The sequence below is a fragment of the Miscanthus floridulus genome, chromosome 3 (genome assembly GCF_019320115.1).
Source record: "Miscanthus floridulus cultivar M001 chromosome 3, ASM1932011v1, whole genome shotgun sequence".
NCBI lineage: Eukaryota > Viridiplantae > Streptophyta > Magnoliopsida > Poales > Poaceae > Miscanthus > Miscanthus floridulus.
In genome coordinates, this window is record NC_089582.1 from 120046517 (window position 1) to 120118605 (window position 72089).

Consider the following 72089-nt stretch of genomic DNA (forward strand, 5'->3'; position numbering starts at 1 on the left):
AGAGTAGTAGGGAAGTAGTAACAGTACTACTCTGTTAACAGTAGTAGAAGACAGAACTACTGTAAACAAAGCAGAGTTTTACTTTTTATCACTTAGTATCTACTTGTTATCATGAATGCATTGTTCCACAAGATACCTTATCCATGATTCATGAATTACTTCCTTATATAGCAACTATGTATGATATTTTTTCATATATATGATGATCCCTAGTAGAAAGGTCAACATCGGTGTCATGTGCTTGTCCAAGGATGATTCCAACACAGTTAGAGGCATGTTAAGATTCAAAAAAGAAATACATGACAGGATTCATCTAGAAGTCAAATGCATTGACATCACAAAACAGCTTGAAATGAATGGAACGGGTCACTGCCCTGATTCTAATTCTAGGCTTGCAAGTAAAATAATACAGATGGTAAGTTCAAATATAAATACGAGACAAGGTCTGACTTATCCTTGATTGCTTGACTCTTTTTCCTTGTGAATTTAAAGATGGCAAAAACTCAACAATTTGTTTGGTATGATCTCCATGAGGTTATGATGAAGAAAATTTTCTAAGTGTATTCTGTGATTTTTGTGCACTTGTCTTTTAGTACTCGTCTCTTTGTTGTTAATAGTTTGAAAAGTGACCAATTAATGTCAAAAATTCTGCAGCCACGACAGGAATTTACTTGGGCTGAAAGACCCTATATGACAAATGATTCTGTGAAACATTACAAAGCGATAATTTCTCTTCAACCTCTCTGACTCGCCCCCCATCTAAGCATCAGTGTCAACAGAATAACAAATGAAGGAGATCCGAATGCTAAGTATGTAATATACATATATTCATCCTATATTTTCCACCTTTTAGCTTAATAAATAGATACTAGCATGCAAGCTCACCAGTTCCTAACAAGCAAAACAACAATTTCTTCCTGAGACTCTTAATTTCCCATCACTGGAACCCTAGAATTCACAGCATTCATAAAACAAGCAGATCCAATATTCAGGCCACTCAATTATGTGCATGCACGAAAGTCGTATTATCTTCATGATGGCCTTCTCCAAAACTATCACGGGGGCAACCAACACAAGCAAGCCATGCTAAACCCTAGTAATAAAACCCATGAAATCGGCAGCTAAAAGAAGGGGTTGGGCTTACCTACAGAAGACGGCAGCGATGTGCGGGGGGCGGCTAAGGGATGATAGCCAGAGGAGAGGTCAGAGAGGAGGCGCCGCTGTTGGTGGGGAGACTACCAGAGCACACGGTCGGGCTAGCGAGGTCGGAGAGGAGGCGCCGCCGGTGGCGGGGACGACTACCAGAGCGCACGGCCGGGCGTGCAAGGGCCGGCGAGGATGGGGCGGCGGCAGCCACACGGATTGTGAGCTCTCGCGTAAACCCTAGCCGCCATGGCGGCCGGCTTGGGGAACGCGGTGTTTGGGAGAGGAAGCGTCGTGAGTGATGGAGGCTGTCACAGGAGGACGACGAAGGTGAGAGGAAGCGGCGCGAGAGAGCGGTGGCTAGGGCACGGAGACGGTGGCGGCGGCGAGAAATAGTTGGGCAGCCTGATGGCGGCGGGAGGAAGAAGAGAGCGCCCAACACTTGTTCACCCGAGCGCCCATGGTTATATACCCAGGACGATTTGTAGGGGCGGTTCCTGATCCAGCCGCCCCTACAAATGCATTTCTAGGGGCGGTTCCTGATCTAGCCGCCCCTATAAATATTTTCTATTTTATTCAATTATTAATTATGTATTTTTTATATCACAAAAACTTAAAGTAAATTTATATAATATTTTGTATTATTCTATATATGCACAAATATATATATAAATAATTGTAGTCATAAAAGTTGTAAACATAACTCAATCTTGTCATGTGACTACAATTTGAATTTTAAAAATTTGAATTTTAAAACTTCGACTATAATTTTAGAATATTAAATGACCTAAAATGAAAATGTTGTAAACATAAAAGTTGTATATCTCATCAACATATACAACTTTTATTTTTGGTCATCTTGTCATATGACTTTGTTTGAACGATTCAAAATTTAAAATTCAAATAATTTCAACTTGAAACAATATTTTAAAAGAGTAAATGGTTTCTGCTGAATAACTCATGAATACCAAAGTTGTAGAACTCATCAATATGTACAACTTTTATTTTGATCATCTTTTTATTTGACCAAATTTGAACAGTTGAAATTTTGAATTTCAATAAATAACAACTTCAAACAAGATTTTGAAACCTTAAATGATTTCAACAATAAAAATCGTGAACATAAAAGTTGTTGAACTCATCACTATCTACAACTTTTATTTTGGTCACTTTTTCATGTGCCAAAGTATTAGTAAACATTGTTCACAAATTCACATATGACTTGTAGTTCCGTGAACTATACGAGAGACAAGTTAATTTGTGAACAATATTTACTATCACTTTGTCAGATGAAGAAATGACCAAAATAAAAGTTGTAGATCTTGATGAGTTATACAACTTTGGTATTCATCACTTTTTCAGTTAAAATCATTTAATGGTTGAAAATCTCGTTAGAACTTGTTATTTTTTTAAATTTGAAAATTTAAATTGCTCAAACATTGTCAAATGAAAAGAATAACCAAATCAACACAGTAACTTGATAGGGCATGATTTTAGAAAATTTTAGGAAAAAATTATCATATTTGGAGTTAATATGAGGGAGAAAGACTAGTTACAAATTTTACCCAGAGATTAAAAAGAAAAATCACAACTGTTCATGATGATCAATGATGAACAAGTGTGATTTCTCTTTTTAACCTCTGGCTGAAACTTGTAACTAGTTTTTCTTCCTCATACTAACTCCAAATGAGATGATTTTTTTCCTAAAATTTTCTAAAATCATGCTCTATCATTCTAGTCATCTATCATTGTCACTAATTTTGAACAATTCAAATTTTGAATTTTAGAAAATGACAGCTTCAAATCTGATTTCCAATCACTAAATGATTTCAGCTGTAAAGGTGATGAATATAAAAGTTGTTGAACACATCACTATCTACAACTTTTATTTTGGTTATCTTTTTATTTGACAAAATTTGAATAGTTCAAATTTTGAATTTCAGAAAATGACAGCTTCAAACCTGATTTTCATCCACTAAATGATTTCAGCTGTAAAGGTGATGAATATAAAAGTTATTGAACACATCACTATCTCCTACTTTTATTTTTGTCATTTCTTCATTTCATAAAGTGTTAAGTGATTTTATAAAGTTTTAGTAGTAATAGAGTGGATATTGAAATAGATTCATCTGGATGTTGTATAGGATAGTCTCACACACATGCATAAATATAGTCTCACACACATACATAAATATATAGTCTTACACACATACATAAATATATAGTCTCACACGCATGCATAAATGAAGTCTTACAAATACACACTTACACAAACACTCCATGTTCAACAACTAGCTAGCCCGCTGCAACGACTTTTCCCTTGACACCTTTTTATTCCCATGGTAATATGTCTTTGGGTAGATTTTTTCTACAACACTGATCTTCTTAGAAAAGTCTATGAATAGTGGCATCTCATCGTAGTTATTGTAAGCTTCAACATTGTCCACGCCATCAACTCCGATAATGTGTTGTTTCCCGAAGGCAACCACGTGCTTTGTCTTCTTCTTCGGGGGGAGGTTACTTTGTGGGTCAGAATATAGAAAACTTGTGCAACACATGAAGCGAGCACCCAAGGGTTATCTTGGTAGCCTAGATTCTCGAGGTCCAGGACTCTCAATCTGATCTCATTCAGTTGGTGTTGTTTGATCCAGCGGCATCGAAATAGGGCCGCCGTTATATCATTTCCAAAGTCAAGTTTCCATATCTCTTTAATGATGCCAAAGTATTGGATCTTTCGCCCCAATCCATCGAGAGCCTCTATTCGAACGTCGCTGTTTTGGTTCATATATTTACTATCCTTTGCGTGGGTATAGTACGTATACCCATTGATGTCATAAGCATTCCAAGATGTCACTTGTCTCGATGGCCCCTCCGCCAATCTACTAATGGTAATAAAGTCTATGGTTTCTCTAGACAGTATGTTTTGGTCCTTCAACCATGTAGTTAGTTGTTGCTTATGCTGTTTCATGACCCAATCATCCGAACGACCATTTCTCTCCGCCATAATAATAGCTAAGTGTTTATCAATGTACGGTTGCATCAGTTGTGTACTCTACAAGACACTGCAATGCGCCTGACTCACCTCTTTGTAATCATGGTCGATGAACACTTTTCTACCACTGGTGCCCTTCCCTGCCAGCCTACCCTTGTGACGAGAATTGGGTTTACCAATCCTTTTTTGTACTTTTAGGTACTCTTGACAGCACTCGATGACTTCTTCAGTACTGTAACTCTCTATCATGGAGCCCTCTAGGTATGCTCGATTATGCACGTATCAACTTAGAACCGACATGAATCGCTCGTAGGACCACATTTCATGCAAGTAGCAAGGGCCCATCGCCTGTATCTGATGAACTATGTGAATCATGAGATGTAGCATTATATCAAAAAAAGCAGGAGGTAAACATATCTCTAGTTGGTTTTGTGTCTCCACCACAAATTCATGTAGGTCACTCAGCTCTTGCTTGCCAATCATCTTCTGTGAGATCTTCGAAAAGAAGTAGCATATGCGGGTGATGGCTATTTTCAAGAACTCTAGCTTTATAGCCCTGATTGCAATAGATAGAAACACTATCAGCATCACATAACAATCGTGAGCCTTGCAGTGTGTTATTGACAAGTCCTTTATCGACACTAGCTTCTTCACATTTGCTGAAAACCCTGTCGGAACTTTGACCCCCCTTAGGAAAGTGCATATAGCTCTCTTCTCGTCTGGTGTTAGGTTGAAGCACGCCGTGAGCAGAGTATATTTTTCATTAGCCTCAGGTACCGGGTAAAACTGTGACATCACATTTAGCTGCACCATGTATTTCCGTGCTTTTAGACCATCCTTTGACTTGCCTGTGTCCATAAAAGTAGCAATGAGACTCTCAAAGACATTTTTCTGCACGTGCATAGCATCAATGGCATGGGGGACCTCCAAGTCTGGCCAATAAGGCAGGTACTGAAAGAAGATCGATTGTTTCTTGAAAGGTATGCCTTCGATAGGAGGTGTGCTTCTATCTCTGTTCGTCCCATCCGAATTCTTCTTTCTATAGACGACACGTATGTTTTCACCATTCTGTACATGTGTTCTCCATTATAATGTCTCTCCGGAGGGGGTTCAATCTCCAGGGTGTTGTCATAAAATCTAAAGAACATTTTGCTGCGGTACTTGTGACTTGTCTTTAAGAAGCGTCGGTTCCTTAGGTAAACTATCTTCTTGGATGCATCTAGGTACATCCATGTAGTACCATCCAAGCAAACCAAGCATCCCGTCTTCCCTTTGATCTGTTTAGACAAAGCAAATAGCGCGGGGTAATCATTGGTAGTAACAAATATTATTGCTTTACATATGAAGTCCTCCTTTTGGAATGTATCGTACATCGGCTCCTCATGCCTCCATAGCCTCTCCATTTCTTGCATCAAAGGCTCAAGGAACACGTCTATATCAATGCCAGGTTGTTTAGGGTCAGAAATAAGAATAGTGAGAAGAAGGTACTTTCTCTTCTGACATAACCACGTTGGGATATTGTACATGGTCAAGATCACTGGCCAAGTGCTATGGTTGCTCATCCTCTTATTGAAGGGATTTATTTCATCGGTGCTCAAGCCAAATCGTACAATTCTTGTGTCATCGTTGAATTCTTTATGCTTCTCATCGAACCTTTGCCACTGACTACAATCAGTCGGGTGTGCAATATTATCATCATCCACCTTGCGCTCATCATCCCACCATGTCATGAGTGTGGCTTATTTAGGGTTTAGGAAGATATGTCTCAAGCGGTCGGTCACTGGTAGGTACCACATTACCAAGGCAGGAATTCTTCTCTGCTTTGCATCGTTGCCTAATGGAGTGTCCTCTAGAGGCTGAGATTCCTGTACCACCTTTTTTGTACCCTTCTTATTCCTCTTTTTTCCGTGGAGGCTTCGTCCCCACCATAAATGTCATTGTTCTTGTACCGGCTGGCCCCACACCGGGGACATTTATCCAGTGACTTGAACGTTTCGCCACGAAAAAATATACAGTGGTTGGGGCATGCATGGATTTTTTAACCCCCATTGTCAATGGACTTATGACCTTCTTTGCTTGGTATGTGTTGGTGGGAACTGAGTTTGGTTGTGGTAGCACCCATGACCAGAAATGCAATAGATCATTAAAACTACAGTCTGACCAGCTATACTTAGCCTTCAGGATAAGTAGCTCAAGCACAAAACGTAGAAAAAAAATGTGTCGGACAACCCTTTTCAACACCATACACAGTCTCATTCGATGCTTTTGTCACCCTTTCTAAATTTTCTAGACCTTTTGGACTATTTAATAAAATCTCTAGTCCAAGGGCTCAAATCATGTTCTCCAAATCATCTTCATCCCCGACACATGCTCTACCATCATTATTGGCACCACCTTCGTTGTTATCATCCCAACCACTAGCATCGCCGCCTTGTTCATTGCCAAACTCAAAATTCATTCGTGCATCAAGCTCTGCTGAATATTGGGACAGGGATTCTAGGGTTTCATCGTCATATTCCTCCTCATCCTCGTCGTTAACAATAACTGTTTCACAATGATGAATCCATACTGTGTAGTCCTCAACAAATCCTCACATAATCAAATGTGATCTGATGATAGTCACATCTGTCCATGCCATACGGTTCTTACAATCTTTACAGGGACAAATAATTATATCCTTATTCTCTGTTAATGTCGTTGCATGCTTCTTTGCGGCTTCAATAAATTTATCCACCTCTTCATGGAAACCTGCCTTGAACCTTAACGAACCATATATCCAAGAGTTCATGTACTCTATCTTTTACAACAATAACAAAACAAACATTAAAGGATTACTTATTCAGATATATATAAAAATAAATCAAATTAATAATTACTTGAGAAGAATTGTATATACTTCAGATATATATGAATATAAATCAAATATAATTACATGAAGTATACAAACACACCATGGTAGAGGAAAATTAATTAATGGCCCATTTATCCATAAATAATTAAAATACATATTTGTTGATTACAATAAACAATTTCAAAGACAACAATTAGCAACAATTATGTTTTATCCAATATCTTTCATACAAACCCTAGTCCAATTTCATTAAACATAAATTTACAAAAATAAAATTAATAAAAAAAACAAACCCTAGATCTAGATCTACATGCACATGAAACATCCATAAAATTAACTAATTGTTCACTAAAATCAAGAAACATGGACCAAATAAGGGTATGATCTTGTTCCCCTACCTAATTTATCATAGTACATTCAAAACTTAGGTCTAATTTGCTTCATAAGTAGCTCAAGTACCATAGAAGAGAGAGAAAAACAAAACTCTAATTACTCACTAACCAACCATTAAAACTTCAAAAAAAGGTGTGGAATAGCATTTTCTTACCTTCTACAACCTCTCCATCAAAGGATTTGAGACCAAAACCTTGCCCCTTAGTAGAGCAATTTTTGGGAGGTGCCCAAGGCCTCTCTACCTTTCTTTCACGGGTTGGAGTGAGTGAAGGTGCTGCAGTTTTTTTATATGTTGGTCATTTGTAGGGGCGGATGGTGATTGAGCCGCCCCTACAAATAGCAGGTAATTATACACGGGGCATTTGTAGGGACGGTTCAATCACCAGCCGCCCCTACAAATAGAAACACCGGGGGCGGCTGGTGAGTGAGCCGTCCCTACAAATCAGACCTATTTGTAGGGGCGGCCCCTGTTGTTCTATTTGTAGGGGCGGCTGGTCTCTGAGCTCCCGAGCACGCTACTGTAGGGGCGGCTCCATCACGAGCCGCCCCTATAAAAAAATTTATCCCATTGCTACAAACCGTTTTTCACGTAGTGATAAGTTCAAGCGAACATGCTTACATCAGCATGCACGTTGTTAGAACTGTCAAACACAGAAGAAGTTATTAACGATCGAGAAGCGGCCGGTTCGTCAAAGTTCGAAAATATTATTAGTTACTGCGAGGGAGCCATCGCTCCCACGCCAACCATTTCTTAGCCCGCGTTCGGTACTCCTATATAAACCGCACGGCACGAGTGCAGCAAAATGTACACCCCAAGGCGCCAAGCATTGCAAGCAATCAACAAGGATTGCTGCAAAGCGCTTGATCGATCCGCGAAAGAACGACCGCACCAGCATTAGTTACGTTCGACTTCGACAGCAATGGAGGTTAAGGTGCTGAGCTCCAAGCTCGTCAAGCCCGCTTACAATGCCGGTGCAGCCCCGGTGCCGGCCAGCGCGGATGAGTACATCCCCCTGTCCATCTTCGACAGGGTCACGTACAAGATGCAGATGGCCATCATCTACGCCTTCCCGCCACCGGCGCCGTCCACGGCTGCCATCGAGAACGGCCTGGCCGCGGTGCTGGCCGAGTACCGCGCGTTCGCGGGGCAGATCGGCGAGGCCCCCGACGGCACGCCCGCGGTGCTGCTCAACGACCGCGGCGCGCGCTTCGTGGAGGCGACCGTGGACGCCGACCTCGTGGACATGGCGCCCGCCAAGCCCACCCCGGAGCTGCTCCGGCTGCACCCGGACCTGGAGGAGGAGGAGCTCCAGGAGGTGGTGCTCCTGCAGCTGACCCGGTTCCGGTGCGGCTCCCTCGCCGTCGGGTTCACGTCCAACCACGTCGTGGCCGACGGCCACGCCACCAGCAACTTCCTCGTGGCGTGGGGACGCGCCACCAGGGGCCTCCCCACGGGGCTACCCCCCGTGCACCACCAGGCGGGGCTCTTCAAGCCGCGCGCCACGCCCCGCGTCGACTTCGACCACCGCAGCAGGGAGTGGTACCGGCCGTCGTCGCCCGCCGAGAAGCACGGCCACGGCGGCGATGGCGGCGTGGTGGAGAACATCGTGATCCACAAGGCGCACTTCACCAAGGACTTCATCGCGGGGCTCCGCGCCAGGGCGTCGGAAGGCGGCGGCCGGCCGTTCAGCCGGTTCGAGACCATCCTGGCGCACCTGTGGCGCACCATGACGCGCGCCCGCGGGCTGAGCCCCGACGAGACCTCGCAGATCCGACTGTCCGTGGACGGGCGTCACCGCCTCGGCCTCCCCGCCAAGTACTTCGGCAACCTGGTCCTCTGGGCGTTCCCGACCGCGACGGTGGTGGACCTGCTGGGGCGGCCGCTGAAGCACGCGGCGCAGGTGATCCACGACGAGGTGGCGCGCGTGGACGGCAGCTACTTCAGGTCGTTCGTCGACTTCGCGACGTCGGGCGCCGCGGAGAAAGAGGGGCTGGCGCCCAGCGCCATCTGCAAGGACGTGCTGTGCCCGAACGTGGAGGTGGACAGCTGGCTGACGTTCCCGTTCTACGAGCTGGACTTCGGCACCGGCAGCCCGAGCTACTTCATGCCGTCCTACTTCCCCACGGAGGGGATGCTGTTCCTGGTGCCGTCCTACATCGGCGACGGCAGCGTGGACGCCTTCGTGCCGGTGTTCGAGCACAACCTGGAGGCATTCAAGCAGTGCTGCTACTCCATGGAGTAGGATCGGACGGAGACGGACTGCATGCAGCCGTCGCATGCATGCGACAAGACGAATCAGGAGAGCTGCGGTTGGTGGAGAATCTTCAGGGTCGGTGATTATTTGGTTGCGGCGCACCCTAAAGGCGTCGTCGTTAACCTAGCAGTAGTTATGGTCGATCGAGTTTCTGTTTCACCTTCTTCTTCACCGAGTTGTTTAGTTTTTGAGGTGCATGTGCATGGTTTCATGAGTTTTGGGGTATGTAGAACTAAGCCTAGCTCACTTTGTTAAGTTTCTTGTGGTGGAACCTGCCCACCTGGCCGGGTTCAAATCCTCGACTCATATTTTTCTCGGCGTTGTGCTTTCAGTGGTAGGCAACATTCCCGTCGACAGCGGGGCGCCTGTGGTGACTTCGTCAATCTTGAGATGTGCCGATACAGTCTTTCGGAGGTGCTCATAGGGGTATGTTTTGCGTACGTGTATTCATATGGGTAAGTGTGCGTATATGTTGAGCATCTGTGTCTGTACCTGTGTAATTCGCAAAAAAAAAAATTATGGTTTAATTTAACAATGCCAATAATACGGACCATCCTTCTCAATAAAACAGTGGTAATCACAGATAGATTTTCGCTTCTTTTTTTGCTACTATTAAACTTACGTAGACCAATATTCTATAAGCTCTCTCTACTCCATGTATATCTAGCTTTTTCATCTACTCCATTTTTTACATATTATATTATTTTTTGTCCTAAGCTAAATATTTCTATCTTTGATCATCAACTTTTAAAAATATTGTAAGGTTAACAACATAAATTTACATTTTTAGGTTCACCATGAAAAATACTTTTATAATATATGATTCACACGTTATGAAACTATACACATATTTTTTAAAATTATTGCTAAATTACCAAATGTCTGACTTAAAATAAAGCTAATACGACATATATAAAAATAGAGGTAGTAAATCTCAGTCCATTTGTTTTTTGTGCACGTACGTAATATATGTCAGCAGCATGGTGCATGTACGTACTTGTAGAGTTGCCACATAGGCTGCTAAGCTCGAACCGCTTGACATGTGATTAGTTCGTGTGGTTTAAGGTTTATCCAATGCAAACCGTAGGGTAGTTGGACGCAGACACACACACACACACACCGGGCGCTCGATCGACTTCCGCGTACCATACCTACCACGGTCGCCAGCGAGTGACTTACTAGAGGCACCAGTATAGATAATCCAAGTGGCCACCTCGAAGATGAGAGGAGTCCAGAGGACGTGTTCTACGTAAACGACAAAAGTCGTACGAAGCTGACGGTGGCGCCGCCTTGCTTCTCCGTTGAGTTTCCAGGGCTCCAAAACAGCCTTGTCTGTATGTGTGCGGCGCCACGAAGGCGTACGACGCCCATCGTCCAGCCACCTCGGTGGCTCGGTCTAATCACCCAGCATGGCCGACGCGCGGCGCACAACGTCGATCCCTCTCCCTGTCTCACACAGTCACACACAGACAGAAGTCCCAGTCACACCACGTTAAGCTCCTGATGGACGGAGGTCAGCGTGAGTGTCGCCGTGTCGTGTGAAGCCGCGAAACTACTCCCTCCGTTCAAAAAAAAAACAAAAAACGCAATTCTAGCTTTAATTTTGAACAAGTGTTTGTCTAGGTACTTCAAAACTAGAATTGTATCTTTTTTTTTAAGGACGGAGTGAGTAGAAAGCACCACGCGGTGTTGTCGTGCAACAGCCTTGCACGTGGTTCCCCATATGGAACCAGTTATATATACATCTAATACTAGCACAAATCTGAAATTTCGTTTTTAATTCGCAAAAGAAAAAAGAGCCACCACTTGAGCTCCGAGCGCTCTCAATAAAGGTCTGTTTCCATGTTTCTACGTTGAATACAGCGAGTTGTTTCTTTTACACTTGAAGTCTTAACATGTTTCTGCGAAGGCACATCATCTTCTTTTTCGATCTCTATCTCAGCCTGGATCATTTCGGGTGTTCGCCTGTTCAAATGAACTGTCAAACTTTCAGTATTTCATAGCTTCGTTCCGATTTCTGTAATTTCTCGTTAAGTACTTATTTATGTACGTACCCCATGGGTAAGCACTTTAACTTGTATTGTTTCTCTGTTTTCGTATTAGCTTTTATGCACAGATCTCATGAAGACATGAAGAACCAAACAGGCCCATGTCGCGTCCAAATCATGCGAAAAGCAGCTACACTCCCAGGGAGCTGGTTAGCCCGTGGGTGTTCATTCCCAAGGTGTATTCGGATCAATGAAACTAGCACCAGTCAGTGCAAATCGCATACAACCGACTTATTATTTGCATATTCTTATATTATCGTTTCGTCTTTAGAAACCCAAGGTCCTGAGCTCACATAATTCGCCGATGGTGCTTTTGCAAGGCTACTGGCTGCTTTCGGTGTCCATACGCATAATTTTTTAATTCCTACGTACTCGCAAGGGCATAATTTCTTAATTTCTATGTGCCCGCAAATAATAATTATTTTCTAGACGTTTGCCATATACTTGCATACACAAGACCTCGGCCCTCCAAAAAATACGATGGCAAAGCAGATTAAAAGCCTAAAGGCTAAAGTCTTCGTCCTTCCAAAAATACGAGAGGACAAAGCAAAAGGGCTTAAGACTTCGACCCTCTAAAAATACACGAGGACGAAGCTAAAAGAAAAGGCTAAGGGCTCACGACTTTGATCCTCCAAAAATACGCGAGGGCGAAGCTAAACGAAAAGTCCAAGGCTCAAGACTTCGACACTCCAAAAATGCGTGAGGGTGAAGCTAAATGAAAAGCCTACGGGCTCATCCAAAAATACATGAGGGCAAAGCCAAGTAAAAAGCCTAAGGGTCTAAGACTTCGACCCTCTAAAAGTATGTGAGGGCAAAGCTAAATAAAAAGGTTAAGGGCTTAAGACTTCGACCCTCCATAGATATGTGAGGGCAAAGCTTAATAAAAATGCTTTTCCATTTTTTTTATGTGCGAATGCATCCGTCACATGCACCGTTCACCGCATAAGCATTCCGCATGAGCTAAATGGGGCACTCTAGTATCCTATGGCCCCTGATATCGGCAAAAGCATATTCAACGAGATCAAAAGTAGTCGGCGGCACCAGATTTCCGCATGCATTCTTTTCGATCTCCATGTATACAATGCTATTAAACTAAAAGAGCTATGTGATTTTAAGTGGCCAAGAATATACGTAGCCGAAGCACAATGGTGAAGGTTGCCCAAACTGTCCGATCAATGAAAAAAGAGATCTAGTCTAGGAGGAACTAGGTGGGGTTTTTTTCATTGAGAAAAGAAAATAGGCATCTAAATTCAGTCAAGATGGGACTTGAACCTAAGTGGTTTAGTGCATTACCATGCCTCTCACCCAACCAGTCGAGCTATGCTCGCTTCCTAACTGCCCGATCGATCAACGGCCAAAACATTGTAGTTGCTTCTCGCTTGCTTGAGCTACATCTGCACAAATGTAAAACAGGTAAATACACAACGAATGTAAAGTTGTCAGCGGTGCGTGAATGTTATGGAATCGCACAGAAGATAAATTATACATTACGTAGTCAACGGTAAGGTGTGATGTTCCGGTAGCCGATCCAATCAGCGTTCGCGTATATGCAGCTCCAGATTTTCGTCTGGCTTCGCACAAACTCGGGTCAGTCGAACAGAGAACACATAAACCTGCCGCCGCCCTTTCGCTTGGTGATGTAAGCTTCTTCTTTTCGCATGGCGAAATAGATTATCTTTTCGTTGATAAAATATTTGGCTTAAAAAAGGGTGAGCTCTGGAAAGATCGTAGTCTCGGAGGGATAGAAACGAAGGTTCGCTTGTAAACTCATAAAGTTTTAATTGCTTTTCGGCCGGTCCTATAGGCCGCCGCCCAGGGCTGTACGCCAGGTCTGCTCGCCAGCCCGAGCTGCTGAGCATAGTGCTCGCCAGCCCATGGCTATTCGCCAGGCCTAAGCTGCCGAGCACAGCTCTCGCCCCAGGACTGCTCGCCCAGGCCGCGGGGCCACCAGGCCGCGGGGCCACCAGCCGAGCAGACTGCTCGTCCAGGCCGCCTAGAGTGCTCGTCTTAACTGAGCCCTTGTTTAGTTCGCGAAATTTAGAATTTGGGGTTACTGTAGCACATTCGTTTTTATTTGGCAAATAGTGTCCAAACATTGACTAATTAGGCTTAAAACGTTCGTCTCGTAATTTCCCACCCAACTGTGCAATTAGTTTTTCTTTTCGTCTACATTTAATACTCCATGCACGAGCCATAAACATTCGATGTGACAGGTACTGTAGCAACTTTTAAGACTTTGGGGTGCAACTAAACAAGGCGTGATACTAAATATGTCCCAAATGTACGTAGATATAGCGTATATGTTGTGCATATGCAACGTATTTTAAAACGTCTTATAATTAGAAACGGAAGGAGTATATTGTTACCTTTTGGCACAACATGTGAATACTAGAGGAGCGAGCAATGTCTTTCACGGGCCAAGCCACGTGAACACTGCTTCGCCGTCTCTGTATAGCAACCTTTCACCGCGTTTGGTCACGTGCCTGACTCATACGTGTAGAAATGTCCATTCGCCCACCTGAGACTCGCTATGGACAAAAGGTGTGAGTTTTTTTTTTAACGAGCCGATCCTTTGTACCCCTTTAAACTCCAATTTCCGTATTTCTTCCCAAGGCAAGCAGTCTCCGACTCGAGCGTCGAAACAAGCCTCGACATGCGTCAAAACTTCAATATCGACAGCTCCACCCACAACAAAGAGGTTGCGTAAGCGGATTTTCGCACAAGATCTCAGACCGTTTCCGCAACCTCCAAACACTACTACAGAAACGTTTTTCGCGGCGGACGAATTGGCTTTCCCGCAGCGGGCAAATGCGTCCGCCACCGCCGAAAGGTCACGGTAAATCATGGCCTCCCCGCGGCGGGCCGCTTTGCCCGCTGCGGTTAATCGATTTCCCGCGGCGGGCTCTTTAGGATGCCCACCGCGGTTAATAGTTTAAAAAAACAAAAAAAAAACCAGGAGCCCATCGACGAGCCCATTCTCGAGCCCACCGACGAGCCTGTTCTCAGCCCAATACCAGCGCCACCGCACCTCGCTGGATCCGCCGCCGAGGTCTCCTCCTCGCCGTATCCGCCGCCAGAGAGGTCATCCTCGCTGGATCCGAGGCCAGGGAGGACGACCTCGCCGGATCTACGGCCAGGGAGCGCAGATCGATCGGACCGCGGCCGTGGACGAAGAGGAGGCCGGACCCGCGCCGTGGACGACGAGGGCGCTGGATCCGCCGTGAGGCCATGGAGGAGGCTGTCGTCATCGATCCGGCGCCGGGACGCCTTGATCCGCCGTCGGGAGCCTCGATCCGTCGCCGGGACACCTCGATCCGGCCTTGGAGGAGGCTGTCGTCGTCGATCCGCCGCCGGGAGCCTCGATCCGTCGCTGGGAGACCTCGATCCAGCCTTGGCCGGCCGTCGCGCCCAGCTGTCGCGGCCCCGTGCGCGCCGTCGCCCGGCCGGCCGTCGCGCGCCGCACCGCAACCGCCTGCTCCACCGCGGCCTCCTCGTTGCCACACGCCGACGCGACCTCCTCTGCACCGCTCCTGCGGGGGATGGGGCGGAGGAGCAGTGAGAGAGTGGAGGGGAGGGGGATGGGGAGGGGGAGTGAGAGAAGAGGACCTGGGCTGCGGGGAGGGAGATGAGAACGAGAGAAAGAGTGAGATGAGAGTCCCAAACCCTAGCTCTAGCTTTTATACTCAATGGCAGAAATCGGGCCTTGCTGGGCCAACTGGGCCTCGGCCTTTTACCGTGGCGGACCTTATAATATGCCCGCCGCGGAAAATAGGCTTTACCGCGGCGGGCAAGATAAAGCGCCCGCCTCGGTAAATCAACTCTTTACCGCGGCGGGCAGTTTAAAGAGCCCGCCACAGTAAATTGTATTAACCGCGGCGGACGATTCATACCGCCCGCCGCAGTAAATAACGATTTCCTGCGGCGGGCAAGTAAGGTGGCCCGCCGCGGTAAGCCCTTTTCCCACAGCGGGCGCCTCGGTGGCCCGCCTCGCTGGCTGGCCACCGGTTAACCGTGGCGGGCAAAAGAGGTGCCTACCACGGAGCCCATTTGGCCACGCTGCGCAAATTGATTCCTGTAGTAGTGAAAGTCTATGGGCTAAAAATACTTCACCATTCTAAAAAGTTCCAAGAAACCACAGAGCGAAAGGTAAGACGAACACAACAAAAGGTAAGATGGAGTAGCTTGCTTTTGGCAGATGAGTATGGTGGGCCATATCCTTTTGCCAAGTGCATCCTCAGGATACTAGCAAGCCGAAATAAATGGTCCCAAGTCTTGAGCGAACACCAAAGTGCATCGCTCGCTACTTCTGTTTGGGAGGGCGAAAGAATTATTCCTCAAAATTTATTTCTGACCAATCAAAATTATACTAGGTCTTCTAAAAAAAGTCCTTCGCTGAGCGACTACAACCATTGTGCACCAACGAAATTGTATCCAGATTACCGTATCATTAAAATTTATGGCTCCTAATCCTTTCTCACAGGCTTCAACTTGATCTGATGGCCAACGTTATTTGGATCTCCTCCACCTAGGCTTCAACGCACGCCTCACACATCCCGCAGGCTACGGTAAAATAGAAACTAATGAAAGTCAATCAAGGCAAATATGGAAGTCAATTAAGGCAAATAGGAAGGAGGGATCCGTAACTCCGATCAAGGCAATTTTCCAGAATTGTCATTATAATGGAAAAACCCACGCCGACCAGGCCCCATCTGACGTGCCCCTTCCAAAACTCTCTGTGTCGTTCTAGTATTGCGTCAATAAGGAATGGCGACAGACCTGCCAACATACCCACTCGCATGTTTTCGTCAAGAACACGTGGGACCTGGTTTGGTGACTCCACGCGTCAGTAGGAGCAGTGGAGCGTCTGCAGCGTGGCTAAACCTGGAAAGGTATACCCCTTTCTTCTCATAAAATACCAACGGCGGCACCCTGGACAAGGAAGCAAAACATGTCACTTATAGTCCGGGCCCACAGAGAGGAGATCGATGAAGAGGTTTAGCACATTTCGTTTTGCCTATTTTTTTTTAAAAAAATAGAAGAAATATCTGGTTTCTTTCTCCAAAGAGATGAGTTAGACCACTGTGTTACAAAAGTAACACACTACACGCTCCGACTGAGTTTACAAAATGAACGAACCGACTTGACACGTGATTATGAAAATAAAAGGCCATTATGAAATAGAACATGCAAGCTAGAGACAATTAGTTTTGTTCTAATTTTTAGATATATAGCTTTTGCTATACACCTAAATATACATTATGTCTATATGCATACTAAAAACTACTTTCTCCATTCCAAATTATAAGTCGCTTTGAATTTTTTGGTACATCCATTTTGTTATGCATCTAGATATAATAATATGTCTAGATACATAGCAAAATGGATGAACCAAAAAAGTCAAAGCGACTTATAATTTGAAATGGATGGAGTATGTATCTAGAAAAGCTGAAATGACTTACAATTTAAAACAGATGGAGTACTTAAAACTTACTTGATAAATCAGTTGATTATGCCAAGAAGAAATGCCTTTTTTCTTTTGTCTAATAATTTTCATTAGTTAGCTTTCTAATACCCGAAAATCATCTGAAGAAAGAAAAACGGGATGGGAAAGAGGAGAAACCGAGGAACAACCAGATAAATATCCATCGTGGTTGCGCACATATATTTACGACTATATCTACTATTTAATTTTAAAAAAGATCAAATATAATTTTTTCTTTCATTTATCAGAAGTGAATTATAGAGTTACTTTAAGAAGCTATATCTACTTTAAGAAGCTTGGTATGGCATCATTGATTATTTAGGATGAAGTTTGCATGAAGTGGCCATGAAGACCCTTAAGACATGTTTAAGGACTTAGGCAGATTGTAAATTATATGGTTAATACGAGAAATAACTTTATTATACCTTGTTACGTGTAAGTGTTTCCCGGATTGTATATACATGGTCATATACAATTGTGTGAAAGTTGAACTCTAGAAAAAAATCGTTGTTTGGTTGTTTTTATGTACACTTCTGAAATGAAGCCGTAGCGTTAGCACGAGCACTATACTACTCTATAAAGTAGAAAAGCAAATAGTATAGTTGATTCAAATCACTAGTCAAAACGGTTGTTGTTTTTAACATTATATAGAATGCAAAATATAATTATTCCCGACCAGCCGCTTAGGCTAAGCGAAAGCTGCTTGAGGTAATAATTGACTGAGCAATTAAAATTGGTGTTAACATTTCGGTCGCCTCAGTGACTCGTTTCATGCAAAAAGTTAAGACTCGCATCCTTTCCGGAGACATGAACATTCAAAATCTCCGAAAACAACTCATGTACAATAAAAGGAAAATGTATAGCTATGTTTCATAAACTTTGTTCTAATTAATTTTGTAGTCAGCACCAGGGTGATCAACTAAGGTTTTATTTAGTTCCTCCCCTAAAGTTTACTCCATATCCCATCAAATGTTTGACATATACATGAAGTATTAAATATAGACTAAAAAATAACTAATTGCACAGTTTGCGACTAATTTACGAGACAAATCTTTTAAGCCTAATTAGTCCAAGATTTGACAATGTGGTGCTACAGTAACACATAAGCTAACGATGGATTAATTAGGCATAATAAATTCGCCTCGCGGATCACTGACGGATTCTGTAATTTGCTTTTTTATTAGTATCCGAACACCCTATATGTGACACCTGATGTGACACCCTAAAATTTTACACCCTAGATTTGAACAAGCCCTAAGCTTTTGCCAACACCCCAGCAAAGGGTTTCGTTGTCAGCGACATTAACTATATGTCCACCTATACGAGGGCAAAGCTAAAGGAAAACGTTTTCTCATTTTTTTATATATGTGTGAATACACTAGCATCATGGCATTCATTTATAACATCCAAGCACCGTATGGGCATTTCGCATGAGCCGAAAGGGGCGCCTAGCATCATAAGGCTCCCCAATATCGGCAAAAACATATTTGATGTGATCAAAATATCAGCAGTCATAGATCGTTGTGTGCGTCCTTTTTTATCCCTGTGTACACAAGGATGTGATAAAAGCTCAATGTTTTCGTGTTGTAAAAAATACGCACAAATGAAGCACACTGATACGAAAGAAGCCCAGTGACCTTGCATTACCAAAAAGCGCTGGCGTGGCTCATTTGGTGACCTTTCGCCCCCTACCTGAAAAGGTGTGAGGGGTTGGCACCAAACTAACCTGAAAGCTAGCACCGAGGGGCTCATTTAGCGACCCTTCGCCCCTCAACCGGAAAGGTGTGATTGGTTGGTGCCAAACTAATCTGAAAGCTAGCGCTGAGGGGCTCATTTTGTGACCTTTCACCCCTCATCCGAAATAGTGTGTGGAGTTGGCGCCAAACTAGTCTGTAAGCTTGCACCCAGGGGCTCATTTCGCGACCCTTCACCCCTCATCCGAAATAGTGTGCGGAGTTGACGCCAAACTAATCTGAAAGCTCGCACCCAGGGGCTCATTTTGCGACTCTTCACCCCTCACCCGAAATAGCATGAGGAGTTAGCGCCAAACTAATCTGAAAGCTTGCGCCAAGGGGCTCATTTCACGACCATTCGTCCTTCGCCCGAAAAGGTGTGAGGGGTTGGTGCCAAACTAATCTAACGCACAAGCACTAGCCAAGAGGGGTTGGGTGAGGAGCGCATTGGATAACCAATCCGTCTGAAGACAAAAGCCTTGCCTGGCACCTGTGAGTGAAAGCTTGAAGACATGTCGTGGTCATCTACATATTACTTCGCTTGCGTCGACAGCTTCGCCCGCTTTAGCTACATCAATGTCTTCGACAAAAGCTGACTCGCGAAAACAGGGTACCAAGGGCTCAAGGTCAAAGGAGCAAGCTGCTAAGGATAGTATCTTTGAGGTTAGAGCGAAGGTGGCCGAAGACATGTCGAAAGCTAACTAGAGATACGAAAAGATGAAAGTTGTGTGCCGAGTCTAGGTTGGAATTGGGCCATGCTTTGTTGTATTAAGCTATTAGGTCTTGTACTTTCGATCAAAACCAAATAGCTGAGGGGCTAGTGCTAGGGGGTATTTATATGTTGGGAACCCCACCATCATGTTTAGGGTCCAATTACATAGCCAAGGGGCTATTTGTAGCTTTTAGTGGTATTTTTGTAAATACAAATCTCACCGGGACCCATTAGTAGCTCTTAATGATGTTTCTATAAATACGAACCCCACCGGAGGACATAAAAAGAATCTCCCCTCCCACCTGATTGCTGAAATCATGCAACATGTAAGAGTATGTCTGTAACATTTACATATAAGGCTCCTGCAAGAAGGAGAAGCGGCTGTTATATATTTAGTGCCTGGAAGAAGAATCGAAAGCGGTTGTTATATATTTAGTGGCCTGGCTTCGAAGGAGAAGCCAATTAACATTGAGGAAGATGAGAAGCCGGTGGGAGAGAAGAAGGAGCAGCAGAAGCCGTTTTCGTCCGAATCCGCTTCAAGCATTTATGGCCACACGATTGAAGATCCGACGGCCGGAGGCGATCAGGGTGACGTGGCACGTGGTTCTGACGGCCAAAGTAACCTGCTTTGATATATTAGAACCCCAATTTTTCTACCGTGACTTCGTGTGGGAGAGGGCGACGCCCTGGCGGCAGCGGCGCGGGCGGCGGCTCGATGCTCGGCGATTGCTGAAGAAGAGAGCAGAAATCGACAAGGAGAGACGACAAGAATCGACTCTGCGACTCCCTAGCGGTGGAGCTCCCATCCAAAGGTACATCCACTCCCCATCTGATCTGATCCCAATTCCATCGATGCTCGGTGGTTCCCATAGACCGGATTGGTCTTAGATGTGGAGGCAGGTATGGCTGAGTTTTCCTTGTGCCGTGGAATCGCCGATTGATTAGGTTACTGCTATCAAGGATGGCTGCTTTGAGAAACATTTCATTTAGTCATGTATGACATTTTCACCAACTCCCCTGTTCCCACCAGCTGCTGAGAGCGCGCGGAAAGGGCATTTTATTTAGCAACCGATTTTTGTTTCTCTCCTGCTGCTAGTAGTACAACTGGACACCTTAAAAAAAGGAGAGCTCAACATTTATAATATGGAATGGACATGTATATTAGGCAAAGTGAACTACTGAACCACATGTCCAAATAACTGAACTCAACATTAATCTATCACTTTCTTATCAGCTTAAATGTATTTACGGACCTTTATCATATTCAGTTTCTATCAGCTTAAATGTATTTAGGAATCTTTATCATATTTAGGTGCTCTGTTGATCTGCTAATAGTTCTTTTTTAAAATTTGTTTTTGTAGCTATATCAATGTTTCGTAGTTGTATCTGCTAATATGTTTTGGAGTTTGTAGCTATATCAATGTTTCGTAGTTGTATCTGCAAAGTGAAGCACATGTCCAAATTCATAGTAATCCGAAGGTGCAACGGTGCATCATGATCGTCATGATCCATGTCTACTATAATCGTCTTCTGTTCGGAAAAATAAAAAGATAGAATAGCTCCAAACCCAGCTCGCATGCATCTTTGTAAATGAAAAATGCGTGGTATATATACAAAGTAACTTAAAATCAAAACACAACAGCTACACAATTTGCGTCGCCTCAATAAACACATTTCTTTTGACTAGATGTCCTGTGAACATCCTAGACGATGAATCGAGTGGCATCAGGTCTCACATAGGAGTATACTCGAGTCATATGCTGTTTGTCGAGCATGGACCAGGTTGGTATGAAGAGCCTGCCGCATTCAATTCCGATCTCGCTTGACTGGGACGGAAAATGCGACCAAACACCAAACATCAATCAGGTCTCGCATATGCTCGACTCATAAGCCGTGTGCGGGACACGGCGCTCTCACCGCCACGCCGGAGCGGCAGACTTGCGGCCAAGAGCAAATGCAGGGCGCCTAATCCAACGGTGCAGGCACAGAATGTGTTGATGGCCAAGTGGGGGTACGCCCGCTGCAGCAGGCACAATCTGGACCGGACGGCGCTTTCGACGAGTACCTTGCCCTGTTCGGCGAACCCCTATCGGAGTCCAAGCGGGAGGTGATCAACATGCTGTTCCCGGCCGATTGTGCGATCAACGGAATTCAGCTTGCCGAGGGGGTTGAGCTTGAGGTCTAGCCAACCTCTGCATCCTTGTCGCCAAATGTTGTCAATGTCGAATGAAAACATGTTAGTTTGGAATGTCCGTGGCCTCAATGGTCGTGCACGGCGCTGCGTCGTTAGGGACTTCATCGTCTAGGAAAGGGTCTCGCTTGTTTGCTTGCAGGAGACAAAGCTCTCCAATGTATCCAACCAACTTGCTTCTGAATGCCTAGGAACATCGTTTGAGTATGCCTACTTGCCTGCTGTAAATAGCGCCGGTGGAGTGCTCCTCGGCTGGAGGACGGACGCCTGGTCGGCGTCGCAGGTGTCCCTGCAGTCACATTCGGTAACTGCCAAAATCACCAGTCGCTGTGATTCAAGGTTGGCCTGGTGGATCACCGTCGTCTATGGGCCGCTGGAGGCTAATGCCCAGCAGGCTTTTCTTAACGAGCTCGCGGCTCTCCGCTCATCGCTACTGGGTCCCTGGCTAGTTTGCGGGGACTTCAACATGATCTACCGCGCGGCGGATAAGAACAACGACCGGCTGGATCGACGGTGTATGCACCGCTTCGGCTGTTTTCTTGTTGCGGTCGCGGTCGAGGAGATACAGCTAAACGGCCGCCTGTTCACGTGGACTAACGAGCGCCAGCACCCAACGCTCGAGCGCATTGACCGCGCTTTCGCTTCGGTGGACTGGTTGGAATGGTACCCAAACCACCACATGCGTGCGCTCTCGTCGGACTGCTCCGACCACGCGCCGTTACTGCTGCGCATGGATGTCGTTCCCTGGGTGCACAAACGCTTCTGCTTCCGGTCCTTCTAGACGAAGCTGCCAGGGTTCCTAGACGTTGTCGCCTCGGCATGGCAACAAACCTTGCTTCGTGCGGACGCGTTCTGTATCATGGACTACAAACTCAGGAACGTCGCGCGCACGCTAAAAAGTTGGAGTATGCGCAATATCAGGAGCGTCCGCCTGCAGCTTGCCATTGCACGCGAGATCATCTTGCGTTTGGAATGCGCGCAGGACCGTAGACCACTATTGACTGAGGAAAGTGCGCTGAGAAAGGACATGAAATGCAAATGCCTTGGACTTGCTTCCCTCTTAAGAACAATCGCCAGGCAACAATCCAGGTTGATGTTCCTTGCCGAGGGGGACGCAAACACGAGGTTCTTCCATCTTCAGGCTTGCCACCGCAGTCGAAAGAACCACATCGCCTCGCTCACGGTCCAGGGGAACGACCTTGTCCTCAGTGAGTAGATGGCGGATGCACTGTATGAACACTACAGCGGCCTGCTCGGCACTCCATTCCAACGATCGGGCAATGTGAACTTCGACGGCCTGGATATCGTCCAGCACGACTTATCCATGCTGGATGTCTACTTCTCAGAGTTCGAGATCTGGGCGACCATCAAGGAGTTGCCGTCGGACAAAGCTCCGGGGCCAGATGGCTTCACCGGGATGTTCTACAAACTTGCCTGGCCGATCATCAAACAGGACGTCCTAAACGCTTTCAACGCGTTCTGGTCGCTGGACCGGCGCAGCTTCCATTTGATCAATGATGCCTTCATGGTCCTCCTAAAAAAGAAGAATGCAGCACAGGCGATCGGTGACTACCGCCCGATCAGCCTAATGCACAGCTTTGGGAAGCTTATTGCCAAATGCCTTGCCCGTCGGCTAGCTCTTGTGCTCAATGATCTGGTGCATCCATGTTAGAGCGCATTCATCCAGGGACGGTCCATACATGATACTTTCAGAGCCGTTCAACTGACCTGCAAGGCCTTGCACCACAAGAAGCAAAGTTGCATCCTTCTGAAGATCGATATCGCCAAAGCCTTCGATTCCATCTGCTGGCCTTTCCTTCTGGAGGTCCTACAGCGGCTCGGCTTCAGTCAGCGGTGGAGGAATTGGATGTCCATCATCCTTGGATCAGCGAGCACCAGAGTCCTCCTCAACGGCAGACAGGGCAACCGCATCAGACATGCTCGAGGCTTGCGGCAAGGCGACCCCCTATCACCGATGTTGTTCGTCCTAGCTATGGAGGTGCTTGGTGGACTCATACAGTGGGCTGAGTCCCAGTCCTTCTTCTCACCTCTCCGGTGCGCTGCGGTGCGCACAAGGGTGTCGCTATACGCGGACGACGTCGTCGTGTTCATTAAGCCAGGGTTGAACGACATCGTCGCCATCAAAACCATATTGCAGATCTTCGGCGATGCGTCGGGTTTGTACACTAACTTGGGCAAGTGTGTCGCCAACCCGATTGCCTGTTCACTGGAGGAGTTGCAGCTAGTGGCAAACTTGCAGTCCTGCACAATCGGAGCCTTTCCGTGCAAATACTTGGGCATCCCCATCTCTACTCGCAGGCTGCGCCGGACTGAGGAACAGTTCCTCATTGACACCGTCGCGGCGCGTATTCCACTATGGAAGGGCCAGCTCATGAACACTGCGGGCAGGGTGGCGTTGACACAGGCGACGCTCTCCGCCATCCCGGTGCACCTCTCCATTGCCGTATGTCTGTCGCCATGGGCGGTCGACCGCATCAATAAGCTACGTTGTTCGTTCATATGGTCTGGGTCGGCAATGGTGGCCGTGGGCAAGTGTCGCGTGGCTAGGGACGTGGTTTGTAGGCCAAAGGAGCTTGTGGCCCATGCATGGAGCATTAAATGTAGACGAAAATAAACTAATTGCACAGTTTGATGGGAAATTGTGAGACGAACATTTTGAGCCTAATTAGTCCATGATTGAACACTAATTATCAAATAAAAACGAAAGTGTTACAGTAACCCCAAATTCCAACTTCCTAGAACTAAACACGCGCTGACTGGTAGTCCCACTCAACACGAAGACTACGTTTCTCTTTCAGAGACGTGGATGTGAATTCGAGCATGAACAGGCACCTCGTATGTCCAGCCAACCAACGAGACTTTGCCTTTTTTTCACAACTGCGACTTCAGCACCACCAGAAGGCCACGATATCAAATGCATGGACGGGCGGCTTCAGCAGTTCACCAAAGGCCACCAGAAGGAGACTCGCCCCAGGGCCCAGAGCCAAGTTGCAGCTGATAAATTTTCACTACTACAAAAAGCATTTTTAGGGGTGGCTGGTAACTCTTTGTAGGAGCGGTTTGGCCAGCCGTCCCTACCGAACCGTCTCTACAAATCATGTATTTATAGGGGCGGTTCCCAGGCCGCCCCTACAAATCTATTTGTAGGGGCGGCTGGTATTACGAACTGCCCCTACAAATTGATTTGTAGGGGCGGCTCAATCACCAACCGGCCCTATAAATCGATTTGTAGGGGCGGCTGTAGTGCCAGCCGCCTCTATAATACCTGTTTGTAGGGGCGGTTCAATCTAGAACCGCCCCTACAGTACGTTTTCCCGCAAAAAAATTCAAATTTACAATTCAAATTCGACCAGAACTGTTTATTTCCGCGTATTTCATCCAGCGTTCGCGTTGCCGAACGCCCCGCGACCAACGTTCCGAACCGTGTCCGCGTTGCCGAACGCCCCGCGACCAACGTTCCGAACGCGACTACAAGCATAATAGTATTATATAAACTACAATTACAAGTCCAATTCGTAAGGATATATACAATCCATCATTTAATATACAAATTTCATACACGTTGTTATCAACGTCCTAGAGCTAGCCTTTCAGTCTCACGAAGGTGTTGGTACTGAGGATTTCTACCTAAGTCAGACTCTTGGTCATGGTAGGCGCCTTTGACATGTACAATCTGGTCTAATATGAAGTTGCAAAGGTCGCCGACGAGCTCTAAGAGTTGGTCATCCTTGTATGGGTTTTTTTCATTCCTTTCTCTTCTCTCCACTATAAGAGAATAAGTTTTGATTTAGTATTTCATACCATGTACGAAGTTTTTATACTACTGATGAAGAGGTTCAAACTTACCCTCGAGGGGTGTCTCCTGTAGGCACTGGTGTTACTCATCATAGAACATATATAGTATCCACAATGTACACTCCTATGCCTCTGCTTGGGGCACTGTGTGTTTTACATATAAAAATGTTAGGTAATGCTTTTGACAGCCATGTAACGGAGTACTGAAGAAGTAAGTTACACTTATCGCACATAGTGTTTTTATAGCCAGCTTTTTCTTTCTCGCTGGATCATGCCTTCCGTGATGATGAGTGACATAGAACCTAAATGCGTTGTTCGGATTATTTTAGCAAATACAACTTGTTAGTATCCATAAGTGAACGTTACAAGTATGTATACAAACATATAAGCTAATGAGGATTGTCGATATATATACGTCTTGAGAATCGATATGAAGTCTTTGTATGTCGCCGGGTCCTTATCTATTGAATCAAAGACCCATGCCATGCTCCTCCCGACATCGACGACTATACAAATCCAGTGGTTGCTGCATGGATTTAATCATAGAACTAGATAAGCTCTTTTGCATCGAATAAAATATATCGAACAAAGCTTTAAGTATATACTTAAACTTACTCGAAGTTGTATGGTAGCCATATAGTAGAGTGTTGTTGTAGATTTTTGAAAGCCAGAGCAATGTATGCCGCAACTTTAAGGGACTCTTCCTTTAGTTTCGCCGTAAGGATGCACTCTTTCTCCCGAAGAGTCTTTGCAGCAGCTAGCTCTTTCCACGCTTTCAGACCATCCTTTGACTTGCCTGTGTCCATCAAGGTAGCAATGAGACTCTCAAAGATATTCTTCTGCACGTGCATAGCATCAATGTCATGGGGGACCTCCAAGTCTGGCCAATAAGGCAGATACTAAAAAAAGATCGATTGTTTCTTGAAAGGTACACCTTCGACAGGAGGTGTGCTTCTATCTCTGTTCGTCCCATCCGGATTCTTCTTTCCATAGACGATGCGTATGTTTTTCATCATTCTGTACACGTCTTCTCCGTTATAACGTCTATCCGGAGGGGGTTCAATCTCCGGGGCGTTGTCATAAAATCTAAAAAACAATTTGCTGCGGTACTTGTGACTTATCTTTAAGAAGCGTCGGTTCCTTAGGTAAACTATCTTCTTGGATGCATCCAGGTACACCCATGTAATACCATCCAAGCAAACCAAGCATCCCGTCTTCCCTTTGATCTGTCCAGACAAAGCAAACAGCGTGGGGTAATCATTGGTAGTAACAAATAGTATTGCTCTACATATGAAGTCCTCCTTTCGGAACGCATCATACATCTGCTCCCCATGCCTCCATAGCCTCTCCATTTCTTGCATCAAGGGCTCGAGGAACACGTCTATATCAATGCCTGGTTGTTTAGGGCCAGAAATAAGAATAGTGAGGAGAAGGTACTTTCTCTTTTGACATAGCCATGTTGGGATGTTGTACATGGTCAAGATCACTGGCCATGTGCTATGGTCGCTCATCCTCTCATTGAAGGGATTCATTCCATCGGTGCTCAAGCCAAACCGTATATTTCTTGGGTCATCGCTGAATTCTTTGTGCTTCTCATCAAACCTTTGCCACTGACTGCAATCAGTCGGGTGTGCAATCTTATCATCATCCACCTTGCGCTCATCATCCCACCATGTCATGAGTGCGGCTTCTTTAGGGTTTAGGAAGATACGTCTCAAGCGGTCGGTCACTAGCAGGTACCACATTATCAGGGCAGAAATTTTTCTCTGCTTTGCATCATTGCCTAATAGAGTGTCCTCTGGGGGCTGAGATTCTTGTACCACCTTTTTGGTACCCTTCTTATTCCTCTTTTTCCCCATGGAGGGTTTGTCCCCACCGTAAAGGTCATTGTTCTTGTACCGGCTGGCCCCACACCAGGGACATTTATCCAGTGACTTGAACGTTTCACCACGAAAAAGTATACAGTGGTTGGGGCATGCATGAATTTTTTCAACCCCCATTATCAATGGACTTATGACCTTCTTCGCTTAGTATGTGTTGGTGGGAACTGAGTTTGGTTGTGGCAGCACCCATGACAGGAGATGCAATAGATCATTGAAACTACAGTGTGACCAGCCGTACTTAGCCTTCAGGATGAGTAGCTCAAGCACAAAATGTAGCTATGTCCAATGTGTTGGACAACCCTTTTCAACACCATACACAGTCTCCTTCGATGCTTTTGTCACTCTTTCCAAATTTTCTAGACCTTTCGGACTATTTAGTAAAATCTTTGGTCCAAGGGCTCGAATCATGTCCTCCAAATCATCTTCATCCTCGACACGTGCTCCACCATCATTATTGGCACCACCTTCGTCGTTACCATCCCAACCACCAGCATCACCACCTTGTTCATTGCCAAACTCGAAATCCATTCGTGTATCAAGCTCTGCTGAATATTGGGACAGGGATTCTATGGTTTTGTCGTCGTATTCCTCCTCATCCTCGTCGTTAACAATAACTGTTTCACCATGATGAATCCACACTGTGTAGTCCTCAACAAATTCTTGCATAATCAAATGTGATCTGATGATAGTCACATCTGTCCATGCCATACGGTTCTTACAATCTTTACATGGGCAAATAATTGTATCCTTATTCTCTTTCAATGTCGTTGCATGCTTCTTTGCGGCTTCAATAAATATATCCACCACTTCACGGAAACCTGACTTGAACCTTAACGAACCATACATCCAAGAGTTCCTGTACTTTATCTTTTACAACAACAACAAAACAAACATTAAAGGACTACTTATTCAGATATATATAAAAATGAAACAAATTAATAATTACTTAAGAATAATTGTATATACTTCAGATATATATGAATATAAATCTAATATAATTACATAAAGCATACAAACACACCATGGTAAAAGAAAACTAATTAACGGCCCATTTATCCATAAATAATTAAAATACATATTTATTGATTACAATAAATAATTTCAAAGACAACAATTAGCAACAATTATACTTTACCCAATATCTTTCATACAAACCCTAGTCTAATTTCATCAAACATAAATTTACAAAAACAAAATTAATAAAAAAAAACAAAACCCTAGATCTAGATCCACATGCACATGAAACATCCATAAAACTAACTAATTGTTCACTAAAATCAAGAAACATGGACCAAATAAGGGTATGATCTTGTTCCCTTACCTAATTTACCCTTGTACATTTAAAAGTTGGGTCTAATTTGCTTCATAAATAGCTCAAGCACCATAGAAGAGGGAGAAAAACAAAACTCTAATTACTCACTAACCAACCATTAAAACTTCAAAAAAAATATGGAATAGCATTTTCTTACCTTCTACAACCTCTTCATCAAAGGATTTGAGACCAAAACCTTCCCCCCTTAGTAGAGCAATTTTTGGGAGGTGACCAAGGCCTCCACACCTTTCTTTTATGGGTTGGAGTGAGTGACCCGAGGAGAAAGAATGTGCTGTATCTGTTTTATATGGATGCATTTGTAGGGGCGGCGGGTGATTGAGCTGCCCCTACAAATCAGAGGTATAAATACGGGGCCATTTGTAGGGGCGGCTCAATCACCAGCCGCCCCTACAAATAGCATTTTCAGGGGCGGCTCAATCACCAGCCGCCCCTACAAATAGCATTTTCAGGGGCGGCTGGTGATTGAGCCGCCCTACAAATCAGACCCCATTTGTAGGGGCGGCTCGAAACACCAGCCGCCCCTGCTGTTCCATTTGTAGGGGCGGCTGGTGTCTGGGCACCTGAGCACGCCACTGTAGGGGCAGCTCCATCACCAGCCGCCCCTACAAAAAAATCAAACCGTTGCTAAAAATCATTTTTTTACCTAGTGTTTGCTTCGAAGCTTCACGCCGCTTTCTGCCGTACGTGCCAAATGGAGTGTACTTTTTACTAATGCGCAGTGATGTTCAAATGATCGAATAAATGCTTATTTGCCTTGAACAAGTCAGCTTATCACTGAAAATCTTCATTCAGTACGCCCGGAACAACTGCGACGACGCACGCGTATCACTGGGAATCTTGTGACGCAGCTCTGATAAATACTGCGTATATGTTTACCTCTCGGGCATTGTTTAGTTGGATGAAATTTGAGAATTTGGCTATTGTAGTAGTTTCGTTTTTATTTGACAATTAGTATTTAATCATGGACTAATTAGGCTCAAAACGTTCGTCTCACGATTTCCAACCAAACTGTGCAATTAGTTTTTTTTCGTCTACATTTAATGCTCCATACACGTATCGCAAAATTCGATGTAATAGCTACAATAGCACTTTTTGAGAAAACTTTTCGGAACTAAACAAGACCTCGGTCAAAACTACTGCCAGTGCGGTTTCAATTTTTTCCGATTCAACACAATTCAGTTCTTGAATGTCTTCCAACACGGGAAGAGAACTATATATATCATTAGTGGCTTACTCTCCGGCTCTCTTGTATAATATATAGTTTGTAACTAATTAAATCAAACTAATGCAAGTTGAAGCGTCTAGATTGCTCCCTACGTCTAAAAAGAATGTACATCTCGCTTTCCAAAAAAAAATCAATCAATTTTAAGTTTGCTAAGTTTATAAGAAATAGTATTGACATTTGTGTTTCTAATAGATTTAGTGTGAAAATATAATGCAAAATTAATCTAGTAATACTTATCCGTAGATGTTATTAGTTTATATAAATTTGCGCCATGTTCGCTTGGCTTATAAGCCGTACTTTTTTCAGCCAACGAACAATATTTTCTCTCACAGTAAATCAGCTAATAGTACTTTCAGTCATGATTTATCAGCCAAGCGAATAAGACATTGGTCAAATTAGAAATTGGTTGACTTTTGGAAAGTGAGACGGAGATGTTAGAACTTAAAGACTAATTATGAATAGCTCATCATTTTTACTCGAATACGCAAAAGATCTACATACCTTTGTATTAAGATCGAGAATAGTTTTGGTTACAAAGATACATTAGGGTGAGGCAAGTATTTGAATTGAGCACCCCTCCCCTAGTCCTGAACACACGTGGCCTATTACTCAGGTACTAAGCAACCTAGACCCATCGCGTTCCGCTCTTTCCATAGTTCTCACGCGACCAGCGCGAAGAGGGAATCGGCGCCCTTTTGCCTCCGGCCGTTCCACCGAGCTCTCTCCAGGAATTCCACCGGCCGAGCATTGTATGATGTTCCACTTGGCTCGCGTCTGCTCCGAGTGCGGCCAGTATGTTCCACCAGACCTCTTTGGAGTATGAACAAGACACTACTGAAATCAGAGGCTTTGCTGAGTGCAAAATTCTTTGTCGAGTATCAAAAATCGGGCACTCGACAAAAACCTTCTTTGCCGAGTGCCGCACTCGGCAAAGAATTGCACTCGGCAAAGAAGGGTACTCGGCAATGCACTTATTTGCCGAGTGTCAGACTCTCGGCAAAAGCTCGACACTCGGCAAAGGCTGCCCCGTGTAACGGTATTCGGCCACGTCCTTCTTTGGCGAGTGTCTGCTGTTAGGCACTCGACAAAGATTTTTTTTTTAAATTTCTTTGCCGAGTGTCTCAGCTCTGGCACTCGGTAAAGATTTAATTTTTTTTAATTCTTTTTGCCGAGTGTCATATTAAGGCACTCGGCAAAGAGGAATTTAAAAAAAAAATCAAAACCCTCTTTGCCGAGTGCCTTATTCGTGGCACTCGACAAAGACCCCCTTTGCCGAGTGCCATGCCCCGACACTCGGTAAAGTTTTTTTTTTCCTCCAAATTTTTTGTGCAGCCCTTTTAAGGCACCAGGAACTCCTAGTTAGAATTTGAGGATTTTTATGGTTTTTTGATATATTTAGTTACTTTATTTCTTTTACTTGAATTTTTTCAAAAAATATAATTTTGAACTGCACGTGGTACGAATACTAGAATTTAATGAGTCAAAAAATGATAGTCATATTACTGAGTGTAGTGTGAGGCCGTATCCAGGAACGGACCCGAAATTTCAGACATCTTGTTCACGAAACATGACCGCGAACTTGCGTGCGAAGTGTTTTTAAATTCTATAAAAAGCAAACGAAGTCCAAAAATCATGAAAAACTTGTTGTGATGTCGTGATATCATATGTGGAGGCTATGATAAAAATTTCAGAAGTTTTCGTGCACATTGTCACGTACGATGCTTACAAACCAGGACATCTCTACATGTGATATCTGATATTTGCCGAGTGCCATATCTGGGACACTCGGCAAAAAAAAATTTACAAAAAAAATCAAATATTTGTCAAGTGCCGGGCCAGGGGCAATCGGCAAAGTATTTTTTTTAAAAAAAGACATTTAAAAAAAATCTTTGCCGAGTGCCTTGCCAGGGGCACTCGACAAAGTATTTTTAAAAAAAATTTGCCGAGTGCCAAATCTGGGACACAACAAAGAAAATTTAAAAAAAAATTAATCTTTGCCGAGTGCCAGATCAGGGACACTCGGCAAAGAATTTTTTTTAAAAAAAATTATATCTTTGCCGAGTGCCTCCTGATCCGGCACTCGGCAAAGGGCGGTAGGCACTATAGCGATCGGCCGGTCGGCCAGTCACACTGCCACCGCGCCCACGCCCACGCCGAAACCGCCTCCGCGCCACGCGTCGTGCCCACGCCGCCCCCCCCCGCCTCCGTCGCTGCCCGCACCCGCTCTCCCACTCTCTCTTCCCCCTTCCCTCCCTTCCTCCCTTCCTCCCTTCTCTCTCTCCCTTCCCCCCCCTCCCTCTCCCTTCCACCCCCTTCCTTCTCTCTTCCTCGTCCCTTCCCCCTTCCTCTCCTTTTCTCCCTTCCTCCCTCTTTCCCTCATCCCTTCCCTTTTCCTCTCTCTTCCCCCTCCGTCCTTCCCTACCCCCCTCGCCCTGCCCCTCCCGACGCCGCCCGCCTACTCTCGGCGCCCATCAGGTATGCCTTCTCTCTTTTTGTTGTCTTGGTAGTGATAGTTGTAGTAGTATTAGTTGTACTAGTAGTGCTAGTGGTAGTAGTAGTATTAGAAGTAGTGGTAGTGGTAGTACCACTAGTGGTAGTAGTAGTAGTAGAATTAGTGGTAGTAGTAGTAGAAGTAGCGGTAGTAGTAGTAGAACTAGTGGTAGTAGTTGTAGCAATAGTGGTGGTAGTAGTAGCAGAACTAGTGGTAGTAGTAGTAGTAGCAATAGTGGAAGTAGTAGTAGTAGTGGTACTACTTGGATATATTCTTCTGTATGGACTGATATCCAAATTACATGGCTTCTCTTGAGACTACTGTGCTTGTTGGCCATCGTGCCGCTGTTTTTTGCAGGTTTTGGAAACCTCGCCGTGAAGGGGAGGTTCTGCCAATTTTTTTTAAATGACAGTATTTTGTTCCATTTTTGTAGAGAAGAGCCCGTCGGAGCTGAGTCGGAGTTCCCATCGCCGTGCCGGTCTGCCTGCACCGCGCCGCCTCGCCACTGCACCGACCCGCCATGGCCCCGCTAGCCTGACTCCGCCGCCGCCCTAGGTATAACCCCTCTTTCCGTATCATGGTCGTAGATCGCGTAACCTAGTTAGACGTCTCCCGTTCGAAAGAGATACGGTTGGAGGTATGTAGATCTTTGCATATCTATGACCGTATCTGTTTTGGATTGTCCATGTTTTTTGGATAGCCCGCGGATGTGTAGATGGGTTAGTTTCCATGGTCTACTCCGGTCCGAGACAGAGTTTTGGCATCACCTCCCTGTTGTTCTCCGGATATGCACTCTTCTTAGGCAGGACGTGTATCTGGAGAACGGTGGGGAGGTGCTGCCGAAATTCTGTCTCGAATAGGAGTAGAGCATGGAAACTAACCTCATGTACGCATCCGCGGGTGGGATTATGACCTATCCTCACCTATTAGATAGTAGGAACACCATGTAGATGCAATTGATGGTTACATTACTCGCTGATACATATGTTAGAGGATGGAGGACCGTCAGTGGATGTACACAGGCTGGAGAAGTTAGAGTGATTACACTATGGTATGGATGAACAAGACCGATGTTTTTTTAAACAGTGCATTTGGCAAGGCTGCTAACGGACATTGCCTAGTTTTGTGTCCCTGCAGCAAATGTGAAAACAGGAGGAAGGGTAAACAAGGTGGAAATGGGTAAACATCTTGTGAAGAATGAATTTACGCCGGACTACACCCGGTGGGTCCACCATGGTGAAGGGTCGAGATGGCGGACTAGAGGGGGGGTGAATAGTCTTTTCTAAAATTAAATGCTTTGGCTAACCGATACAAATGCGGAATTAAAACTATCGGTCTAGCCAAGACTATACCCCACTATATATGTTCACTAGCACCTTGCAAAGATAACAATTATGCAACAAAGGTGCCGGGCTAGCTAGAGCTCTCCTAAACAATTCTAGGAGCAAGGTTACACAAACCTATGCCACTAGTACTTTGAGCAACAAGGGAGCTCCTACACATGCTAGTAAGCAAAAGCACAAAGCTAACTAAGCTCACTAGCAATGCTCAATAACAAGGCAACCAATGCCTAATTAGAGAGCGTAAATACTTAGCTACACAAACTAAGCAATGTGACTAACAAGGTTACTAAAACCAAATTAGCCACGCAATGGAGCTACTTCTATGCTACACAAGCAAGAAGGTAATTAGCAAGCTACACAAGCTATCTAATTACAAGAGCAACTACACAAGCTTAATATGTATAAAAGTAATTGCAAGCTTGTGTAACGGGGATGCAAACCAACGGGAAGAATAAGGTTGACACGATGATTTTTCTCCCGAGGTTCACGTGTTTGCCAACACGCTAGTCCCCGTTGTGTCGACCGCTCACTTGGTGATTCGGCGGCTAATTAGCATCACCCGCTAAGCCCGCACGTCGGGCGCCGCAAAAACCTACCCCTTGAGTGAGGGTAGCTCAATGACATGATTTACTAGAGTTGCTCTTCACGGCTCCCGCGGGGCGAGCACAATGCCCCTCACAAGCACTTCTCTAGAGCGCCGCACAAGCTTCTTGCGTGCTTCGACGGAGACCACCACCAAGCCGTCTAGGAGGTGGCAACCTCCAAGAGTAACAAGCACCACCGGCTTGCAACTCGATCACCTAGTGTCACTCGATGCAACCTCACGATGCAATCGCACTAGAATCGCTCACTCACACAATCGGATGATCGCTATCAAGTATGTGTGAGATGGAGGGCTCCTAAGCACTCTCAAGCATGGACACAAAGTCCCCAAGGTGCTCAGCACCAGCCATGGCCGAAGGCCACTTCTATTTATAGCCCCAAGGGCTAAACTAGCCGTTACCCCTTCACTGGGCAACGGTCGGGCCGACTGGACGCTCCGGTCGTGTTGACCGGACGCTGGACCTCAGCGTTCGGTCGCCCGCAGATGGCCACGTGTCCCGGTTCCAACGGTCACTTGACTTGACTGGACGCAGCAGCTTCAACTGACCGGACGCTGGACCCTCAGCGTCCAGTCATTTCCAGTAAGCTCTCGAGCATGACCGGACGCATCCGGTCGAACGTGATCGGACGCTGCCCCAGCGTCCGGTCACTCTCCAGCTACTGCTACACTCCACGTCAGCGCGACCGGACACAGGCAGGCAGCGTCCGGTGCTTTTGGATCCAGCGTCCGGTCACTTGACCGACGCTGGCATCACCTCCATTCTCTTCACCCTTGCTCAAGTGTGTTAACCACAAGAATTTGTATCCGGCGCAATAGAAAGTAGGCATTCCATTTTCCCGAAAGCGCCGAATCCCGCCGAGCTTGCTCGGCGGGAGGGAGAGAGGGACCCAAAACCCATCTCACCCCTGCAAACACCACCTCCTTTGTAAATGTGCCAACACCACCAAGTGTACACCACCATGTGTATGTGTGTTAGCATTTTCACAATCATTTCCCAAAGGATGTTAGCCACTCAACTTGCCACGCCACTCGATCCTAGCGACAATGCAAAGTTAGATCACTCGAGTGGCACTAGATGACCAATATGCAAACAAGTTTGCCCCTCTTGATAGTACGGCCATCTATCCTAAACCCAGTCATAAACTTCTCTACACACCTATGACCGGTGAAATGAAATGCCCTAGGTTATACCTTTGCCTTGCGCATTCCATTCCATCTCCTCCAATGTCGATGCAACACATGCACCAACACGATCAACAATGATATGATCCACTTCATATCATCACATGATCATATTGGTTCATCGATCTTGACTTTACTTGCTCTTCACCGTTGCCATCGTCCATCGGCGCCAAGTCTTGCTCAAGCTTCACCGCCACGCGGTCCATCACTCCAAAGCCTTCGACTTGCCCTTCACACTTGCAACCGGTCCATCAAGCCAAGTCTTGTCTTGATCTTCTCCATCTTGATCACATGACTCAATGTCATGTCTCATGTGCATTTAAGCTCCTTCATCATCACATGTGTGAGCTTTGCAACATTTCCAAGCCATTTTCACCTTCATGGCATATGTTGCTCACACACATGTACATATGGACTAATCACCTATGTATCTCACATAAACACAATTAGTCCACCTAAGTTGTCACTCAATTACCAAAACCAAACAAGGACCTTTCACATGGTGAAGCCCATCGTATGAGAGAGGATGTGGTGAGACCACGGGTGGAGGCTTTTGATGCTGATGTCGGGGTACCAGACATGTTAGATGACTTTCACCAAGGATAGTTCGATGAGGGACGTGAGAAGGAGGAGATGGAGGCAGCCGCACAGGCGTTCTACGACATGATGGACTCGGCACAGATACCCCTTCACGATCGGTCAACGATGTCTCAACTAGATGCCATTGGACGCTTAATGGGGTTGAAGTCCGAGTTAAACTTGAGTCGACCTGGCTTCGATAAGATGTTCGCTGTGATTGGCACCCTACTTCCGGAGGGCCACATTCTGCCAAAGAGCATGTACAAGTCACAGAAACTCCTTCGAGCACTTAAGATGCCGTATGAGCAGATACATGCTTGTCCGAAGGGGTGCGTCCTATTTAGGAAAGAACACGAGCATGCAAAGTTCTGTCCAAAGTGTAAATCCTCCAGGTACCTGGAGGTAGACTCTGATGATGGCCAGAAGAGGCAACTTATGATCCCCGTGAAAATCCTACGGTACCTTCCGTTCCTACCGAGGATCCAACGGCTATACATGACTGAGGAATCCGTGAAACAGATGACATGGCACAAAAATAGCAAACGGTACAATCCTGACAAGATGGTACATCCATCCGATGGTGAAGCTTGGATCCGCTTGAATGATAAACATCGTGACAAAGCAGATGAGGCTCGTAATGTACGTGTCGCGCTGGCAACAGATGGGTTCAATCCTTATGGAATGATGGCTGCCCTATACACATGTTGGCCTGTCTTCGTTATCCCCCTTAATCTCCCCCCCCCGGTGTCTCCTTTCAACGACATAACGTATTCTTGTCGTTGATAATTCTTGGACACCCAGAGAGTAATATGGGTGTGTTCATAGAGCCCGTGTTTGATGAATTTCTTCGTCAATCCTAGCATGGATCGAGGAAACCTACCCCGTAAGAAAATGATACCCTTCTTTCATGGGGTGCGGGACCAGGGAGCCCCGATTTCATTTGTTGGTTCAAACAGAAAGCCCAAACTAATGCGTCTATAAGTGACGAGCTGATATAGGTTGCAAACGGATGTGCCGTTAGGGTCAAGTCATTTACCGGCTATGATGTGAATGGATATCGTTTTCACACAGCAAGCTACAAGTAGAGTCGGTCCAATCGAAAAACCACAAACAACGGAGTTGTTACGTCAGGCACTGATGGACTCGACTATTATGGAAGAATTGAAGAAATCTACGAACTATCATTCTATGGTTCCAAACCTCTTACTCCTATCATATTCAAATGCCACTGGTTTCATCCTAGAGTAACGAGACGGACCCCTAAGCTTGGGCTAGTCGAGATTCGATAGGATTCCGTCTATCCAGGAAAAGATGTCTATATTGTGGCTCAACAGGCCGTCCAAGTTTATTATACGTCATACGCGTGCAAAGATGCCGAGCATCTTAAGGGTTGGTCTATTGTGCACAATGTATTGCCACACGGTAAACTACCTGTCCCAAACAATGAAGATTACAACTTCAACCCAAACACATATGATGGAGAGTTCTATCAAGAAGAGGGACTACAAGGAAGGTTTGACATAGACTTAACCGAAGAGATAGGAATGGAAGTAGACAATGACAGGAATGATGATGAGGACGCTAGAGACGAGGTGCGAAATCTAAAGGACATACAAATGCTTGAGCGATTACGTTTAGGCAATGACAATGAAGACAACATTCCTTCTTCGGATAGTGTTGATGAGTTGGACAATGTTGATAGTGATGACAAGACCTATGATCCAGCTAATCTCAATCATGAAGATTATTTCTAATACATGTAATACTATGTTTTTTGTAATTATGTCTTGTTCATTTTTGCACCTATTTCTAATTACGTCTTGTTTTCTTTTTTGTTGTAGGTGATTGAACAAAGATGGCGGGCGACCATCATAGGTCCGTGAACTCGATATACCAAAGACCACGCCGGCTGCAGGAGGAGGTGGAGGGGGCGGCGGAGGGATCGGACAGGAGGAGGAGGACTGCCAGACATAGGAGGGGGCCGTCTCCTCCCACGCCGCGTGAGGAGGAGCCGGAGGAGGAGGTGGCACCTGTGGACGAGTCGGATGATGAGCTAGTTCAACAGACGGACAAGGAGGAGGGGCCGCACGAGGACGCCGATTTGGAGGCGGCAGGCACGGGTTCCGCTTCCTCTGACTCCTCTTCGAGTGTCTACTTGCGAGGTCCCGCGAGCCTTCCACATGTTCCACTTCCTCACCAACGTCCAGTGATTCACCCCGAAGGGCAAAAGTAAGTAACTTTATATGTTATCACCACTACTTCATATGATATGATGAAAAAAACTAATAATTTTTCTTAACCACTTGTGCAGGAACTGGGTGGTTGTGTTGGGTGGTAACGCACGGCTAGTCAATGGCATCCTAGGTCTTTTGTGCAGGCAACACTTCCCCGGCATTGTCACGTATGCATTGAAGACGGAGCTGGCCTACTCGTTTGACCACTACGCCGTCGCCACCGATGTGGAGTACCCCAACAAGGCAGCGCGGGTGAAGGCAGAGCTTTGGGTAAGTCTCCCTCGCACAACATTGCTCAATACGTCGCATTCATTAGAATTTTCTTGAAATAATGAATGGATACATCGCTTTTGTATGCAGACTTATTACAGATGCGAGGAGGGATTTGAGGCCAGGGCAGAGCAGGTGACTACCAAAGCCTGTAAAAACTCATCTCCGACATGCATCATGAGGTGTGCATCCAGGCCATCGTAACCTACTACGGGTCGAAGCTTGGAAAGAGGAAAACCAAGAAAGACGCAAGAGAGATGCAGCTGACCTGGGAGTAGTACCTTGAGGTAAATAAAGAACATCAATATTGATTCGTTTTGAGATTAAGTTGGTTTAATTTGATCTTCTTATATGTCCAATACTTGATGACGTGTAGATGATTCCCTGGTGGTGCCAAGCGTATCCCGAGTGCTGGGCGATGATGGTGGGCAGGTGGTTCACGGAGGACTACCTTAAGATGCACAAGGATGCCCGGGACCGTCATTTGTAGATGCAAGGTCCAGCACACCATCAAGGCAGCCGCAACCTCACCGGATACAAACAAGCATGGGTACACGAATTCATTTATCTATTGTAATGCTCAGTTCTGCCTGATTTCTAATCATCGTGCTGTCTTTCTCCCAGTCGGCGTCACATAGTGGTCAGGCTTGCTCGGACTTCCAGGCATGATGTATGGCCCACAAGGGCAAGGCGACGTCCGACGTTTCCTTCAACCTGAAGGACCCACCCGAGGCATACACGAACCTGAGCATCCACTCCCGCATCAGTGATTATACTGAGGTGGCGAGGTCGCTCCATGGGTCAGACCACGATCTGAGCACCCAGGACTTCGATGGAGAGGCCATCATGAGGGCGAGGCAAGGCAAGAAGCATGGGTGGTTCTGGCTTGGCGACGGCGTCATCGACACAGCCTCTACTCCCTCTCTCCTAGATCTGAGCATGGAGCACGAGCGAGAGCCCGGCCATTCGCACATGGCCGACCGCTGCACAGCACCGGGTCGACGCACTCGAGGTTATTCCTGTTTTACTCGTCACGTATTGATCTTTACACACCTTAATTAGCTTTGCATTACTGAAACATTGGAGTGAAATATTGCAGGCCCGGCTAGAACAAGAAATGAGGCAACGTCTAGAGTTGGAGGCCAGGCACCAGAGGATGGTGGCCCAGCTGGAGGCCAAGCGGGCTAAGCGGCAGGCCCAGGCACAGAGGCTGACGGACATTACGGAGTTCCTACAAGGACTTGGACAACATGTGGGCTTCTCTCTGCCACCTAGGCTGTTGGTTCCACCTCCGCCTCCGCGTCCTGCAGCTACAGCTACTCCTGTGAGTATGAAAGTTTTTTACTTTCGCTTGTGCTTTGCTTGTATGACCTCTACCTTCCTAGATTAGCTATCCAAATAATCTTGTCTCATATGCAATCTTTTCTCCTTTGTGCAGTTTCCATCTGACGGTGGCTCGAATAATCCACCTCATGCACCTCCGAATAATGGAGCTGGGCCTTCACCACAGTCGCCTTGGCCGAGATGAGTGCACGTTGTATTTTTTTCATTTGTTGTTCACTTTATGATATACTTGTGATGCACTTGTGGACTTTGATGAACTTGTGAATTTATTTGGATGGACTTGAGCATTTATTATTATATATGTGATATATATTGTGATGGATGAGATATATATGTGATGAATGAGATATATATGTGATGGATGAGATATATATGTGATGGAAGAGATATATATGTGACGGATGTTTGTATAAATTTATTTGTCATGATAGAATGTAAAAAAAATTAAAAATTGCATTTTTGGGTCACTTTGCTGAGTGTTGCACTCGGCAAAGGACCCCTTTGCCGAGTGCAATGGTCACAGCACTCGGCAAAGCTGAAAAACTGGGTGTCCAGAAACCCATTTTTCCAGCTTTGCCAAGTGCTGTGACCATGGCACTCGGCAAAGAAATTTAAAAAAAAATTCAAACTTTGCCGAGTGCCGGACAGAGGGCACTCGGCAAAGAATTTTTTTTAAAAAAAATTCAAACTTTCCCGAGTGCCGGACAGATGGCACTCGGCAAAGAAATTAAAAAAAATAAAATAAAAATCTTTGCCGAGTGCCGTTCAGAGGGCACTCGGCAAAGAAATTTAAAAAAAATAAAAATCTTTGCCGAGTGCCGTACAGAGGGCACTCGGCAAAGATATTTTTTTAAAAAAAATTAAAAATCTTTGCCGAGTGCCTGAAGGTTGGCACTCGGCAAAGAAATTTTGTAAAAAAATATAAAAACTCTTTTGCCGAGTGCCCGAAGGGTTGGCACTCGGCAAAGAAATTTAAAAAATAAAATAAAAAATCTTTGCCGAGTGCCTGCAGTGACCGTCAACGGGACCACCGCCGTGACGGTCGCTTTTCTTTGCCGAGTGTCCCCGGGGCACTCGGCAAAGCCTTTGCCGAGTGCCCGATAAAAGACACTCGGCAAAGAGTGTTTTGCCGATCAATTTTTTGGCGTGTGTTCTTTGCCGAGTGCCAGGCCGCAGCACTCGGCAAAGGGCCTCTTTGCCGAGTGTCAGGTTAAGCGCTCGGTAAACATTTTTTTTAAAGATGGTAACAGCGTGGGCGGGGTAGACGGGGCAACTGACGGGCATTTTGCCGAGTGCGCTCTTTGCCGAGTGTTACGCTCGGCAAAGAGTGCCTTTGCCGAGTGGCGTGCTTTGCCGAGCGCCGGGCACGCTGCGGCACTCGGTAAAGCCACTCTTTGCCGAGTGCAATTCTTTGCCGAGTGCAACACTCGGCAAAGCATGCGGCACTCGGCAAAGCATGCTTCTCCCGTAGTGAGAACTATATATATCATTAGTGGCTTACTCTCCGGCTCTCTTGTATAATATATAGTTTGTAACTAATTAAATCAAACTAATGCAAGTTGAAGCGTCTAGATTGCTCCCTACGTCTAAAAAGAATGTACATCTCGCTTTCCAAAAAAAATCAATCAATTTTAAGTTTGCTAAGTTTATAAGAAAAAGTATTGACATTTGTGTTTCTAATAGATTTAATGTGAAAATATAATGCAAAATTAATCTAGTAATACTTATCTGTAGATGTTATTAGTTTTTATAAATTTGGTCAAATTAGAAATTGGTTGACTTTTGGAAAGTGAGACGGAGATGTTAGAACTTAAAGACTAATTACGAATAGCTCATTATTTTTTCTCGAATACGCAAAAGGTTTGCGTACCTTTATATTAAGATCGATAATAGTTTTTGTTACAAAGATACATTATAGGGTGAGGCAAGTATTTGAATTGAGCACCCCTCCCCTAGTCCTGAACACACGTGGCCTATTACTCAGGTACTAAGCAACCTAGACCCATCGCACCTGCCAGTATCCACTGTCCTGCGAAGTGCCGGATCGAGGCAAGCAGCTGGGTCACGCTTGTCGCGGCGCCGCGAAAACACCTCGCGTTCCGCTCTTTCCATAGTTCTCACGCGACCAGCGCGAAGAGGGAATCGGCGCCCTTTTGCCTCCGGCCGTTCCACCGAGCCCTCTCCAGGAATTCCACCGGCCGAGCATTGTATGATGTTCCACTTGGCTCGCGTCTGCTCCGAGTGCAGCCAGTATGTTCCACCAGACCTCTTTGGAGTATGAGCAAGACGCAATCAAGTGATCGATGGTCCTTTGTCTATGGAGTATATGAGTATGAGCTAATTACGAATAGCTTATCATTAGAACACCTAGACTAAGATTAGAGGATTTTCAGGTTTTACCGTACCTTTGTCTATGGAAAAAGAAGCGGATGCATGGCCCCACTGGGGAGCTATCAGTGCTCGGCTCAAGCATGGCGACATGGTCGTTGTAGGCTCACGAAGTCACGATATGCAATGCCAGCGGTCGATGCTCCACATATGAGGTCACCAGTGTACGGTGGCAGCCTTCCCTTCGTTATCAGCGCCTTCTGGATCAAATCAGGACTGTTGGGTGCATGGCTATAGCTAGCCTTACGAGAAACGTTGGTCGTGAGGGTTCAGACTTCCCTTGAATTTTGGCGCTGCGCAACTAGGGACAGCAACCATAGGTTGGTTGTCGGACTAGGACCTGGCCGGTCATTGACCTTATCACGAGAGATCAACCCAACATTTTTCTCCTTGATCTTTAGTCTAATACTTATATAACCATTCTTTAATGACCCAACAGGTAAGTGTTATTAACCAAGACCAAAGAATTACAACAACCAGTTAAGTGTTATTGAACCCAGTGACTACAGTGCACCATTCCATCTCAAAACGACCATTCTTAGTCTTCTAGAGAGATGGTTGCATTCTGGTCCCCTTACTCCAGAATGGGAGGCTTGCCAATAAACCTAAGCTAGGCGACTATATAATTCATAAATATATTAGATGATAAGCCTTTAGTTAGTGGATCCACAAGAATTTCTTCTATACTTATATGCTCAACTTCTATTGGCTGATCCTGGACTCAATCTTTTAGAACAAGGTACTTAGTGTTAATGTGTCTGGTAGCACTACTTGAGTTGTTTTTTACTTGCATAGAGAATTGCTAGTAAATTATTGCAATATATCGTAAGCAGTTTACATATGTTGTCAACCACTCTTAGTCCAAGAATAAAATTCTTCAGCCATACGTCCTTGTAAGGAAAATGGACTCTAAGCCCATTTACTTTGAATTTTGGTGTTTGATGACCAACACAACCAAATTGGACTAATGAATTTGCAAGTACGTTTTGTAGTCCAACAGGGTGAAGACGTGACTTGGACGAAGGCGACGTGATGATCCAATGATCAACACCTTAAGCAAGACCTTAGGAGCACAAGAAAAGACCCAAGATATCAAGCAAAGTCCAAGCATGAAGATAGGAACCAAGCCGTACGTAAGATCGCGAAGAAACGGGCTCGCAGAGGCGACCGGACGCTGGACCGGACGCTGGAAGCACGACCGGACGCTGGACCGGTGGCTCGGCAGACAGGCGATCGGACGCAAGGACCGGACGCTGGCGGCAACCGACCGGATGCAGGGCATCAGCGTCCGATCGAGTACAGAGAGGTTCCAGGCGCGCGAAACTGTGACCGGACGCGTCCGGTGGCAGGCGACCGGACGCTAGCAGCGTCCGATGGGTGATTCGCGGCTGCAACGGTCGGGACGACCGGACGCGTTCGGTCAGGACGATTCAGCGTCCGGTCAGTAGCAGATTTGCGGGAGTTCAACCCCAACGGCTACTTTCTCAGTGGGGCTTATAAATACAACCCCCAACCGGCCATTTGAGGTGTGTGGAGCTAAGGAAACATACCAAGGATGTTGATACACCATTCTAGTGATCTCCACTTGCATAGTGCTTAGTGTTTCATCAGGTGATTAGCGTAGGTGCTTTGCGAAGTGCTTAGGTTGATTAGACCACCGCTTATGCGCTTGCTCTAGGTGTATGCCTAGTGTTTAGTGAGGTTTGCATACCTCTTGCCACCCCGTGCTTGCGAGCACAAGAGTTGTACATCGGAGGGGCTTGAAGTCTTGCGAGATCGCACCAACCGCGTTTGTGGTGCGGCCGCCACCGTGTACCGAAGGGAACAAGGCCCGCGGTGTTTCGGCCGGAAGCTTGATAGTGAAGACGGCGGGGAGCATCCGGGAGAGGCTTGCCGGAAGGCACGTCGGAGACCCACTTGTGCGTGGGAAGGCCCGAGGCTATCCACGGAGTTACCCGACCGGGAGCTTGGCCCTTGCGAGGGATTCCTTGCGAGGGGCTCCAACGAGGACTAGGGGGAAGCTTGCGCGCTTCTCGATACGTTGGTAAAAATACCGGAGTCGTCGACGGGAGTTTGCATATCTCTACCTTGCTCTTTAGCTTCCGCATTTACATTGATTACTTTACTACGTTTGCGGTAGAGATAGCAACACATTAGCAAAACCATAGTTGCACATCTAGATAGCTTATCTATTGCATAGGTTTTGCTAGAGATAGAAAAAGAGGCCATAGTTTGGAGTTAGAATTTTTAAGTTGCCTAATTCACCCCCCCCTCTTAGGCGTCACGGTCCCTTCAATTGGTATCGGAGCCGGTTGGCTCATATTTGGACCTTTGGCTTAACCGCCGTTGAGCCGACACTTTGTAGAGTGGCTGGGATGGATACCACTAGGCCTCCACAATTTGATGGCACTAACTTCCCATACTATAAAGCTAGAATGGCTTGCCACCTTGACGCGGTTGATTTGGGTGTATGGAGAGTCACTCGTGACGGGATGAAACCCATCAAGAATCCCGAAAAAACCCACAAAGAGTGACGAAAAAGAAATGCATTTTAATGCTAGAGCTAAGAATTGCTTGTTTGAATCGTTTAGCATGGATGTGTTTAACCAAGTGTTCACCTTAAATACGGCACATGAAATTTGGTTAAAACTCCAAGAGCTCCATGACGGCACAAGTAATGTCCGTGAGCAAAAACATTGTCTAGCTAAGCAAAATTATGATTCCTTTGCTATGAATGATGATGAGCTTGTTCATGATATGTATTCTCGATTGAATCTAATTATCAATGAGCTCCATTCAATAGGATTATTAAAGCTAGATGATGCGGACATTGTGAGGAAGATCATCTCCGTTCTACCACAAAAGAAATATGCAAGCATCATCACCATCCTTCACAACATGGAGAACTTGAGCACCATGACCTCGGGCATTGTCATTGGCAAGCTAGTGGCATTTGAAATGTCACGTAAGATGGGTCAAGGAGAAGCATCTTCATCAATCAAAGGCAAAGCTCTCGCTTGTAGCGAAAAGAAAAAGATGAAGGGAAAGAAAGTTGAGTCAAGCTCAAGCTCAAGCTCCTCAAGTGAAGAAGAAGAAGATGAGGATGATGATGATGATAAACAAGAATCAAGTGATGATGATCAATCTTCCTCCTCCACCTCTGACCTTGATGAAGAATCAATCAAATTAATCAACAAGGTGGAGAAGATGATCCAAAGGCTCAATGTCAAGGGTGTGCCCATCCAAATTCAAGACCTCGTTTTCACTAATCAAAGAAATGAGCAAAGAAAGAGGGGATGCTATGGATGCGGTGAGTTGGGGCACTTTGTGGAAGTTTGTTCAAACAAGTCCACACCCAAGACAAAGAAGAAGACGTGCAAGAACAAAGCCCTCACATCAATAAGGTCATGGGATGATTCTTCAAGTGAAGAAGATCATCACAAGAGGCAAGGGCGCAAGCACTCATCATCAAGCTCTTCTCGTGTGTGCCTTATGGCACGAGGTAATGAAAGCTCATCCTCTAGTGAGAGCGATAGTGATGATGATTTGCCTTCTTATAATACAATTGTGCAATAAAATATTAAATATGCTAAAGTTTGCACTAGTCAACAAAAGAAGCTCAAATCTTTAAAAGAAGAGCTAGGTAGTTCACAAGAAGCATACAAGAATTTGCTTGAACAATATGAAAACTTTGCAAATCTCAATGTTGAACTATCTACTAAAATTGAGCAACTTGAGGCTAGTGCAACAACAAGTGCATGCACAATTAATGATAAGCAACTTGAAAAGAAAAATGAAAAATTAAAAGAAAAGTTAGCTAACTCACAAAATGATTATCAAAGTTTGCTTACTAAAATGGAAATCATGTGCAAACATTGTGATGAGCTAACAAATAAAGTTGCTAATCTTGAGGCCGTCAAAAATACCCCCACCAAGGCATCAAAAAGAAATAACATAATTAAAAAGGATGCATCTACCTCTTTCAATGATTTATATTTAGACTCACCTTTGTGCAACCAAGCTTGTGTTGAGAAAGTGATTGTAGATACATGCAAACATGAGGTTGCAAAAGAGAATGAGCAACTCAAGCAAGAAATAGCTCGCCTCACCAAGGACTTGGCTCAAGTGAAAGGCAAGGCAAAGCAAACCCAACTTCATCAAGATAACACCGTCAAGGGAGTGAAGAAGCTTGATGAAGGACAAACCGTGGTTTGCTACGTGTGCCACAAAGAAGGCCACAAATCCTATGAGTGCAAGGTGAAGAATGAGGGAGGAGCAAAGAAGGAGAAAAAGCAAACAAGCAAGCTCTAAAACACCTACACCAACAAGGTGGACAAGAAGGCCTCCACACCTTATCTCTTGAAGAAGAAGAAAAATGACAAGGTGGTGGCCATCAAGGTGAACAAGCAAGCAAACAATGGGGTCAAACGCTTTTGGGTGCCAAAGGAAATCATTTCCAACATGAAGAGCACCAAGAAGGTTTGGATCCCGAAAGGGAAGTGAGAAGTCCGTCGGACCACGGGGAATTTGGAGACTTGGCAAAGTTTGGGTGCATTACATGGGGTGCATCATGAAGGACAAGGTCATTGCCAAGTAGGTTAGTGAATACTATGGACCCAAATTCCCCTTCCCATGTTAGGTAACTAGATGTCATTACTTTCAATTAGCAGTTATTTCAATTGGTATTGTCTTTCAATTGGTATACTCTTAAAGCATCTAGTTATCTTTTATGCCTAATGTTTGCATTCACGTGCTTAAATATTTTGTCATGCATTCAATAGGTATATCATATGGTAGGCTTGCTCGATTTCATTATCAACCCTTGGAGCAAACCTACATGGTTTAAAATTGTTTAGGAGCACGGCACATAGCTTGTCTTACAAGTATTTATCTAATATGTGCCATAGTCCAAATTGCAGATAATCTCTCCCAAATATCATCTTTCAAGTGGTTTTTTTTATACTTAAATCAATGTGCACAAATTTTACAAGTATTCTACTTTTGTGTGCACATATTTAGGGGGAGTAATTCTACAACTTGGATGCTTTGAGACTAACACTTTTTCAAATGGTATCTTTTTTTCAAACCTATGTGTAGTAGTCTCATTGTAAGGAAATTGGAGTCCCCAGAGTTAAGCATCATTCCTTAATTGGCATCATCATGTTGTTTTCATTTCATATTTATATGCTTTCTCCATGCATTATATAGATTAAACTCTCTTGTGCAATAAGTTGCTAAATTATGCATATGCTTTGCTTTCTACCATATGTATGCATACATTTAGGGGGAGCTTAGTCTATATAATGTGAGAGTCAAATTTTGTGATCCATTTCATTCTATTCACAAAGGATCATGAAATTTGACCCTCCCTTGTGCTACTAATGTCTTCCTTTTCGGTGTTTGATGCCAAAGGGGAGAATTTGAAGGACCAAAGGCAAGCATCAAGTTGATGTCTACAAGCGGTAATGATCCAAGAAAGGGAGGAAAGTGGATTATGAATTAGACTAAGTATTGATAAAATTTGTAGGAATCCACAATGACACATAGGGACTTTTGTAAGGGCAAGATGGTCTTTGATTGGTATCTGAGTAGGATTTTCTAGCATCATATAACCTTGCCCTTTGCATTGCATCCTAGCAAGTAGGTAGTTTTTAAATTTCAAAATCTCTATCATTTGCTTGTTTTGGTCGTGTTGTCATCAATCACCAAAAAGGGGGAGATTGTAAGGAAAATGGACCCTAAGCCCATTTACTTTGAATTTTGGTGTTTGATGACCAACACAACCAAATTGGACTAATGAATTTGCAAGTACGTTTTGTAGTCCAACAGGGTGCAAGACGTGACTTGGACGAAGGCGACGTGATGATCCAATGATCAACACCTTAAGCAAGACCTTAGGAGCATAAGAAAAGACCCAAGATATCAAGCAAAGTCCAAGCATGAAGATAGGAACCAAGCCGTACGCAAGATCGCGAAGAAACGGGCTCGCAGAGGCGACCGGACGCTGGACCGGACGCTGAAAGCGCGACCGGACGCTGGACCGGTGGCTCGGCAGACAGGCGACCGGACGCAAGGACCGGACGCTGGCGGCAACCGACCGGACGCAGGGCATCAGCGTCCGATCGAGTACAGAGAGGTTCCAGGCGCGCGAAACTGTGACCGGACGCGTCCGATGGCAAGCGACCGGACGCTAGCAGCGTCCAATCGGTGATTCGCGGCTGCAACGGTCGGGACGACCGGACGCGTTCGGTCAGGACGATTCAGAGTCTGGTCAGTAGCAGATTTGCGGGAGTTCAACCCCAACGGCTACTTTCTCAGTGGGGCTTATAAATACAACCCCCAACCGGCCATTTGAGGTGTGTGGAGCTAAGGAAACATACCAAGGATGTTGATACACCATTCTAGTGATCTCCACTTACATAGTGCTTAGTGTTTCATCAGGTGATTAGCGTAGGTGCTTTGCGAAGTGCTTAGGTTGATTAGACCACCGCTTATGCGCTTGCTCTAGGTGTATGCCTAGTGTTTAGTGAGGTTTGCATACCTCTTGCCACCCCGTGCTTGCGAGCACAAGAGTTGTACATCGGAGGGGCTTGAAGTCTTGCGAGATCGCACCAACCGCGTTTGTGGTGCGGCCGCCACCGTGTACCGAAGGGAACAAGGCCCGCGGTGTTTCGGCCGGAAGCTTGATAGTAAAGACGGCGGGGAGCATCCGGGAGAGGCTTGTCGGAAGGCACGTCGGAGACCCACTTGTGCGTGGGAAGGCCCGAGGCTATCCACGGAGTTACCCGACCGGGAGCTTGGCCCTTGCGAGGTATTCCTTGCGAGGGGCTCCAACGAGGACTAGTGGGAAGTTTGCGCGCTTCTCGATACCTCGGTAAAAATACCGGAGTCGTCGACGGGAGTTTGCATATCTCTACCTTGCTCTTTAGCTTCCGCATTTACATTGATTACTTTACTACGTTTGCGGTAGAGATAGCAACACATTAGCAAAACCATAGTTGCACATCTAGATAGCTTATCTATTGCATAGGTTTTGCTAGAGATAGAAAAAGAGGCCATAGTTTGGAGTTAGAATTTTTAAGTTGCCTAATTCACCCTCCCCCTCCTCTTAGGCGTCACGGTCCCTTCAGTCCTTTCCCGTAGCTTCATAGCAAGCTATGAATTATGCATGCAACGGAGATGTTGCGGTAATACTTTGTTTAGAGCTCTTCCACGAAATAACTCTTCTTTATAGGGTGAATAGATTTCCAAACGCGGACTTTATGGAATCTAAATGGCTGTTGTAGTATCAACGTCTGAATAACCCATGACCTCAAGGTTATCCGACTTCTTATATGTGAGCGTAAAATCCTTAGTTCCTTGCAATGATGCAATGTCTTCTTCACGGCCTTCCAGTGATCAAATCCTAGATTAGACTGATATCTGCCAAACATCCTTGTTGTAAAGGCTAAGTCAGAGTGTGTACAAACTTGAGCATACTTTATGCTTCAGATAGCTAAAGTGTATGGAACCCTCTTCATATGATCAGTTTCTCTTTGGTTCATAGACTTGGTACAAGCATGGTTTGGAAGGCATCATTTGCAATCCTATTCTCCAAAATATAGTCCCAAACAAAACATAGTTGACAGAGCGGGCCATGTATCCCTGCTTTTAATAAACTATTCTCATTCCAGTATATATATACGAATATATAGTCGATTTTTAAATCGTCCGTACATGAGTGTGCCTTCGTCAACATACTTTATATCTTGATGATTGACGATTGAGGTTCTTGGCGGATCGACGCCGGCCTAGTGTGTTTTCACGCTCGATCTCGTGTCACGTATTTATTATATTGATTGACATAGCGATCGCATTTGCATGCGGCGGCGGCATGTCATAAAGAGTTGTTCATCTCACTACCCTAGCGGCTAGTTTAATTGGCAAAACGTGTGGAGTTTCCACTGAGAATCGAGAAAGTGGAAAGGTATGTGGCCCCAGTTATTGCCCCGTTCGCTTGTCTGATAAGCCATGTTGAAAGTACTATTGATTGATTTGTTGTGAGAGAAAAATATTATCCGTTGACTAAAAAAATATGGCTTATAACAAGCGAACAGGGCACGTATCCTGCCCCGCGACCGCAACTTCCGTCCGATATCAGCTTTTGTTTTCGAATGATTATCACTGGTTTTTGCCGCCGCAACTCAGGGAAAGAGCTGGAACGCCTGCCAAGCTATTTCCTCTTACCAAATTTAATTAAAGGGGAAGCTTTTGGTTACATAAAATATTATCCAAATTTATAACTAAATATGCGTACTATAAAAGTATAATTCATGGTCAATTAAATAATCATTCAGTATCGGAAATATCAGTATTTATTACATAGATTTAGTAAAACTGTTGAGAAATGATTTTTAGACGCGTCTAGATGGTTTCCTAGAAATGGTTGGATTAACCTAGAAATGGTTGGATTAAAAATCAGTTCCTCTATAAATAATTCTAGACAAACAACTGTCTTTAAAATTAATTTATAGGAGTAGAATGTTACTGATGGTTACAAAAGAAAATGTCCTCTATTTTTTGGGTCACCGACTGCCATTACAAATCCGTTCCTAGTGGTGGTTGGTGTTACTAACCGCCCATACAAATGTACTCCCGCAATTCACTACACCACAACACCACAACACCGTCAGATATCTGACGCTAAAAATTATATTTGGCGATGAATGATCTGTCCCTAAAGGTAATTCAACGCTAAATTCTCATTTAGCTATTTGTTGTATGTCGCCATAGGTACTCATATTTAACGTTTAAATGTCCGACGCTAAAATGAGGTATACTGTCAATCTGTATATCGCTAAAAATAAATGGGCCCCACCCTCGCATGCATATTCAGCCTCCGTCGGCGGGTTCGAATAACCCATCTCAGGCGCAAGCAGGCGACGACACTTTTCCTTCACCAAGCACTCAGTTTCCTCCTCACCGGTAGTTTGTATCTCATTTTCATCGCTTGATGGACATGTGATGCACTGTGATCAACTATCGACTTGTTTCGATGAATATTGGACCTATTATGCTTGTGATGTCGTGAATGTGAGATATTGTGTGATCGACATGTGATATATATGTGGTATTGCCTTTGTGATGAGATGAATGTGATATATATGCGATATATTGTGTTTGTGATGTCACGGATGTTATATATATCTCTTATATGTTGTGTTTGTGAATATAGAATCAAAAATAACAAAATTAGCCTCTTTGCCAAGTGCCCTGACCCTGGCACTCGGCAAAGCTGGGATTCCCAGCTTTGCCGAGTGCCAGGGCCAGGGCACTCGGCAAAGAACTTACGAAAAAAAATATATATATATTTGCCGAGCGTCGAGCGGGCAGGGCACTCGGCAAAGAAATTATTAAAAAAAAATTGCCGAGTGCCTACTCGGTAGGGCACTCAGCAAAGAAATTTTGAAAAAAAATTTAAAATTTTTTTGTTGAGCGCCTCTGACATGACACTCGGCAAAGCATATGGTAACGTAACCAGTGCCGTGACGGTCAATTTGCTTTACCGAGGGCCGAGATTGCCCTCAGCAAAGACTTTGCCGAGTGCCCGATAAAAGACGCTCGGCAAAGAATTCTTTACCGACGGATTTTTTACCGGAGGCTTTTTGCCGAGTGCTGCCCTCGGCAAAGACTTTGCCGAGGACAAAGTAGCATTTGCCGAGTGCATTAGGCACTCGGCAAAGAGCCGAATCCAGTAGTGGCAGTCTCCGACTCGAGCGTCGAAACAAGCCTCGACATGCGTCAAAACTTCAATATCGACAGCTACTCTCACAAAAAAGACATATTAAGCGGATTTTCGCATAAGATCTCAGACGGTTTCCGCAACCTCCAAAGCCTATGGGCTAAAAATACTTCACCATTCTAAAAAGTTCCAAGAAACCACAGAGCGAAAGGTAAGACGAACATAACAAAAGGTAAGATGGGGTAGCTTGCTTTTCGGGCAGATGAGTATGGTGGGCCATATCCTTTTGCCAAGTGCATCCTCAGGATACTAGCAAGCCGAAATAAATGGTCCCAAGTCTTGAGCGAACACCAAAGTGCATCGCTCGCTACTTCTGTTTGGGAGGGCGAAAGAATTATGCCTGAAAATTTATGTATAAAGTAGAAAAGCAAATAGTATAGTTGATTCAAATCACTAGTCAAAACGGTTGTTGTTTTTAACATTATATAGAATGCAAAATATAATTATTCCCGACCAGCCGCTTAGGCTAGGCGAAAGCTGCTTGAGGTAATAATTGACCGAGCAATTAAAATTGGTGTTAACATTTCGGTCGCCTCGACTCGTTTCATGCAAAAAGTTAAGACTTCGCATCCTTTCCGGAGACACGAACATTCAAAATCTCCGAAAACCTAACTTATGTACAATAAAAGGAAAATGTATATCTATGTTTCATAAACTTTGTTCTAATTAATTTTGTAGTCAGCACCAGGGTGATCAACTAAGGTCTTGTTTAGTTCCTCCCCCTAAAGTTTACTCCATATCTCATCGAATGTTTAGACACATGCCTAGAGTATTAAATATAGAATAAAAAATAACTAATTGCATAGTTTGCGACTAATTTACGAGACGAATCTTTTAAGCCTAATTAGTCCATGATTTGACAATGTGGTGCTACAGTACACATGTGCTAATGATGGATTAATTAGGCTTAATAAATTCGTCTCGCGGATTACTGACGAATTCTGTAATTTATTTTTTTACTAGTATCCGAATACCCCATATGTGACACCCAAAACTTTACACCTTGAATTTAAATAAGCCCTAAGCTTTTGCCAACACCCCGGCAAGGGTTTCGTTGTCAGCGACATTAACTATATGTCCACCTATACGAGGGCAAAGCTAAAGGAAAAAGTTTTCTCATTTTTTTATATATGTGTGAATACACTAGCATCATGGCATTCATTTATAACATCCAAGCACCGTATGGGCACTTCGCATGAGCCGAAAGGGGCGCCTAGCACCATAAGGCTCCCCAATATCGGCAAAAACATATTTGATGAGATCAAAATATCAGCAGTCGTAGATCGCTACATGCATCCTTTTTTATCCCTGTGTACACAAGGATGTGATAAAAGCAGCGCCGAGGGACTCATTTTATGACCTTTCACCTCTCATCCAAACTAGTGTGTGGAGTTGGTACCAAACTAATTTGAAAGCTCGCGCCCAGGGGCTCATTTCGTGGCCCTTCACCCCTCACCCAAAATAGCACGAGGAGTTGGCGCCAAACTAATCTGAAAGCTTGCGCCAAGGGGCTCATTTCACGACCATTCGTCCTTTGCCCGAAAAGGTGTGAGGGGTTGGTGCCAAACTAATTTAACGCACAAGCACTAGCCAAGAGGGGTTGGGTGAGGAGCGCATTAGACAACCAATCCGCCTGAAGACAAAAGCCTTGCCTGGCACCTGTGAGTGAAAGCTTGAAGACATATCATGGTCATCTACATATTACTTCGCTTGCGTCTACAGCTTCGCCCGCTTTAGCTACATCAATGTCTTCGGCAAAAGCTGACTCGTGAAAACCCGGAAAGGTGTGATTGGCTGGTGCCAAACTAATCTGAAAGCTAGTGCCGAGGGGCTCATTTTGTGACATTTCACCCCTCATCCGAAATAGTGTGTGGAGTTGGCGCCAAACTAATCTGAAAGCTCGCACCCAGGGGCTCATTTCGTGGCCCTTCACCCCTCACCCGAAATAGCATGAGGAGTTGGCGCCAAACTAATCTGAAAGCTTGCGCCGAGGGGCTCATTTCACGACCATTCGTCCTTCGTCCGAAAAGGTGTGAGGGGTTGGTGCCAAACTAATCTAACGCACAAGCACTAGCCAAGAGGGGTTGGGTGAGGAGCGTATTAGACAACAATCCGCTTGAAGACAAAAGCCTTGACTGGCACCTGTGAGTGAAAGCTTGAAGACATGTCATGGTCATCTACATATTACTTCGCTTGAGTCTACAGCTTCCCCCGCTTTAGCTACATCAATGTCTTTGGCAAAAGATGACTCGCAAAAATAGGGTACCAGGGGCTCAAGGGAAAAGGAGCAAGTTGCTAAGGATAGTATCATTGAGGTTAGAGCGAAGGTGGCCAAAGTGAAAGGATCAAGATGCCCGAAAGGGGGGGGGTGAATTGGGCTAATTCTAAATTTCTTTGCAATAATTAAATCCTATGGCTAGCCCAATTAACCCCTTGTGCCTAGAAAGTGTTCCTAATTGTTCTACCGCACAAAAGATTTGCAACCTAAGTTCCAATCCTACTCTAGCATGGCAATTCTAAGAATGTAAAGACATGAAATGAATTTCTCAAAGTAAATGCTCAAAGTAAATAGAGAGGAAGGAACGCGGCAATGTTTTGCCGAGGTATCGGAGAGTCGCCACTCCCCACTAGTCCTTGTTGGAGCACCCGCGCAAGGGTGTAGCTCCCCCTTGATCCGTGCAAGGATCAAGTGCTCTCTACGGGTTGATTCTTCGACACTCCGTCGCGGTGAATCACCCACAACCGCTCACAACTTGAGTTGGGTCACCCACAAGCTCCGCTGGGTGATCACCGAACTCCCAATCACCACCAAGCCATCTAGGTGATGGCGATCACCAAGAGTAACAAGCACAAACTCTCAGTTGACCACGACAAGCCTAATGAGAAGGTGGATGCACACTTTGCTACTCTTGATCTTCACTAATGAGGGCTCTCTTTGGGATTCTCAAATCTCAATCACCTCACTAGGACCTTGCTCTTCTTGGCACTCTCTAAGGTGTTTCTCAGCTGTTGGAATGAGCAAAAGTACCCCCACACACGAGTGGAGGCTCTATTTATAACATGGGCTAAAAAACGAACTGTTATGTGCCTCTACGGGGTGACCGGACGCTCCGGTCATGTTGATCGGACGCTCCGGTCAGTATACCCCGAACTCCAGTGTTTACAGTGTGACCGGACGCTGGGCAGCGTTCGATCAGCACTGACCGGACGCGTTCGGTCGTGATTTTCCCTCTCTGGAACCTTACTGGAGTCGACCGGACGCTGTCTCTCAGCGTCTGGTCACTTGACCTCTCAGCGTCCAGTCAAACCAGACGCAAGCACCTTGGTCAAATGAACTGACCGGACCCTGAGCCAGCGTCCGGTCAAACCGGAGCCAACGTCCGGTCAATATTTGACCCTCCATTCACTTCCAACTCTCGATCATATGTGAATGAAGTTTGCTCCATTGGATCTAAGGGCTATCTTGGAGCTACCTAGTGCTAGTTTTAACAAGTGTGCACCACACCTAACTCACTAGACTCACCTAGGTCAAGCTACCCGTCCATACCCCCCTTAATAGTATGGCCAAAGGAAAAACAAAGTCCTAAACTGTGTCTCACTCCAATCGACACTTAGAACTAGTCATCCTTAACCTTGTCGTCCATCCTTTGAAACCGAAACGATTTCCATTGTAGGGGCATGACCACCTTGATTGCCCAATCAATCTCCATTATCATGACCTAACTTAATTGCCTCTGCAAAACACATGTTAGTCATAGTAATCTTGTATTGTCATTAATCATCGAAACCCTACTAGGGGCCTAGATGCTTTCAATCTCTCCCTTTTTGGTGATTGATGACAATACCACCTCGAGTATGTGAAAGAGTTGAGGTTTTTAACATGCTTGGATCATATAAGCTCTTGTCAATAAGAACAAAAATGATAGGCAAGCTTATATGAACCAAGCCAACATGATGTACTCAAAAGATATGAAATAAGCATGAGTACAAGTAATAAAGCTCATTTGCATCGGAGTAAAAACACGGAAGCAATGGCAAATGAGCATACCACAAGTGCTATGACATATAAATAATTCAAAGTAGAGAGCACATATGTCATATATCACAATCACGTAGATATCACTATCACATATATATAGTTCAATGCATGAAAGTAAACACACGATGAATGCATAATAGTGTATCACACATAAAAACTCCAAATGTAATATATAAGCTAATATAATAACAAAGCTCCCCCAAAGTAGTCGCTCCCCCTAAGACTATCATACTCGAACCCTCTCCCCCTTTGGCGTCTGAAAGGTCCTTGTTTGGTTTTGGTAATTGAGTGACAACCTAGGTGGACTAATTGTGTTTATGTGAGATACACAGGTGATTAGTCCATAGGTACATGTGTGTGAGCAACATATGCCATGGAGGTGAAAATGGCTTGGAGATGTTGCAAAGCTCACACATGTGATGATGAAGGAGCTTAAATGCACATGAGACATGACATTGAGTCATGTGATCAAGGTAGAGAAGATCAAGACAAGACTTGCCTTGATGGACCGGTTGCAAGCGTGAAGGGCAAGTCGAAGGCTTTGGAGTGATGGACCACATGGCGGTGAAGCTTGAGCAAGACTTGGCGCCGATGGACGATGGCAACGGTGAAGAGCAAGTAAAGTCAAGATCGATGAACCAATATGATCATGTGATGATATGAAGTGGATCATATCATTGTTGATCGTGTTGGTGCATGTGTTGCATCGACATTGGAGGAGATGGAATGGAATGCGCAAGGCAAAGGTATAACCTAGGGCATTTCATTTCACCGGTCATAGGTGTGTAGAGAAGTTTATGACTGGGTTTAGGATAGATGGCCGTACTATCAAGAGGGGCAAACTTGTTTGCATATTGGTCATCTAGTGCCACTCGAGTGATCTAACTTTGCATTGTCGCTAGGATCGAGTGGCGTGGCAAGTTGAGTGGCTAACATCCTTTGGGAAATGATTGTGAAAATGCTAACACACATACACATGGTGGTGTACACTTGGTGGTGTTGTCACTTTCTATTGCGCCGGATGCAAATTCTTGTGGTTAGCACACTTGAGCAAGGGTGAAGAGAATGGAGGTGATGCCAGCGTCGGTCAAGTGACCGGACGCTGGATCCAAAAGCACCGGACGCTGCCTGCCTGCGTTCGGTCGCGTTGATGTGGAGTGTAGCAGTAGCTGGAGAGTGACCGGACGCTGGGGCAGCGTCCGATAGCGTTCGACCGGACGCGTCCGGTCATGCTCGAGAGCTTACTGGAAACGACCGGACGCTGAGGGTCCAGTGTCCGGTCAGTTGAAGCTGCTGCGTCCGGTCAAGTCAAGTGACCGTTGGAACTGAGACACGTGGCCGTCTGCGGGCGACCGAACGCTGAGGTCCAGCGTCCGGTCAACACGACCGGAGCGTCCGGTCGGCCCGACCGTTGCCCAGTGAAGGGGTAACGGCTAGTTTAGCCCTTGGGGCTATAAATAGAAGTGGCCTTCAGCCATGGCTGGTGCTGAGCACCTTGGGGACTTTGTGTCCATGCTTGAGAGTGCTTAGGAGCCCTCCATCTCACACATACTTGATAGTGATCATCCGATTGTGTGAGTGAGCGATTCTAGTGCGATTGCATCATGAGGTTGCATCGAGTGGCACTAGGTGATCGAGTTGCAAGCCAGTGGTGCTTGTTACTCTTGGAGGTTGCCACCTCCTAGATGGCTTGGTGGTGGTCTCCGTCGAAGCGAGCAAGAAGCTTGTGCGGCGCTCCGGAGAAGTGCTTGTGAGGGGCATTGTGCTCGCCCCGCGGGAGCCGCGAAGAGCAACTCTAGTAAAGCGTGTCATTGAGCTACCCTCACTCAAGGGGTAGGTTCTTGCGGCGCCCGACGTGCGGGCTTAGCGGGTGATGCTAATTAGCCGCCGAACCACCAAGTGAGCGGTCGACACAATGGGGACTAGCGTGTTGGCAAACACGTGAACCTCGGGAGAAAAATCATCGTGTCAACCTTATTCTTCCTGTTGGTTTGCATCCCCGTTACACAAGCTTGCAATTACTTTTATACATATTAAGCTTGTAGTAGGTATCCCCGTTGGTTTGCGAGGCGGGATTCGGCGCTTTTGGGAAAATAGAATGCCTATTTTCTATTGCGCCGGATGCAAATTCTTGGTGGTTAGCACATTGGAGCAAGGGTGAAGAAGTTAGAAGTGAAAACGAGTTGATCGCGAAGATGCTGGCGTCGGTCAACTGACCGGACGCTAGATCTGAATGCACCGGATGCTGGCAGGCTACGTCCGGTCGCGCTGACGTACGATGACGCAGAAGTTGGAGTGTGACTGGACGCTGACTGCGTCCGATCAAGTGTGACCGGACGCGTCCGATCGAGGTCGGTACCTTACTGGAAACGATCGGACGCTGGGGGTTCAGCGTCCGGTCAGTTGAAGCTGCTGCGTCCGGTCAGGTCAAGTGACCGTTGGAACTGGGACACGTGGCTGTCTGCGGGCGACCGGACACTGAGGTCCAGCGTCCGGTCAACACGACCAGAGCATCCGGTCGGCCCGACCGTTGCCCAGTGAAGGGGTAACGGCTAGTTTAGCCCTTGAGGCTATAAATAGAAGTGGCCTTCGGCCATGGCTGGTGTGGAGCACCTTGGGGGACTTTGTGTCCATGTTTGAGAGTGCTTGGGAGCTCTCCATCACACATATACTTGATAGTGATCATCCGATTGTGTGAGTGAGCGATTCTAGTGCGATTGCATCGTGAGGTTGCATCGAGTGGCACTAGGTGATCGAGTTGCAAGCCGGTGGTGCTTGTTACTCTTGGAGGTTGCCACCTCCTAGACGGCTTGGTGGTGGTCTCCGTCGAAGCGCGCAAGAAGCTTGTGCGGCGCTCCGGAGAAGTGCTTGTGAGAGGCATTGTGCTCGCCCCGCGGGAGCCATGAAGAGCAACTCTAGTAAAGCGTGTCATTGAGCTACCCTCACTCAAGGGGTAGGTTCTTGCGGCGCCCGATGTGCAGGCTTAGCGGGTGATGCTAATTAGCCGCCGAACCACCAAGTGAGCGGTCGACACAATGGGGACTAGCATGTTGGCAAACACGTGAACCTCGGAAGAAAAATCATCGTGTCAACTTTGTTCTTCCTGTTGGTTTGCATCCCCATTACACAAGCTTGCAATTACTTTTATACATATTAAGCTTGTGTAGTTGCTCTTGTAATTAGATAGCTTGTGTAGCTTGCTAATTACCTTCTTGCTTGTGTAGCATAGAAGTAGCTCCATTGCGTGGCTAATTTGGTTTTAGTAACCTTGTTTGTCACATTGCTTAGTTTGTGTAGCTAAGTATTTGCGCTCTCTAATTAGGCATTGGTTGCCTTGTTATTGAGCATTGCTAGTGAGCTTAGTTAGCTTTGTGCTTTTGCTTACTAGCATGTGTAGGAGCTCCCTTGTTGCTTAAAGTACTAGTGGCATAGGTTTGTGTAACCTTGCTCCTACAATTGTTTAGGAGAGCTCTAACTAGCCCGGCACCTTTGTTGCATAATTGTTATCTTTGCAAGGTGCTAGTGAACATATATAGTGAGGTATAGTCTTGGCTAGACCGATAGTTTTAATTCCGCATTTGTATCGGTTAGCCGACGCGATTAAGTTTTAGAAAAGACTATTCACCCCCCTCTAGTCGCCATCTCGACCCTTCAGCGTCAAACACCAAAACCTAAGGGTCGGTCGGTGGGGCTACAGTGGACGAGCTGGGCGCTGAAGTATGAGGAGCAAGCTAAAACTAAGTGCCATCATCATCTGACCCTGAGCTCTAAGCAGTCTGACCCTCTATAGCTGGAAGTGATGCTATAGCAGTCTAGGTCGGATCAAGAACGGGAGCTACTGTAGACTGAGCTGGTATGACTATAGTAGGCTCTGATGATGCCACTGAGGAAGGGAGTGTCTCTATAGTCCTAGTAACAGGTGCAACTATAGAAGGACCTGGGACATGTAGATATGGAGGAGTGGGCATCCCTATCAACTCACTGAATGAAGCACCAAGGCTCCTAGACACGGTGGTCTCTGGCACAAGCAGCGAAGATGTCCCAGCCGGTGTGAAGCCTATCTGAAAAGGTGTGAACTGCGGGGCTAGTGCTGGCGAAGCAAAGTACTAGTACACCTGCTCTGTAGGAGAAGCAAACGACGTTGGTGGCTGTCCCTGACTCTGAAGTCCACTGGGCTGTAACGCTAGAGTCATCGAAGTAGTGGCTACCTGACCAAGCTAGGGCGAAGGTTGTGTCGGTGGAGCCCCAATGATTGTCACTACATGCTGCATAAATCCAAGGAGTTGCTGCTGCATGAGTATCAGTTGCTGATGCATGGCCTGCTGCTGCTGCTGCTGTAGAGCCTGAGTCTACTACTAAATAGTTAGCTGCTACTGCTGGATCACCTGTTGCTGCTGCTGAAACTCATCCTGCCGAGTCTGGAACTGTGCAAATGTAGCAGCTGTCTCCTGAGCCTGGCATGCCTGGTCCTGCCTCATCTGCTCAAGTATAGCAAGGAGAGCGGGGTCTATCTACGGGGCAGGTGGCGCTGAGCTAGAACTACCGGCCTCATGATCATGTCACTGTGGAGGCATCTGAGGAATGGGCTAGTAGTCATCATCAGAACTATCACTGGGGTCGCTCATGACTACACCCTCCTGCTGAGCAAGCTCCTCCTCCTCAGTAGCTACAATGCCCCTGATAATATCATCCTGCTGGGCTACAGACTCTAGCACCTCAAGATGTCGACGTGGCTGACTAGGTGCTGTAGGTGTACTTTGCCTGATCATCTGTGTCATGTTATAGGCAGGAAACTCTGTGGTGGCACCACTGTACTCAGCAAGCATCTCAGGCGGCCTCACTATGACTGTCCTATGGATAAGTCATGTGATCCAGTGAGCATAAGGTAGCTGCATGTGTCCTCTGAAGCCCTTAGCTATAGTGTCCTCCATCTCTGATAGAATAAGATCTTAGATATCAAAGACTGTCTGCTGCATCAAAGAATTGATCAGCCACAACTGAATACGTGTCAAGCCCTCTCTGTATCCCATCCTAGGAAGCAGTGTCCTCATAACAGCCTCAAGTATGCGAGCAGTGGGATTTAGGTCACTGGGGTTCCTGCGTGATCCTTCGTCGAAAGGCTCGGTGAAGCAGTCGCGAACCAAGTCAGTAGGGGGCACATTACCACCATGAGGGCGTCTGGGGGGTGCTGTCTGGCCCTAGCACACCTCGTGAAGTCTGACTGGCTGCTCCTAAAGCCTCAGTATCTCCCTAACCCTCTGGCTTGTCAGGCGGTAGTCTCTTCCTCCGAATGCGAAGTGAATATATCTATGCTGCGGGTCAATCCAAAGGGAAGCATAGAACTGCCGAACCCAAGATAGAACATATAGTCCGGTCTGTCCAATCAAACCTGATAGCCCTAGCAGATATGTAAGGTAGGGGCGAATGTGTTGTCTAGCTGCTACAACTATAGAGTCAATGTGGCACACCCTCTAAGATCTGAAAATTGCCCTACTGTTGAGATAGGCATTGTAGAAATCCTCCTACAGTGGAGTGTAGAAGCCATCTGAAGCTCTCTCATCCCTCCTCAGCGGAAACCATACCTCAAAAGCAACAAATCTCAGCTGCTGAACCTACTCAGCCGTGGCGGCCCTCAAGTCAAGATGGGTCACTAGAGGTGGATCCTGTGGTTTGGGCAGTGGATGAGAACCCCTCTGCTGTGTGTCAGCCCTCGGTGTGACTGGGGCACAGGTACGACTAGAGCGGCGAAGCTGTGGCTGAGGTGCCTGCTTTGTCTCCTTGGCCTGCTGGCCCTCCTGAGTCTACTCTATTGGCTCTACTGGTGGGGGCTGCTGCTGTGGCTCCTACTGTGACTCCCCCTAAGGCTGAGGCTCCTCAATGGCAAGACATCGTCCTTGCATCATGACAGTCTCAGGTGGACCACCATGAAGACGCTCAATACGCTTAGTCTACCCTACGCTTCTGGTGATAGATGATCTACAATAACAACTCCACTGCGAGTACCTCCTCTCTTGGCATGCTCTGCAGCCTCTGCAACTGTAGCTGCTCTAGCTGTATCTGCATCTGGATACTTGCGCTTCCTGACTGCCAGCTTCTTGGTCGCCTTGCCTTTAGGATCTGCAGGATGGCGAGGTGGGGGCCTCAGATCCTCATCACCGAGACCACCATCGACATTCTTCATGTGAGCCATCTGATAATCTGAAGAAAAACTACCGCTGACAAAGAAACAACTGCCTCTGTCGAAGATCAACTATCGCTGACACTTTCGAGGCTTGGCCTCGATCCTTACTCGCGAGCTTGGCCCCGAGTTAACTGACAACTGCCACACGATCTCAATGGCACCGACTCGCTGCACGATGGAATAGAAGGATATACAAATAAATACAATGTATCTAATAGATGTGAAACCCTAGGAAGCAAGCAGTTTAGATACGAAATAGAGACACGGGGCTTGCTACCTGACGAAACGACGAAACGGCGAGAGGAGGAACAGATCGGGGGACACCGAATCGAGGGTTAGGGTTGCGGTGATGGATCGACGGATCTGGATGCAATTCAAGTCAGTGCTTGCAATGAGGATGCTGAGCTAGGTCAAGTGCGATGGTGTTAGGGCAGGGTGTTATCGGCGCTGGATGTGGATGGCACGACTGCGGTGAAAGTTCGTCGACTGCTCTGCTGTTGCGGTGGCTGCGATGTGGAGGCTAGGGCACTGGCGGTAGCACTGGTGAGGAGTATGGCGGCAATGGCTAGGAGGCAGGGCGACGCTGGGAGGCGCTGCTGTCGACAACGAGGCATATGGTTGTGCTGCAAACTATGGGCGGCGACGGCGCGTGGTGCTGGGCACGTGGGCGAGCGGCGGCGTGGGAGGCAAGGGTGTAGTTGTGCTCGGGAGCAAAGCAAGGCGGTGGCCCACAGGCGAGCAGCGGCGGTGCGTGAATCCGGTGACTGGGGCACGGCTACGGCGGTGTGGAAACAGCGGCGGTAATGGCGTGCGTGGTGGCTCGAGGAAGACGGTGCGGGATTAGGTCAAGGAACACATGCACGTGGATTATATGGGTCCCCCTATGGATCAAAAAAGGAAACAGGAAAAGAGATCTAATGCCGCACATTTTCTACTGACCGGACGCTCCAGTGGTAGCGACCGGACGCTACCACCCAGCGTCCGGTCGATTCCAGAGAGGTCCAAATCCTCTGGAATCGTGACTAGACGTGTTCGGTGGACACCAATCAGACGTAGCCAGAGTCCGGTCACCTAGCCTTGACATCTTCATCATCGACCGGACGTTGAAGCTCCTCCTGACCGGACGCTGGGAAAACACTGTTTCAGCGTCCGATCACTCCTTCAGCAAATCTTCAAAATCCTTCGCGCTGCTTGTTCCCAATCAAGTCCCAACTCTAATAAGATCCAAATAAACACCAATTGGGACTAATGTGAGTGACCTCTCTCAAACCCTCAAGTTTTTCAAAATATTTTGCTTTAGGCTATAATTTTTTTAAAAAAAATAGGCAGTAAGAGGGCAATTTGAAGACAAACGACAAACAACAATAATGCATATGCAATGCAATACTTGAAAGTAAATCTAGTTGCTTGTTAAGTTTGATCCAAGGTTAACCTTCTTCACACGCTTTTCGGCGGTTATCTTAACCATGTTAGACAAGCCCTATATGCATTATAAAGCATTAAACATGTTGTATGTTACAATACAATGCAAGGGACAACACAAGCTCAATTTTTAGTGAAGTTACTAAAATCAAGCACATTTAGTTCATTCCGCAATCTACAAAATGTTGCCTCATCTAGCGGTTTAGTAAAGATATCCGCCAATTGATCCTTGGTCCTTACACCTTCTAGTGATATATCATTTTTAGCAACATGATCTCTAAGAAAGTGATGGCGGATATCTATGTGCTTGGTGCGAGAGTGTTGAACCAGATTATTTGCAAGTTTTACTGCACTTTCATTGTCGCACAAAAGAGGTACTTTATCTAGAACTACACCATAGTCTAGCAAAGTTTGTTTCATGTAAAGTATTTGTGCACAACAAGTACCCGCAGCAATGTATTCCGCTTTGGCGATGGACAAAGCCACACTATTTTTCATCTTGTAGGACCAAGACACAAGTGATCTACCAAGCAAATAGCACCCTCCGTATGTGCTTTTTCTATCAACTTTGCATCCGGCATAATCCGAATCGGAATAGCCAATTAATTCAAATCTAGCTCCTTTGGGATACCAAAGGCCAATGTTTGGTGTGTGCTTAAGATACCTAAGGATTCTTTTTACGGCAATTAAATGAGTTTCCTTAGGATTAGCTTGAAACCTAGCACACATACACACACTAAACATGATGTCGGGCCTAGATGTGGTCAAATACAACAAGCTACTAATCATAGAGTGGTAGAGAGTTTGATCAACCGGGTTACCTCCCTCATCTAGGTCGAGATGTCCATTGGTTGGCATTGGAGTCTTGATTGGCTTACATTCATCCATCTTGAATCTCTTGAGAAGATCATTAGTATATTTCTCTTGAGAGATAAAAATCCCTTCTCTTATTTGCTTGACTTGAAAACCAAGAAAGAATGTAAGCTCTCCAATCATTGACATCTCGAACTCCCTTGACATCAATTCACCAAATTCTTTGCATGAATCTTCATTTGATGATCCAAAGATAATATCATCAACATACACTTGACAAATAAAGATATGCCCATCAAGCTTCTTGGTGAATAGTGTGGTATCGACCTTCCCAATGATGAAGCCCTTCTCAATGAGGAAATCCCAAAGGCGCTTATACCAAGCTCTTGAGGCTTGCTTAAGCCCATATAGTGCCTTGGACAACCTATAAACATGATTAGGATATCTAGGGTCTTCAAACCCGGGAGATTGATCAACATAGACTAGTTCATTAATAAAGCCATTTAAAAATGCACTTTTCACATCCATTTAATAAAGTTTTATTTCATGATGTGATGCATATGCAAGGAGGATACGGATGGCTTCTGATCTTGCAACCGGTGCAAAGGTCTCTCCAAAATCCAAACCTTCAACATGAGAGAACCCCTTTGCAACTAGTCTTGCCTTGTTCCTCACAACAACACCTTGACCATCTTGCTTGTTTTAGAATACCCATTTTGTTCCAATGACTCTTGCACCTTTTGGCCGCTCTTCAAGAGTCCAAACTTCATTGTGAGTGAAGTTGTTCAACTCTTCATGCATGGCATTTATCCAATCTGGATGTTGAAGAGCTTCTTCTACCTTAGTAGGCTCAAAACAAGAGACAAAAGAGTGATGAGCAATAAATGAAGCAAGTTTTTGAGATTGAGTCATTACACCCTTTGATGGACTCCCTATGATGAGATCTTGTGGATGATCTTGAAGTAGGGGGGTATTTCTTCTATTGATCACTTGAGGGGGAGGTTGTGGAGCATCAACATCTTGTGCTTGTACCACCATTTGTTCATGGGAGACATGAGTATCTTCATTTTCTACTCTCCCATCTTTTTTATCATCTTGTGGCACATTTGATGAAGAAGGTGGATCAATCACTTGTACATCATCTTTATCATCTTTAGGCTTGATGTCTCCAATAGGAATGTTTTTCATAGCCTCCCTCAATGGTTCATCACCTACATCATCAAGATTCTCATGTGCTCCTTGGGAGCCATTAGATTCATCAAATTCCACATCATATGTTTCTTCAACCAAGCCGGTGGCATGATTAAATACTCTATATGCTTTGGACTTTGATGAGTAACCAATAAGAAAACCAATATCACAACGTCTTTGGAACTTTCCTAGGTGTTGCCGTTTCTTGTAGATGTAGCATTTGCAACCAAACACCCTAAAGAAGGAGACGTCCGGCTTCTTCCCATTGAGCAACTCATAAGGTGTCTTGCTAAGGAACTTTTGAAGGAATAGGCGGTTTGATGCATAGCATGCGGTGTTGATTGCTTCCACCCATAGAGCTTCGGGGGTGTTATACTCATCAAGCATTGTTCTTGCAAGAGTGATCAATGTCCGGTTCTTCCTCTCAACTACACCATTTTATTGAGGAGTATATGTTGCGGAGACTTCATGTTTGATTCCAACTTCATCACAATAAGCTTCTATGTTTGTGTTGTCAAATTCTTTCCCATTGTCACTTCTTATCTTCTTGAGCTTCACTTCAAATTCATTTTGTGCTCTCTTGGCAAACGTCTTGAAGCAAGATGCAACTTTGGATTTGTCATGAAGGAAGAATACACATGTATACCTTGAATAATCATCAACAATCACAAGACAATAAAGATTTCCTCCCAAACTCTTGTATGTTGTTGGTCCAAATAAATCCATGTGAAGGAGTTCTAGAACTCTTGCGGTTGACATGAAAGCTTTTGTTGGATGGGTATTTGCAACTTGCTTGCCGGCTTGACATGCACTACAAAGCTTGTCCTTCTCAAACTTTACATCCTTCAACCCTCTCATCAAATCATTCTTCATAAGCTTCTTGAGTGAGCTCATCCCAACATGAGCAAGTCTTCTATGCCATAGCCACCCAAGTGTTGTTTTAGTGAATAGGCATATCTTCAAGTTTGCATCTTCAGAGGTGAAGTCCACTAGATATAGGTTGTTGTATCTAAATCCTTTGAATATCACATGATCATCATCCTTCTTGGATACAACAACCTCCTTCTCGGTAAACAAGCATTGGAAGCCAAGATCACACAATTGTCCAACGGATAGCAAGTTGAAACTCAATGAAGCAACATATAGCACATTGGAGATGGAATGATCATTTGATATTGCCACTTTGCCCAATCCTTTGACTTTGCCCTTTGAGTTATCTCCAAATATGATTCTTTCTTGCCCATCTACTTCTTCATCAAGTGAGGTGAACATACGAGGATCACCGGTCATATGTTGTGTGCAACCACTATCAATAACCCAATGACTTCCACCGGTCTTGTAGTTCATCTACACACAAGAGATCAAGCTTTAGGAACCCAAACTTGTTGAGGGCCCTTCACCTTCTCAACAAGTGACTTTGCCACCCAAATTTTCTTAGGCCTATTCTTGTTGGGAGGACCTAAGAACATCACTTTCATCTTTTCACTAGAATCCTTTCTAAGCATGTAGTGAGCATTGAAAGCAAAGGGTCTAGCATGCTTGGGCAAGGGTTGTGGTGGTGGAGTTTGGCACTCATGAGCAAAGTGGCCTTCTTGTCCACACTCAAAGCATCTCTTTGGCTTTGGCTTTGGCTTTGATTGTTGTTGTTGAGCTTGAGCCTTCTTCTCTTTGTTTACCATGTACCCAATGCCACTTCTATCCATCTTCATGATGGTGTTCATTAGAAGCTCACTTTGAAGATATTTGCCTCTAGTGAACTTGCTTAATCCAATCTTAAGATGCTCTTTTTCCAACTTAAGCTTCTTGTTCTCTTCCTTGAGTGCATCACTACTTTTATCTTCCTTGAGTGCAACCTTGTTTCTTTCTTCCTTGAGTTTCTTGTTTTCTTCTTTTAGCTTCTCATTCTCAAGAATCAAGTTGACATCATGATCAAGAGTTTCTAGCACAATGGTGTTGTGGGTTTTGAACTCTTCAAACTCTTTCTTTAGCTTTTCATTGTCATGCTTGAGCTTGACATACTCATCATAGTCATTGCACTCAACCACTTGCTTGCCTCTGCCACTAGATCCTTGCTCAATGCTCTCATCAATAAGATCATCACATGATGTAGCTATATCAATCTTAACAACATCATTAGTGGCATCATGTGGCTCATTGGGTAAAAATTCTTGAGCAATAACAAGGGTATCATGATTAACCTTAAGAGTGGTATATTCATCCTTTAGCTTGTTATGGCTAGTGATGAGCTCTTTGTGCACCCACTCAAGTTTATCATGTTTATCTTTGAGCTCTTTCTTAGAAGATTTGAGCTCCTTGAGTTTGGATGACATAGCATCATTTGCTTCTCTAAGCTCAACACTAGCCTTTTCGGCTATCTCACATTTAGCTAAAAGAGAATCATTCTTAATCTCAAGCTTTTCATTTTTAGCTCTAGTCTTTATAATGATCTTGGTGTATTTCTTTAGTAATTTAGCAAGATCATCATAAGTAGGTGACTCATATTCATCATCGCTATCACTATCACTATCATCATTATGAGCATGATCATCACCACTACTATCATCATCATGTGATACCTTTCATTCACCTTTGGCCATAAGGCATAGGTGTGTAGAGGATGATGGCGGTGGTGGCGGTGAAGATGATGAGTCAATAGCAATGGCGGCCACCTTCTCGTTGTCACTTTCATCATCGGATGATCCACTAGATGAGTCAATGTCCGTGAGCCAATCACCGACGATGTAAGCCTTTCCACTCTTCTTCTTCTTGTGGAAATCCTTCTTCTTGCCATCTCTCTTCTTGTATGGCTTGTTCTTTTTCTTTTCATCTTCATCTTCATTGCTTGAGTCATCTTTCTTGCCCTTGTTCTGGTTCTTGAACTTGTCTTTCTTGGGCTTTGTGCATTGGTGAGCTAGATGACCAAGTTCTCCACAATCGTAGCAATCCATCTCAGAGATTGGCTTCCTTCTAGAGCTTGTGAAGAACTTCTTCTTCTTGCCATCAAACTTGATGCCACTCTTGTTGAGCTTCTTTAGCATCTTGGCGGTCTTCTTCACCATGAGAGCAAGACTTTCATCATCAACTTCATCTTCACTTGAGCTCTCATACTCAAGTCTTGCTTTGCCCTTCTCTTGGCTAGCCTTGAATGCTAAATCTTTTTCTTTCTTCTTTGTAGAGGATGAGCCATCTTGAGGTGTGATGTGCATATACATCTCATGAGCATTGATCTTCCCCAAGATTTATGTTGGTGTAGCGGTGGAAAGATCACCTTGGTGTAGCACGGTCACAATATGCCCATATTTGTCAATAGGGAGGACACTCAAGATCTTTCTTACAACATTGGATGGTTACATTTGAGTAAGTCCAAGCCCATTGACTTCCTCTACAAGAACATTCAAACGTGAATATATTTCATTAGAACATTCTTTAGGAAGCATTTCAAAAGAGTTGAGCTTCTTCATGACAAGATGATAGCATTCCTCACGCTCACTCTTAGTTCCCTCATGGAGCGCACAAACGTCCGACCATAGTGCATGGGCGTCTTTGTGGTTCCTCACTCGATTAAACACATCTTTGCAAAGGCCTCTAAAGATGGTGTTCTGAGCCTTTGCATTCCACTTCTCATAATTCACCTCATCACCTTGTAGGTTAGTAGCATCCTGAGGTTTTGGGAAGCCTTGTGAGGCGGCCCTAAGTATGCCAACATCTAGAGCCTCTAGATACGCCTCTATGCAAATTTTCCAATAAGGAAAGTCATCCCCCTCAAAGATAGGAGGAGGTCCATCCCCGTGAGACATCTTGCTCTAAGCGGTTAAGCCTAAATACGTGAGCACGAGGCTCTGATACCAATTGAAAGGATCAAGATGCCCAAGAGGGGGTGAATTGGGCTAATTCTAAATTTCTTTGCAATAATTAAATCCTATGGTTAGCCCAATTAACCCCTTGTGCCTAGAAAGTGTTCCTAATTGTTCTACCGCACAAAAGACTTGCAACCTAAGTTCCAATCATACTCTAGCATGGCAATTCTAAGAATGTAAAGACATGAAATGAATTTCTCAAAGTAAATGCTCAAAGTAAATAGAGAGGAAGGAACGCGGCGATGTTTTGCCGAGGTATCGGAGAGTCGCCACTCTCCACTAGTCCTCGTTGGAGCACCCGCGCAAGGGTGTAGCTCCCCCTTGATCCGCGCAAGGATCAAGCGCTCTCTACAGGTTGATTCTTCGACACTATATCGCGGTGAATCACCCACAACTGCTCACAACTTGAGTTGGGTCACCCACAAGCTCCGTCGGGTGATCACCGAACTCCTAATCACCACCAAGCCATCTAGGTGATGGCGATCACCAAAAGTAACAAGCACGAACTCTCACTTGACCACGACAAGCCTAATGAGAAGGTGGATGCACACTTTGCTACTCTTGATCTTCACTAATGAGGGCTGTCTTTGGGATTCTCAAATCTCAATCACCTCACTAGGACCTTGCTCTTCTTGGCACTCTCTAAGGAGTTTCTTAGCTGTTGGAATGAGCAAAAGTACCCCCACACACGAGTGGAGGCTCTATTTATAACATGGGCTGAAAAACAAACCGTTATGTGCCTCTACGGGGTGACCGGACGCTACGGTCAGTATACCCCGAACTCCAGTGTTTACAGTGTAATCGGACGCTAGGCAGCATCCGATTAGCACTGACCGGACGCGTCTGATCATGATTTTCCCTCTCTGGAACCTTACTGGAGTCGACCGGACGCTGCCTCTCAGCGTCTAGTCACTTGACCTCTCAGCGTCCGGTCAAACCAGACGCAAACACCTTGGTCAAATGAACTGACCGGACCCTGAACCAGCGTCCAGTCAAAACGGAGCCAGCGTCCGGTCAGTATTTGACCCTCCATTCACTTCCAACTCTCGGTCATATGTGAATGAAGTTTGCTCCATTGGATCTAAGGGATATCTTGGAGCTACCTAGTGCTAGTTTTAACAAGTGTGCACCACACCTAACTCACTAGACTCACCTAGGTCAAGCTACCCGTCCATACCCCCCTTAATAGTACGGCCAAAGGAAAAACAAAGTCCTAAACTACTCTAAGTGTCTCTCCAACTCCAATCGACACTTAGAACTAGTCATCCTTAACCTTGTCGTCCATCCTTTGAAACTGAAACAATTTCCATTGTAGGGGCATGACCACCTTGATTGCCCAATCGATCTCCATTACCATGACCTAACTTAATTGCCTCTGCAAAACAAACATTAGTCATACTAATCTTGTATTGTTATTAATCACCGAAACCCTACTAGGGGCCTAGATGCTTTTAGAAGACATGTCGAAAGCTAACTAGAGATAAGAAAAGACAAGTTGTGTGCCGAGTCTAGGTTGGAATTAGGCCATGCTTTGTTGTATTAAGCTATTAGGTCTTTGAAAGGTCCAAATGGCTAGAGGGGGGTAAATAGCTTGTTAAAAACTTCTACAACAACACTTAGCAAACCGGTTATACAAACATGAGGCGAAGCGAGTGTTTCGCTAGCCTACTAAAAATGCAGGCCACCTACCACAATTCTAGTTTCTATAGTCTCTATCCACACAATGGCTATGTTGCTACACTAAGTTAGTGTGCTCTCAAAGGCTAACTAAAGAGCCACACTAACCAAACTAATAAACTCTCACGACTAGCTATACTAAAGAGCTTGACAACTAGTTTGCGGTAATGTAAAGAGATAGAGCAAGATGATTATACCGTCGAGTCGAGGAATGAACCAATTAATCATAAGAATGAATACCAATCACCTCGGAATCAAATGATGACACAATGATTTTTTACCGAGGTTCACTTGTTTGCCGGCAAGCTAGTCCTCGTTGTGGCGATTCACTCACTTGAAGGTTCACGCACTAATTCGCATCACACGCCAAACTCTCAATAGGGTGCCACACAACCATAACAAGGTGAGGATCACACAAGTCACGAGCAATTTACTAGAATACCTTTTGGCTCTCCACCGGGGAAAGGTCAAGAACCCCTCACAATCACCACGATCGGAGCCAGAGACAATCACCAACCTCTGCTCGACGATCCTCGCTGCTCCAAGCCGTCTAGATGGCGGCAACCACCAATAGTAACAAGCGAATCCCGTAGTAAAACACGAACACGAAGTGCCTCTAGATGCAAACACTCAAGC

At 45.4% G+C, this 72089-nt stretch overlaps 1 protein-coding gene and 1 long non-coding RNA gene across 2 annotated transcripts; both read left to right on the plus strand.

Moving 5' to 3' along the window:
* The first annotated feature begins 8287 nt into the window (after nt 1-8287).
* On the plus strand, nt 8288-9622 carry LOC136546681 (putrescine hydroxycinnamoyltransferase 3-like). The gene has a single exon (XM_066538644.1). The coding sequence runs from the start codon at nt 8300-8302 to the stop codon at nt 9620-9622; it is 1323 nt and encodes a 440-aa protein (XP_066394741.1). The 5' UTR covers nt 8288-8299.
* Nucleotides 9623-39652: 30030 nt separating this feature from the next.
* LOC136546682 (uncharacterized) lies at nt 39653-40320 on the plus strand. Its single transcript, XR_010781415.1, has 3 exons — nt 39653-39772; nt 39860-40084; nt 40199-40320. It is a non-coding gene; the product is annotated as an uncharacterized lncRNA (long non-coding RNA).
* The last annotated feature ends 31769 nt before the right edge of the window (nt 40321-72089 follow it).

What these genes read in the sequence shown, in the direction of transcription:
- LOC136546681 (XM_066538644.1), top strand. Translation starts at nt 8,300, where the DNA reads ATGGAGGTTAAGGTGCTGAGCTCCAAGCTCGTCAAGCCCGCTTACAAT.